At 37.6% G+C, this 72089-nt stretch overlaps 1 protein-coding gene and 1 long non-coding RNA gene across 2 annotated transcripts; one reads left to right on the plus strand and one right to left on the minus strand.

Moving 5' to 3' along the window:
* Positions 1–26155: 26155 nt before the first annotated feature.
* LOC121408122 lies at positions 26156–36511 on the minus strand. Its single transcript, XR_005969002.1, has 3 exons — positions 35796–36511; positions 34224–34420; positions 26156–26734 (listed from the first exon to the last, which is right to left on the minus strand). It is a non-coding gene; the product is annotated as an uncharacterized LOC121408122 (long non-coding RNA).
* Positions 36512–36738: 227 nt separating this feature from the next.
* LOC121406819 lies at positions 36739–37308 on the plus strand. The gene has a single exon (XM_041597689.1). The coding sequence runs from the start codon at positions 36739–36741 to the stop codon at positions 37306–37308; it is 570 nt and encodes a 189-aa protein (XP_041453623.1).
* The last annotated feature ends 34781 nt before the right edge of the window (positions 37309–72089 follow it).

The raw sequence follows: 72089 nt of genomic DNA on the forward strand, positions 1-72089 counted from the left end.
ATTCTTGCAGATTTATACACTGAAAAAAAAAACATTGAGCAATACATAACATTCTTACTTTGTTAAAAGCTATGAAAATAAATAATGGAAGAGCCGAAATTTATGGATTAATTCTGGCCTATTATATTTCTCATGAGAAAAACAGTGCCTGAAAGAAATGTTTTTTTAACCTACCTTAAAAATCCTACCTTTTATGATATATTCACCATATTTTGGTCTTTTTTGTGATTGATATCAGCTATTAAAATCATTCCTCTCCTTGATTTCTATATGATGCATGTTCGATCATGTAGTAAATTTCAGGGAGTGACATTTTGATAGCCTTCGCTTTTGCACTTTACAAATGTGCAACTTCAACAAAATGATTTTTTGTTCTCTCTATAAAACGATACAAGCCAGAATAGTACCAAAAATGGATAGGAAAAATGAACATAACATCTTGGACAAAAATGAATCTAGGCTCTAAATTATTTATATTCAAATTTTTCTCAAAAAAAAATTAAAAGATTTGTATATGGCCTGAATTGTATTTTCTTCTCTCATTACAAAACGATGCAAGCCAGTATGATATCGATAACGACAAAAAAAATGAGTAAAACGTTTTTGACAAAACTCAATCTAGGCTCTTATTTGTTTCTTTTTTTTCCTTTTTTTTATATTGTTCAAGTCTTTGTCATGTAAAAAATGTATATGGCCTGAATAATGCCACTCATGCGACATACTTTATTAATTGTTGCTAATTTTATTATGTCTGAAGCGATTTTCATGGTATCCAAAACTTTGTGTTTTGTCTTCCTTTTACTTAGAAGAGCCATAATTTATAAATTGGAGACCAAAGTGGAGTGTGTTATTATATTATCCCATGATAGAAAGTAACAGTTTGCTACGGCTGTTTACTTACATCTTTGGAAATAATTTAAAATATTATGTTGAAGACAGAACTTTACACTTCAGTAATTTTATTTAAGAAAAAAAAAACTAATAAACAATTGTCATATTTCTTAGGTTTACAGGTATACTTTTCTTTCATATACCGATCTGGCTATGAGGTAACCTGTGGAATCCTATATAGCACTTGTCTTTTTTGATGATTTGTGCTCATATCATCACTGTTTGACATATTTACACAATTTTAATGATCAAATTTGAAACCCTACCATATATTGTCTGGTCACTATCTCCTTTTCAAAGCAAGATTTATTGATGGAATATAGGATTTTCCTTTCCTTTACCAAGCCAGCTACTCTGTAAAATGGTCTTGGTTATTCATGTTTGCATTAATGTTTGCATTAATGTTATTCAGGTATATTACCTGAAAACATGACGACATTGAATTTAATATAAGCCGACAGTTCATGCCTTGTATTGTACGTACACAAATTTATTTTTTCATACTCTCAATAATTTTCTTGTATAACGCCCAACATATTTCACATAAGCATAAGCAGCGAATATCATGGTTGCCTGTTCAAACATAACTTAAAACTTAAAGTCCCAGGGCATGAACTGTGGGTCTCTGTCTCCATTGTTTGTCATATATACATTTTGCTCTCGGAGAAAGAGATTAAGAATCACTGGGCTGGTTGGGGTATGAAACTGCCCAATTGTTGGTTGAAAAGAAATTCCATTTACTTCACATGCATAATTTGGTTCGCATGACGTTTTGTGCGTTCATGGTTTGACCGGCCCAGTGATTTGAAGAAAAAAATAACAAGAAAATATAAAATAACTCATTTGTTGTCACAATAGCACCAGATCTTGATGGTTGAAAGCATGTGTTCATGTTTTCGACATACCGGTAACCAATTTCACTTTAAATGAAAAATTTGAGTGTAATGCTGGATATGGCCCGGTTGATGCGGCGTTTTCCGGGGGCCCGCTTTGTTTAAGTACAGTACATTGACGTGCACCTGGAATGAGCTGTGTCTGTCCTCGCCAGGTCTACCAAGACCAGATTCTTTTTTTTTAATAGAAATTTGAATACCTGTTGTACGTCATGTATTCACTATTCCAATCCTTAAATTCTTGCATACTTTTGTTATTGAATAGTGTTCGTTGACTGGGCTCTGACCTGCTCACTTATTTATTTAGTTGTTTTCATTTTTCCAGCTTGTACAAGAATGAATGCATTTTCCAGTTGCTTGAACTCTTAATTGATGTCATGATCATCTCCGTCAATTTCACTGTTGTCAATTTCACTGTTGTCAATTAATCCCAGCTTCTGTATATAGCTTTTTTTATACAAGGAATGTAAACGCCAGTGCGTAATCTTTCTTTCTTTACATTCAATTTTCCAATGTTTATTAGGAGCAGTATCATTAAGGTTATTTACGTAATACATATGCTTTTCATCGCAAAAAGGGTTTTGTCTTTTTGTTGATCGATATATTAGGATGGCATTAATTTCTTTATCCAGAGATTTCCTCGACCTCAAACGATTTTATTTCTGATGCTGATAATGTAATGAATTATGAAATCTAAATCTTACGATTGCTTTCACAAAATCACAATGCCAACAGAGCCTCATTTTATATCTTCACTTTTTCATATCTTTATTGTGTTTACTCCCTATGTTTTTTCATATTCTTGTTACTTGTCGATGTTTTTCACTTTCTCATTTTCCAAGCTGCATATGGATTCTCTACTCCTCTTTCCTCATTTCCTCCCCTCTTTGGTAGTGCCAAAATTATTTTCATATTTCATCCTACACGGTCGATCTACTGTGATCTGTTACTGTTATCCAATACATGGTAGAAATCCAATACATGGTAGAAAGCCCATATAAGCAGTTACCTTTTCATAACGTAAGTGATGATGATTTTTTTGGATTACATAGCCATATTCATACCGTAAATAGGGATATTTCAGTTAATTCGTATGACAATCTTGTCATGGATAACCTCAATTCCTCATTTGATGAACTTGAGTTTGATTTTGATTTCGATGATCCTGCTCATCGCACCTTTTCCAATTATGTTTCTGTCAATAAGTTTTCAGATATTCTCAAAAATTTAAAAAATAATAGCATCTCTCTTTTCCATGCAAACGTTAGAAGTTTAAATAAACATTTTGACGATCTACTTTCGCTCATAGATAACCAGTCGCAAAATCCTATATCAATAATTGGCTTAACAGAAACTTGGCTCAGTAGTGATTCATGCCTCCCATTTCATATTGGTAATTACGAATTCATTCATAAAAATAGACAAAACAGGGTGGGTGGCGGTGTTGCCTTATATCTTTTTAAGACTTTGGATTTCACTGTGCTGGACGAGATTTCGTTATGCAACCATTTATTTGAATCTCTTTTTGTTGAAATTGCTATCCCTGGTAACCGTAATATAATTGTCGGTGTTATTTACAGATGTCCAAATTCAAATGCTCAAGAATTCCTCCTACATTTAAGTGACTTGTTACATAACACTCATCTTAACAACAAAGACGTTTTTGTAATGGGGGATTTCAATATCGACTTGATGAAACATAATTACAATACTGTTGCACAGGATTTTCTAGAATTAATGCTATCTGCCTCATTCTTGCCACGTATATCGAAGCCAACTCGTGTTGCAAACGCGTCTGCCACGTTAATCGATAACATTTTTTCTAATGTCACCTCACATACCGATTCCTACATCGTCCTCTCGGATATTTCCGACCATTTTCCCATTCTAGCTGACTATCCAATTGTTCAAACACTAAACAATGGCAACAGTCGAAGTAAGCGTAAAGTCACTGTAGAAAATTTAGCTCGTCTCGGGATTAGTCTTGAGAATATTGATTGGTCCAATGTCTATTCTAACAATGATGTTGATAGTTCATTTAATTTGTTTTCAGATATAATTACCTCTCAACTAGATCTAAACTTACCTAAGCAAAAAATCAAGTCAAATTATAAAAAAACACCTAAACTTCCCTGGATTTCGAAGTCTCTACTCAGGTCAATAAATAGAAAAAATAATCTCTATTACAAATTCAAAATAAAGGGTACTGAACAGTCTAAACAAAAATATACAAACTACAAAAACACATTAACTAGACTTATTCGTTTAGAAAAGAGAAATTATTTTGTTACTCGTTTAAAAAGTTTCAAAAATGATACGCAAAATACCTGGAAAGTAATTAAGCAGGCAATGAATCAAGTAAATAATAATTGTGATATTACTAAAATAAACCATGAAAATAAGATAACAGAAGACCCCAAAGAAATTGCAAACATTTTTAATGATTATTTTTCTTCAATTGGAAATAATCTTGCTAAAACTATTCCACCAACAAGTAAAAATTTTAAAGACTTTCTTGGTAATCAAAATCCCAATTCCGTTTTCTTTTTACCAACAAATAAACAAGAAATAATAAAGATTGTTTCGGATTTGAAAAATAAAACCAGTTCAGGATATGATGAAATCAACAATGTTATATTTAAATCCATAATACCGTTTATCGTCGATCCTTTGGTCCATATTTTTAATCTTTCACTATCGTGTGGTCAATTTCCCAATGCAATGAGAACTGCGAAGGTCATTCCACTTTTTAAAAAAGGTGATAAGCTTGATGTTGGAAACTATAGACCTATCTCTTTATTATCTTCGTTTTCTAAGTTATTGGAAAAGATTGTATATACTCGTGTAATTTCGTTTTTTATAAAGTTTGATATATTTTCTCACTTTCAGTTTGGCTTCCGTGAAAAGCACAGTACCGTACACGCTTTATTGTCTTTTGTTGAGAAAGTCTCTCACTCAATGGATTTATCGTCCCACACTATAGGTATATTCCTGGACTTCTCCAAGGCCTTCGACACCATTAACCATGACATTTTACTTTATAAACTGTCGCACTATGGTGTGCGTGGGAAGGCCTTGGAGTGGTTCAGGAGTTATTTACTGAATAGGAAGCAATATGTATTTTTAAACGAATATGAATCTGAACTACGAAACACCAGTTGCGGTGTACCTCAAGGAAGTTTACTTGGCCCTCTTCTTTTTGTTTTGTACATAAACGACTTCTATAGATCATCAAACTCTCTATCTTTTATATTATTTGCTGATGACACCAATATTTTCTTTTCACATAAAGATCCAAATATTTTAGTTGATACAGTTAATACTGAGTTATTAAGTATATCGCAATGGATACATGCGAACAAACTTTCACTTAATTTACAAAAGACAAATTACATGCTATTTAGCAACTCTTTAGATTCATTACCTTCGGATATTATTCTAAACAACACACCATTAAAACAGGTTTCTCATACTAAATTTTTGGGGGTCACAGTTGATAGCCATCTTACATGGAAAGTGCATATTAACAATGTATGTAAAATTATATCAAGAAATATTGGTGTTATCAACAGAATGAAATTTCTTTTACCGCAATCCTCATTATTTATGCTTTATTCGTCATTGATTTTGCCATACCTGAATTACGGTCTCTTGATTTGGGGGAATACCCATCAAACATTGATAGAAAAGATTTTTATACTGCAAAAGAAGGTTATCCGGATTATTTGCAATGCTCCAATACGCTCTCATACTAATTCTTTATTTCTCGAAAACAAGATTTTGAAAATTAAGGATTTATATTCATTTCAATTAGGTCAATTTATGTATCAATATAATAGCAATAATTTACCCATTGTTTTTCATGACATGTTTCATAAAAATGAGAGCATTCATAAATACCCAACTAGGCAATCAGATGAATTCCATTTACCGCTCTTTAGGACGTTCAAAGCCAAAAATACTTTCATTTATGAAGGCCCAAAATTTTGGAATTCCCTTCACAATGATTTAAGAAATTCCCCCTCTCTGTTCACTTTCAAAAGAAAGTTAAAATCTTTCTTACTGAAATCTTATAATCAAGTCTGAAAAATACATCATCACAGATTTTTATCTTTATTCACAGTTCCTTTTCAGTCATGCGCTACTTTGCTTCTTGTCTACACTTTTCTCTCTTTAGGCCTAGTTCATATGCAGTTCTCACATTCCTTCCTCATCCCCCCCCATTCTTCTCTCCCTCTCTCTTTCATTCATTCGCTTTCTTTCTATATTTTCTCATTCCTGAGTTTTTTGCGTAATTTTCACATTTGATTATTTGATATTTTCTTTTAATGATGTCTCCTGTTGGCTCTCATGGTTATTGATTTGATTTGAATATATAAAATTAATTTCTCGTTTGTCAGATTTTGAGGAGCCCACAACATACAAGCCTAGCTTTTTAGTGGGATCCTCCATTTTCACAAATTATAGATCACAATTTCTTTACACATAATTATTTTATATGTAACTGTTTTATAGCATGTCTTTCTCAAGTTGATTTTATGACATTGATATATATTTTTATGATGTTGACTTGTTATGATTGTATTTATTTGATTTATATTTTGTTGAAAATGAAATAAATGAAATGAAATATAAATTGACGGAAATTATGAGAAGTCAAAAAGTTGCCAATTTGCAGGGGAAAACGGTGATTTTAAACTTTCTATCACATTGCCAATTTAAGGATTTCAATGCTTATTTTCCTTTTAAAAAATTTCAGCATCAAACAACGAATATTAATGCAACCAAAATGGGCCCAGTTTGGGTAGAATTCTTTGCTCTTTCTGATCATGTATTTGGTATGATTTTTAGGGCTTTGCATCAAAAGATATTAGACCAAACCACAAAATGTGGACCTCTGTCATGAATGGGTTAATACTGTGTAATCCTCAACGTTGCCTTTGCAATTCAATGTAAACATTAAATCGCCTATTGTCAGGAAATCACGGTTTTAGGTTATTCGAGTATTCAGGCCTACTTCAGTTGTTGTCCGTTCTCCTTTTTTTTGCTTTTCAGAATCAGAAGATAAGGGCGCAAAGCCGCGCAAGTGTATAGACGATTGCATGAGTTTAGTGAGTGCAAAAGGAGATACAATTACTGTGAAAACCAAACTACTATAACGAATAACGATCATAAAAAATAAAGCTGATGAATGGCCGGCTTTAGATATTAGGTCCAAACGAGAGCGAGCTATCTGAAGTCAAGCATACTGTGCACGTGATTGACAGGGGTGCCGCGCCGGTAGAGAATATAAAATGAACTTTCGCGCCAGCACGCACAGAACTTGCATTGCATGCACAACACGCGCAAAATAATTGCAAGATTAGTGGTAATCAAGGAGGTGCATGCACGATACGCGCACGCTATATAGACGGAGCGGCGGACATGTCTTGCCGATCCAGCCTAAATCTAGAAACACGACAAAGCCCTTTGACTTCTCATGTCTGGTCCGACCAGGGCCCGACTCTTTTTTTTTTTCTCGAAAATATTAACAATTCATAAGCTGGAAAGCTGCACTTCTCTTTCTTTGGACTGAACGGCAAGTATCTGTGCATTTATGTGCATTTGTGTGGGCTTAAAAATACGCCACAATGGGGCTTCCTTAGCGTCTCTATTTGATGAAAAGGCCGTCGCTTCCGCACTCCGCGAGGGAGGGGTGAACCCCCCCTCCCGCACCCACCCCCCAGGAGTGGCAGCACAAGTCCCCAACATGCGTGAATTTTTTTCTGGCGAGAACGCTGTGTGCATCCATAGACATATGTTCGTCAAATACGACTCCAAGATTTCGAACTGATGACAAGGTTTTAATCAAGGAGTCCCCAACCTGTATAGTCCTGTTCTTAATCAAATGACTTTGTGATTTAGAACTAATAATCAACAACTCTGTTTTACTTTCATTTAATTTCAACTTATTGTTTAGCATCCATGACCGCATATCATCTATTGTATTTTGTAAACGAAGCCTGGCAGACAACTCACTAGCAGGGTCAGTTGGATCAAACAAGACATACAACTGTGTATCATCTGCATACATATGAATGTTTGTGCCATGTTTATGCGCAATTTTTGCCAAAGGACTGGAATAGATGGCAAAAAACAACGGCCCGAGGACTGAACCTTGGGGCACTCCGAAAGGAAGTTTAACAGGAGACAACATATTTTCACCGATCTTGACAACCTGTGATCTAACTCCTCCTATGCCACAATATTTCAAACGATCCAATAACAAATCATCGTCAACAGTATCAAATGCTGACGAAAGATCAAGCAGGAGGAAAACAGCCTTCTTGTCATCAACAACACGAAGAATATCATTTGATACACGAACCAAAGCAGTTTCTACCCCATGACATTTCCTATATGCAGATTGAAAAGGTTCAAACAATTATCCAAGAAATAGTCGGTGAGACGCACAGCCACAACCTTTTCTAATATCTTTGACACAAAGTTTAAATTCGAGACAGGTCTATAGTTTTTTAATTTCTCTGAGTCTAACAATGGATTTTTCAAGAGAGGAGTGACAAGTGCTTGCTTGAAATCATGAGGAAAATTACCAGTTTCAAGAGAAATGTTGACAATTTTTGTGATTATTGGAAGCAACAGGTTCATATGTTTCTTAAGAACCCAAGTTGGAACTGGATCTAATGAGCACGATTTAGCAGGATAAGAGGTCACAATATTCTTAACTTCTCTATCAGTTGTCATTTCAAATGTTTTCATTATAGGAGTAGCTGTATGTGAGGAGTCACATTCTTCAACACTAAGAGATAAGGTACCCTGCATTGAGTCTAAATTATCCCGGATAGTGGATATTTTTTATACAAAGAAATTACTGAAACGTTCTGCTAGGTCTAATTGAGATATATGTTCCGGCAATTTTGGTTTGTTCTTTTGATGAAGAGCACTATCAATAACTCTGTAAAACTGTCCGCTATCTTTACAATTGGACAGCTGTTCCTTCAAGTACTTTGCTTTGGCATCTTTTATCATATTCCAAACTAAGAGGCGCTGTTTAGTAAATTTTTCTCTATTTATGTCTGTTCTCTCAGCTCGCCAACGACGCTCAAGTCGTTTACGTAAGCGTTTTGCTTCCACTATGTCAGATGTATACCAGACATCCCCTACCGAAATTTAAGCGTGCCGCTTGCTAGTAACTAGCATGCGACTAGCAGGGCACTCGCTTAATAAGCGAGTGCATGCTAGCGAACAGTCCCTGCTCGCTAAAAGATCGCTTAACTATTACTCTGCACGCATATCACACGCTTATTAAGCTAACCGCATGCTAGTTACTAGCATGCCGCAAGCTTGCGCAAGCTAGTCGCACGCTTCCCGCAAGCTTGGAAATTTCTGTAGGGGATTCCTTGGTCGGATTGTTACTTTACTTTTTGTTAATGGAGCATGTTTGTCCCAGATGGACTGAAGACTAGCATCATATTGATTGATTGATTGATAGGAGTAGGATCAGAGAGTCAGTAAGACTTTCATTTCGGACTTTTTAAAGACTTTTTTAAAGTTTTATTTCGTGATTCGTCATCATAGACTATTTGATGAACCCGTCTGGAATGTAGAAGCAAATTTTTGAGCCACATCTTGCCAGGTCTACATGATTTTATTTGCAGTTCTCGGTACCCCCCTACAGAAATTTAAGCGTGCCGCTTGCTAGTAACTAGCATGCGACTAGCAGGGCGCTCGCTTAATAAGCGAGTGCATGCTAGCGAACAGTCCCTGCTCGCTAAAAGATCGCTTAACTATTACTCTGCACGCATATCACACGCTTATTAAGCTAGCCGCATGCTAGTTACTAGCATGCCGCAAGCTTGCGCAAGCTAGTCGCACGCTTCCCGCAAGCTTGGAAATTTCTGTAGGGGCCACAGGAAGTTGGATGATTGTGTACAGTCCCACGTACACATAATTTTGCTGGAACTCGATGTTTAGTTTAATCTAGATTAGATCTACATAGACTATCACACATTGTTGTTGAACTGTGACCGTAAGTGTTATTTTTTTACAATCACTATTCTGGTGTGGAACTTTTATTGCTGTACTGGGGCTCTCCAGCTCGGTTTTTTGTGTGATATGAGCTAACAAGTGGAATGCCTCTGGCCGTCTCACCTGCATCACGCGGTTCAATATAGCAGCAGTGCTCACTTTGAATACTACTCTAACTCGCACAAGATGTTCAGTGATACATGGTTACTCTATGTCCACTTTTTATGAACTAGACCAATAAACTTACAGAGTTATGATGACAATTTAAAAAACCTTAACCGCCTCGATCACAAGAATCCCTGTTAAATTACGAGAACTTTTTAAGGCTAAAAATGCCCGTTAATTATTCCTGCATTCACACCGCCCCGAAACACATCCTTCGGGATAAGTTCCCGAAGTTATGAGCATGCACAGTATGGTCTGATAAGCAGGCAAGGCGCGAGATTCAAAATCACTAGCCCAGCAGCCACCCACGCCGCCACGCCCAACGACACGCTGGGATAAAAGTTCCCGTAATTTGCTTTCACATCGCCTAAATACCTGCGACCTTGGAAAAATCCCCACGAAAGTTCTCGTAATTTCGCCAAGTACCTACTATTTAGCGGGTATTTTCTTTCGGGGAAATTACGCGTAGTTTGCTTTCACATTACCAAAATACCTGGTATTTTCTGATCGGGGTAAATTTCCCGATCAGAGAATACCTGGAACTGGCGAACTTCGAGGCGGTCTGAAACCACCTAGTGATACATGGTTACTCCATGGAGCTAACAGAGAAGGAGAACCATCTTCCAATTCCTCTGTTAATCCTTTGTTATTGCTTCCTTCGGGCGAAGGAACGATATCTAACATCAATCGGCGAGCCGCCAGGCGAAAGTTAGGGCACGCTTACATAACGCGATAAGCCCCCTCGTAAAATCTGAGGTCAGAGATTTTTTGAAGGACCCTGCGAGGCACCGCCGTAAACAACGTTCTCCCACATAACTTCCCCCAGCTCAGTTTTTTTTTCAAAATTGAAACACGACTTGCTGTTCTTCTAACATCCATATCTCTTTGTACGGATTCCTGATGTACGTCTTTTATGTATGGTTGAACTTCTGAGATGATCCCCTTTGCATACATACCAAATACGTAGCAATCTGAATTGACTCAACAAAATTACAAACGGAGGAAGTTGGAGATTGGTCATTTTAAGTATGTCTGTCTTTCTTCCGTAGTTAAATCTTTTCCTACCCGTACCTGTTTTAGAAATTATAATACAGAGAAAAAGCATACTTTGAGCTTAATTTTGATGCAAAGATCATTAGTGAGATTACAATGGAATTGATAATATAACGACGAATCTGCGGGGCATTTCTCTGGCGATTGTCGCATCGTGGAGTACTCTCCGGTGCCCCACGCACTCCTATTTGTGTAAGTTGAAAGTGAGGGTAATGAATGACGGTCAGCTCTTGTCTCTGTAAAAGGCTCTGTATCGTTTTTGGAAAATAGCAGGGGCCGCGGAACGAAGAGATTCAATTTACAAACCAGTAAAAAGGAGAACAAAGTATAAAAATTGTAATTCTACATAATAAAGAACTTAAAAACAACATGTTTGGGACCACAAAGAAGTATACCCAGTTCTATGTCAGGACGATTCATTTTAAGTTCCAAAGTCATTTGGAAAAAATTACAAGCAAAGTTTTACAATTTTTAGGACAAAAAATAATCATGATTTAAAAATATTATAGAGAACAAAATAAGATGATTACAACTATTGAATTCATATTTTTAGTTTAATCTAAAGAAAAAAAAGGCTTCCAAAATATAAAGTGTCCGGACACCTGACCCCCCCCCCCCCCCCCCTCATTTCTAAAACATTCTATTTCTGTTCTAGATATATCTAGAAACACCGAATATCATTATGATTTTTGTTAGATTATGAGATTTTTTGTTTAAGATTGTGCTTTTTTCTTTCATATCCTCTTTCTGGCATCATTCTATCCTTCCTCTTTGCCCCTTTTTTATTCCATCCTATCTTTCTTTCCTGATCTTCTCTCTCTGTTCATTTTTCTTTCCTTCCTTGTTTGTCTTACCCTCCGTCCTATTTTAAATTTCCTTTTTTCCTTCATTTTTTCTTTCCACTTTTCTTTGCTTCCTTCTCCCTTTCTTTTCATTCTTTCTCGATCCTTCCATTATTTTCTTTTTAAATTCTCTCCTTCATTTTTTCCTCCCTCTCTTTCATCCTTTCTTTCATTTCTTTTTTCTTTCCACTTTTCTTTGCTTCCTTCTCCTTTTTCTTTTCATTCTTTCTTGATCCTTCCATTATTTTCTTTTTAAATTCTCTCCTTCATTTTTTCCTCCCTCTCTTTCATCCTTTCTTTCATTTCTTTTTTCTTTCCACTTTTCTTTGCTTCCTTCTCCCTTTTCTTTTCATTCTTTCTTGATCCTTCCATTATTTTCTTTTTAAAATTCTCTCCTTCATTTTTTCCTCCCTCTCTTTCATCCTTTCTGTCATTCTTTATTATATTTTTTCCTTCTAATTTGTGTCCCTTTTTCTTTATTTCCCTCCCTCCCTTCCTGTTTTTCTTCTTTCTTTCAAAGAATAAAGGAAGCATTTATTCTTTTATTCCCTCTTTTCTTTCCTCATCCTTTTTTCTTGCTTCTTTTCTTTCTCTCCCTTATGTTTTCTTTCACACATCTTCCCTTCCTACTTTTCTTTTTCTTAATTCATTTCAAATGATTACGGAAACGTTTTTTTCTTTTATTCTATCTTTCATCATTTTATTCTAAAATTCCTTTTTTTTCTTTATTTTTTCCTTCATTTTCCCCTTCATTTTTTTCTTTCTATCCGTTCTCAATTCAACTCTTTCCTTTCGCCTTTCCATTCCCTCCTTCATTCTTTCGTTCACCCCCCCCACCTTCCAATTCTGTAAATTTTTTCCCCAAGTCGAACACCGTGTAGCCTCCTTTGTTGATCTTTTTTTTAAGACCTGGCTCGGTCGATCCGCTCATGCAGCGTACTTTGTCGATTGTCCCGTATTTCTTTTTGTGAAATCTGGTCAGGCCTGCATTCAGCTGGTTCCAAAACCAGATTTTCGTCTTCGAAATCACGACGTTCGAAATCGTGAGCCACCATGTTTGCATAAAATTCGTGAAGCCGATGTGAAATGCATTATGGGTGAAAACACTACTGCGCAAGCGCAAACCCGAGCTGTTAATCGCGTCGATCAACTTTCCTTATCTGATTTACGAGCGGCCTCTGTAATGCGCCGTGAGGGACCCTGCTGTGAGGGGATTAGCGGTGCCGCGCATGGGGCAAAGCGTTTGAGAGAGTCAGATCTCCTTCTGTTAATAGCTCTATGGTTACTCTTATTTCCCTTTTTTATGAACTAGACCAATAAACTTACAGAGATATGATGGTTATTCAACAAAAAACCCCAACATGGCCAAAGTTCATTGACCTTACATGACCTTTGACCTTGATCATGTGACCTGAAACTCGAACAGGATGTTCAGTGATACTTGATTACTCTTATGTACAAGTTTCATGAATCAGATCCATGAACTTTCAAAGTTATGATGGTAATTCAACAGATACACCCAATTCGGCCAAAGTTCATTGACCTTTGACCTTGGTCATGTGACCTGAAACGCGCACAGGATGTTCAGTGATACTTGATTACTCTAATGTCCAAGTTTAATGAACTAGACCAATAAACTTTCAAAGTTATGATGGTAATTCAACAGATACCCCCGATTCGGCCAAAGTTCATTGACCCTAAATGACCTTTGACCTTAATCATGAGACCTGAAACTTGCACAAAATTTTCAGTGATGCTTGATTACTATTACATGTATGTTCAAGTTTCATGAATCAGATCCATAAACTTTCAAAGTTATGATGGAAATTCAACAGATATCCCCAATTCGGCCAAAGTTCATTGACCCTAAATGACCTTTGACCTTGGTCATGTGACGTGAAACTCATGCAGGATGTTTGGTGATACTTGATTAACCTTATGTCCAAGTTTCATGAACTAGGTCCATATATTTTCTAAGTTACAATGACATTTCAAAAACTTAACCTCAGGTTAAGATTTCGATGTTGATTCCTCCAACATGGTCTAAGTTCATTGACCCTAAATGACCTTTGACCTTGGTCATGTGACATGAAACTCTAATAGGATGTTCAGTAATACTTGATTAACCTCATGGCCAAGTTTTATTAACTAGGTCTATATACTTTCTAAGTTATGACGTCATTTCAAAAACTTAACCTCAGGTTAAGATTTGATGTTGACGCCGCCGCCACCGGAAAAGTGGCGCCTATAGTCTCACTTTGCTTCGCAGGTGAGACAAAAATCAGCTAAATCTGTATTATTAGTACATGTACTGTAGATCTACCAGTCTTACGGCTTAGCTTCTACAGGGGTTCTGAATCTGAATTACGAATTGTCACCTTGAGTTTTAGAGCTTATCATGCCTAGAGAAAAGAAAGCTACACCATCCGAGCTTGCACAAGATGTTATTGTAGAACTTCTGAAAAATGAGGAATTCAAAAGTTACCTAAAAACAACAGTGAAAGAAGCCATCAAAGAACAAATAGTGCCAGAAGCATTGGTGAAAACAGTTGAAGAACAAGAAGGAAAGATTATGGATCTAGAGGCTAAGGTTGAATCCAAATCCAATGAGATTAAAAATATGAAGAAAACCATTGCTTCTGCTTCTAACAATGTTTCTTTGACCGATCGTAAGCTAAACACTCTTGAACACTACACAAGGAGAAATAGTATTCATGTTTATGGAATCCAGGAAACGCCTAATGAAGACACAGACGCCCTTATCATCGATCTTGCTCAGAAGAAGCTAGGAGTTAACTTAAAGACAGACGAAATTGATCGTTGCCATAGAGTTTCTTCTCCAACTGCGCTAGGAATGACCCTAATGACAGATAAGCTGCGCGTAACACACAGAATCTCCCCCGTCCAAGAAGCTCGCCACATATCGCATTCGCTCAAAACTCATCGCAGCTCGGAAGAATCTGAAAGGAACAGGAATTTTCGTTAATGAAGACTTAACTAGATCGAACGAGTCACTATACCACAAGGTTCGAAAGCACAAGAAGGTCTCGCGCTATTGGACATTAGATGGAAGAATTTTTGCTGGTGTTCCTACATCATCTGGCAACATCGTGAAGAAGCTCATCACATGCGATGAAGATTTAGCGAGACTGTGATCGACTTTGCTTTGTTCCTTACAGGAAAGTCATTCTGTTTTGTTTGGACATCTTTTAACTTCTATACCTATGACATCCTATGTACTGAGGTTGTACTACTCGATGTACATTGTGTGCATGTGCAGAGTTTCTATTGCTCTCTGCTCTGCTCTCCACTTGTACACGTACAGTACCAGTCACACATCTTTAATGTCTGTTTGCCTGGCTCAGCCAGGAATCAGTGAATTACCATACATGTATCTATTGTTCTCTGGTTTGAGGCAGGTAGGCAGTGTCGGGGATGTGTGACTGGTGGTGTTACTTAATTGCACCTGGCAAGCTTTTTTATATTCTGTCAAACAAGTCTTAAGCATTAAAAAAAATCTTACATCACTTTTTTATATTTTTCTTTCTATTGAATAAGTGTAATTTGTGTATGTATAATCTTGAGAGCCAATATCTAAATGATATTACAAGATTAAATAGTTTTTTATCACCTGATGTTTATACCGAAGATGCTACTTTTAACTTATCTAACAATGTTTTTTCTATTTCTAAATTTAACACCAAATTGAATGATTGTGTGTCAAATAATGATTGTATAAATGATAAACATTTTCATATATACATATAAACTGTCAAAGTCTTTCTAAGAACCATGAGAATTTGATTTCATTCTTAAGCTGTTCAGATATCAAACCTACAATTATAGGCCTAACAGAGACTTGGATTTCAGAATCCACACCAAGTGCAATATTTAATATTGATGACTATAAATCTGTTGGTTTGAACGTAAGAATAAAAGAGGTGGAGGAGTTGGTTTTTACATTCGTAATAATGTTGAATACACCCATGTAAGTTGTAACAGAGTTTGATATCAATGAATGCCACGTAGAAGGTATGTTCTTGGAATTGAAACTTTGTAATAATTCTATATATGTCGCATCTATTTACAGACCACCTGGTCAGCCCGTTGGTTTGTTAATTCATTATGTGCAATACTGGATAAAATGAATATATCTTGTAAAAAACTGTTTTTACTAGGGGATTATGATATCGACTTGTTAAAAGTGAATAGGAATTATGAGGTTAATATTTTTTAGACACTTTGATATCTTATTCCCTGAACACTTTAATTTGTTATCCAACAAGAGTCACTGATCACTCTGCGACTCTGTAACATCTTCACCAATGACGAAAGTGTCCTTTTGTCAGGTGCATTGTTTCCAGACATAAGTGATCACTTTCCTTTTTTTTAAGTAACACCATTCTTAACTGTAATAAATATAACAATATATTTGGGAAGCGGCATAACATCTCAGATCAAAACATTGCTAAATTTATTCTTGAATAAATAAAGTTGTTTGGAATGTTGATCATGAAGATCCTAATAAGTCTTATAAGTTTTTAGACAAATTTTTATATGCGTACAATGTATGCTTTCCATATTCCTCTTGTTCCGTAACCAATAAGAATAGGAGCTATAAGCCATGGATGACAAAAGAAATACAAAAGTTAACTAAGAGAAAATGTAAGATGTATAAACAATTTATTAAGAATCCATCTGAATATAGGAAATGTGCTTATAAGAAATCAAGAAATAAACTCACAAATTTAATTTAAAAAACAAAAAAAAAGAATATTAGCGATTACCGTTCCAAAATGCCTCGGGTGATATGAAACAAACATGGAAAGTGATTAATAAAACACTTGGTCGTTCTCAAAAGAAAACTGGTCTTGATAAAATTATTTACCAGGATCAGGTCATAACAGATAATAAAGTGATATGTAATACAATAAACAAATACTTTAACATTGGTCCGAAGTTACATTCTGAATTTACAACTAATATAAATACTCAATCTGATTTATTAAAGTATATTAATAAAAAATTAATAAAAAATATTTTTGTCCCCAATAACTCTTAAAGAAATATTGGATATTGTAACTGGTTTTAAAAATAATGTCAGTGCTGGATTTGATGGTATTGATGTCAAGGTTGTAAAGAAGTCAATACATGTAATTGTTGAATTACTATGTGATATATTAAATTCTTCTTTTGTTACTGGGATTTTCCCAGACCAGCTTAAGATTGCAAGAGTGGTCCTTTTTTTAAATCTGGTTCTCCTGACATTATTTCAAATTATCGTCCAATTTCCGTTCTATCCATTTTTTCAAAAATTATTAGAAAGATGTATTTAATCTCGTTTACATAGTTTCATTTCTCAGTGCAATATTCTTAACAATAATCAGTTTGGTTTTAGAAAGGGACACTCCACATCTTCGGCCTTAGCAGAATTTGTATATAAAGTCACAAGTGCATTAGATAAACAGGAAACAATGATTGGTCATTTTATTGATTTGAGTATTAAAAGCTTTTGACTCATTTGATCATGATTTATTATTACGTAAATTAAGTTATTATGGAATTAAGGGGGTTGCACTCAGTTTATATGACAATTATTTTCATAATCGTAAACAGTTTGTTTTGATTGATAATTTTTCTTTCTCGATGCAAGGTATAAGATGAGGAGTGCCTCAAGAGTCGATCCTCGGCCCACTTCTGTTTATAATTTACATTAACGATTTAAGTAATGTCTCCAAAATTGTGGACTCTATTTTATATGCAGATGACACCAGCTTGTTCATGTCCCATAAAAATGTACAAACTTTACAAAATATTTTCAATAAGGAACTGAAATATGTATCAAACTGGCTTACTGTTAATAAATTAACCTTAAATGTTAAGAAATCAATTTTTTTGTTTTTACAAATAAAAATAGATCACAATTCAAATTTGAGGTTTGTTTAAATGAGATGCCTGTTAATGAAGTAACATTTACTACCTTTCTAGGTGTTAATGTTGATAAGTTAACTTGGAACGAACATGCTGGTGTCATCTGCAACAAAGTTGCCAAAATCGTTGGTGTTATGTATAAACTCCACACACTGCCGAAGAATATTTTTCTTTTATTGTATAATACCTTGATTTTACCATACTTGAATTATTGCAATATAACCTGGGGTAATGCCTTCCAAACACTTATTAACAGAATATTTCTTTTGCAGAAAAAAAGCCATGAGAATTATAACTCAGTCTTCTTATCTCTCCCATTCTCGACCATTGTTTACATCTTTTAAAATTTTGAATATAATGGATTTGAATAGAATGAATATTGCACTTTTCATGTTTTTCTATAAAAAGGATCTCTTGCCAATTCCCTTAAGAATTATTGTTTATTTAACACATCTGTCCATACTTATTCAACAAGAAATGCCCAAAATATCCATATTCCACAGTGCAGTACTTCCATCTTCAAAAACAGTATATTTTATCAAGGACCAGTTATTTGGAACTCAATCCCTTCTGACATTCAATCAAGCCCTTCGGTATCTGTTTTTAAAAGGAAATACAAAACATTTTTATTGTCTAAGTCTTAGATTTATTTTTGGTTCTCCCCCCCCCCCATTCTCATTCGGTTAAGGTTTAGTTAGGTGTTTGTTATGTTTTTTGTGGTTTTTTTCCTCATTGAATTGGTGATTATATGATGTTTGTTATATTTCTTGATCTCTTGAGAAATAAATGAAACTTGATTGACAAGAATTATACATCAGGAGGATGTAAGAGAAGATTTGAAGCAAGAATATCAACAGCTAAGTTATCATGATCAATGGCTTTGAGCTTTCTGTATGAAATAACATTTCTATTTCTCATAGGATTAGTTAATTTAAAATTACAGTGTATTGCAGCATGATCAGTGAGAAAAGATGACACCTCCAGAGCTCTGATAAGCTCGTCATCGGTACGCGTAATCACAAAATCTATAATGTGACCAGTTTCATGAGTAGATTCATTTACGTGCTGTTTTAAGTTAAAAGACTCAAGTCAGAAAACTTTTTGTTCTCTTGATTAGCAGGATTATCCCAGTGAATATTAAAATCACCAACAATCAACTTACTTGAAGTTGACAATAAGGACGTTAGAAAATCAGAAAATTCATCAAAAAAGTCATAAAAACCCACTTTATTCTTTTGACTATACGGTGGTCTATGAATAACAACAAGCATAATAGGAAATTTCGTTCCATCAAACTTCATAGAAACACTCATACACTCAAAACTGGATGCAGTGTGTTCCATTTGCATATATGTACTCTTGATTGAAGAATGGTGTATAATGGCAACTCCTCCACCGCTACGAATGGAGCAAGGTACATGAATTTTATTAAATCCAGGTGGTGTAAATTCACCGATTGTCTTTTTATGTTTTTCTGTGTCTGATAACCACGTCTCTGTTAAACACATAATGTTGATATCATGTTCAAATAGGTGATCAATAACAATATTTGTCTTTTTACACACTGATCTAGTCTTAACTAAGCATAACTTACATTCAACAACCCCTAAGGTTGGAGCTTCTCTTTTCTTTTTTGCCTTGGTCCCACCTTTTCTTCCACGCCTTGTATAGTTACAAGAACGCTCCAAACCAAGGGAACAAATGTTTGCCCAGACATCATTGGGGAGTCGATAAGCACAATTCAACTCTAAAAGATTGTCCCTAGTATACACATACTGACACTTATTAGGAATCAAAGTCAGATTTATTTCTGTGTTACTTTCACCACCCTTGTTCATGTTGTTACTAATGGGAAGAGGATGAGGGCCTGGGTTTGGGTGAATATCACCTGCAAGGAGCAATATTCTCAAAGAAGCACAAGAACTTAGTTAATTGACTTTCCAATATATTTGCACTTCACATGCCCTCCTGACAACCATTCAGTCCTCCCACAAAGACTGAACCTGATCTCTTTAGAATTATGATCTGGTGGACGGACACTGAATGGCAATATCACCAACAATAGAAGACCATGCAGCTTCTGGTCATTTAGCTGCTCCAACCTTCCATTCATGTCTGGATCTTAAATACTACTTGAATAACTACATACCTTGAATGAAGTACAGGATAAGATGTCTACCATAGTACACACAGCAAGAAAGCCAAATAATCAAATTTGAAAAAAGATCATCAAAACAGCACCAGAAATGCTCAATCTTGGTCTAGTTGAATCTAGGGCACATAATAACTTGACACTTGAAAAGGAACACTCATCCGTAAAGAAGAAATGAAGTAGAATTCAGATGAATTCAGAGAAGGTTGTGCAAGCTGCCTCTCAGCGCTAAGCCTAAATATATGCTTAAGTACACTAAGGTTTGATAGAATACTGTAATTATTTTTTATTTGCTTTGTTATGTTTTATTTTAATTCATGAATTTGTACATTCGCCCCTTCAGCGTGTGCTGCTGGTTAATATTTATGTATACACCAATAAAATAAAATTAAAAACAAATTCATACCCAATTTTTTCTTTTGCATTCATCTCTCATCTGTGAACGTTTGATGCATTTGTGAGTTAGTTTGTATGCCATTGTGTGTCTTCTTGATTTGATGTGTTATGATTGTTAATTAAACTGGCTTGTTCTTAAATGATTGATCAATATGTGATGGTGAAATGTATCAGCTACAAAGACTTGGTCTATATGGATATACATGTATCAGTACATTTTTATCAATGACTCTACACATGAATTAAAGACCCACACTCCTAGGGGGCCACTTACATTGGCGAGTGGATACCATGCGCGACCAAAACAACACGTAATAAGGATGTCCTTTTCACGATAGGGCACGTTACGTACGTAACGTGATAAGGGTGTCAAAAACACAAAAATAGTGAAAAAAGGGTATCTATTTCGCTAGGAAAATTACGTGTTTAGGGTCGAATTTGCGGGGATGATGAAACTAAATTAAAATGTTTTATAAAGGATGTCCTTTTTGTCCCAACACTTTGTGATTAGAGTCCGATTTGCGCGAGGTGTAGAAAGTGGGGTCGTACTAAACCAAATAAGGTAAAGCCGACGACCGAAGGACCCGTAACAATAAAACATTCCTGTACTTGTTTGGGGGTTCATTTCAGGGAATATTTGCCAGGAGTATCTTGTTTCCAATACTTGTTAAGGGTAGGGTTTCACGGCCCAATACTTGTTAAGGGGTGCATTTTCAAAATATGGAAATTACGTGTTTAGGATGCTTTTCAAGACCCCATGGTCGCGCATGGTATCCACTCGTGAATGGTAGTGCCGCATATTGTAACCCCCCCCGGGCCCACACTGCACTTTTACTGCCACATATAACACTCACAATGAGGAATGAATCACAGTGGTGCTAGGAAGTTAGAAAACCCCACCAGACAATGAATATATTTCAAGTGTTTAAGTCTGCCATGTTTTGATACAATATTACATTCAATAAAGTTTGTTTGTCTGGGCTCACCAAACACTGTAGTGTTGTTGTCTCCACTTAACACTCCGCATGCAGGAGTGCTTTTTCTGGTGGAGTTCACTAACTTTTTAGAATCACCGTACATGTATACAGTATTAATAAATTACAAAAAATAAAATTCATCAAGACAATGCATTTAATTCTCACACCACAGTGATTGATATTTTCAAACCGGTTGTCAAAAGACAAAAACATTTCACATTAAATCGATAGTTATTGTCTTTCATAAGTCAGATACACTGCACTGAAACTTATGGTAAATGGGAATACAAAATGGCTGAAGGTTTGCAACAAGGCTATGCAATAATATGAGGGAAAAAAAACTAATTATTAGAAAGGAATAAAAAAAAATATAGTAATCAATATTGCAATAAACAACATAAAATGTGGAAAAACACCAGTGCATTACACAAATCTTTTTAATTTCCCCATTATGATTCTGAATTAGTGATTTCAGTCTCCCTTGTAGAGGTAGAATCTCTGTAGTTATCAACATGAAACAATGTACATGTTATCTGGTTCATAGTTGTCTGAGAATGATAATTGAGGTTTTTTTTCCTTCATTATGAAAGCAAAAGGAACAGAAACTTATGAGATATAAACCCCTCAAAAAAAGTTTTGCAACTCAGTTTTGGGGATGATATCTTTTTGTTTAATGAAGTATAAAAGATGAAGCTGGTATCATTGGAAAGTGGAATTATTCCTCTTTACAATGACATGCCATTTGCTGTGATTATGTAATCATGGAATGTGTAATCAGACTAATCACCCTGAACATTGAGAAAAGTCAGAAGTGAAATGTTGCAAAATGCATTGATTTCTAACAAGAGTCTCCGTTTCTATAGAATTTCCACTATGCAGGTGACAGTGAATGTACTCGGTCCATCCTTTTTAAAAACTAGTTGTCTTGTACTGTCCTGTCTCTTGTTTTGTCTTGTCTTCTACGTCTTGTCATCCCCTCTCTCTGTTTTTTCCTGTCTTGCGCAACATATCCTTTACAAGGAAGACCTCTTTGTGTGAAAAGCTTTGCATTTGTTCAGTTTTTATGTTTCCGTCAATATGATTTCTTTTTCTCTTTTTCTTTCCTGTAATACATGCATGTACGCATATAGTAAGTCGACTATAATTTCTTCTTTTCCAAGGGGATCCACAATTTTACAAGCTTTGCTTTTTAGTGGATCCCCCTCATTTCCATATCCATTTATGCTCTATATTATACTGTGTTTTTTTTACGAAGTAAGAATGCCCTTCTGTAAAATTGTATTTGATTTATATTGTTTTATATTACTTTGTATTATGTTTTGAATGGAAATGAAATAAAAGAATTGAAATTGAAAAAACAATTGGAAATTCGCTATTGGAAACGACGCATTTTGCAACATTTCATTTCTAGGATTGCTGCGTATTATCATGTCTGTGTATTTCATGATAACACTAGCATTACAAATGACACATGATTGTAAAGAAGAATAATCTTCTTTTCTAAAGATATCACTTTTACACATGATGATGGCACATTTAAAAAATTATTAGCACTCAAACTTGAGTTGCAAAACTTTTTTTGAGGGGTTTACAATAAACAGAATTTTCAAATTTTTGCTCTTCATAAATTTAGAAAAGAGTTAGAATGTGTTGGAAAATAAACCTGATTTTGAAATACAGGCCATAGATTCAAAATACAGATAAAGTGGGGGTAGATTTGACATGTTCCTTTGAGTTGTGTATTGATGTGTCAGAACTTCATCTCTATTACCAGCAGTGCAAGTGTATCTTATAACTGTTTCCAAGAGACTTCATTGAATAAATTTCTTTATGATGCAACAGAAACACCTTATTTGCCTTTACATCCTTCTGAATCAGATACATTTCTATTACCATGCACATTACATACTGTACATTACGGTGTGTTAGTCATACCAACACGATCGATACGAGAGGCTGATCCAAGCTATTGTATTATTTGAATGACAATCCATTCATCACTTTGCAATCGTTTTCATGGGTGTGACTGCCACACTGAGGTTGCTTTTTGGCCTCACTTTAGCGCAAAATCGCTAAATATATTCAGCATATTTTCCTTATATCTGAAGCAAATGAAGATACTTATGGTGGCATGAAGCCTGCCAATATTCTCGTTGATACATCCTCTTTCATATCAATGTTGAGATTGTGCATTTATTACTGATATTCATAATAAATCTGATCAATAACAGTGTATGTGCAATTTTTTTTACCAAAAACATACAAATTTTGGCAAAAAGTCTCAATTCTTTCAAAAGCTATATCAACCGACTTTAAATCGAAAAATAAAGGGATTGTAGTAAATTCTACCGACAAAATAATAGATAATTTCGCATTTTATTAAGGCCTATTTCCATTTTCTGGGTTGAAAATGTGACAATATACATCATTATATCCAAGTCTCCGATATGCAGTAAAAAAGCTATATTTCTGAAAATTGAATTTTCAAGTTTGAGACATTATAAGTTTGTGACTGAAAAATGATGTCAATTTGCAATTTCGTCCACTTAATAGTTGTACATTAGGAAAGTTTTCTAGAAATTTTTGAGGCGATTCCACTAATTTCTTTGGATTTATGGTAAATCATGTATTCCGCCAATTTTCAATTTTTGGGAAAAAATATCAAAATTACAGTTTTCTTATTAAAATCTCAGCCAAATTACCTTTTCATCACCCATGAATAGTATCAACTTGTAGAAAATTTATTTATCTTTCATATGACACTAATTTCGTGGCTCATGAATGTTTGTGTCGGAATCTATGTACGAAAATCCAAATCCCATGAATATGGCAGCCATTTTGGACGTTATCTTGAATTTGAACCCCATGGAAAAACATTTCGTTTTGGGAACATCAAAATTCATTCACTAGACATCTTACGGATTACAAAAATGTAGGTTAAAAAAAAATATCATTCGGGTGCATGGGAACCCTATCTCTCTACCAGATTAGAATTATGAACTTTAACACAGCCTTTCGAGAAAAGCCCCCCCCCCCTCGGTTTTACAAAAGGGTGGGGCCATCCCCGTTCCGCGAACGCAGACGATTGTCATAAGCTGGTCAGGGAGATGGGTTACTGTGCAAGAATTTTGTGTTATTGTCTTCGGTTAGTCATTCATGTGGATGAATATCAATATTTATATGGATGTATCCCAGTTATTAAAATAAAAAACATGCCTGGCGTGTACACCGTTGGATAACGCAGAGTTCTAAGGTAAAGTAAAACAAATATTGCAGTGCAGAACTACATTATGCAAGTGCACAGTGAATGTTTTGTCAAATCTATATTTTTATTCTCTTCTAGGCCAAATTCTCTACACATTCACAAGGTAATTATGCACTGGTAAGCGAGAGCTGGCATAGCAGAATGGCATGCCGGCCCGCATCATTTTATAGCAGGCTGGTCGCTACTTGCTTTTATAACAAGGGATTGAGTGACCATTGGTTGATCTCTGGCACGAAGTGTCAATTACACTTAACAAATGGCAAAACATTCACATACCAACACACAAAGCTTGTGACAAAAATCACAGCACCCGAAAACATAACACAATGTGCTCTGGAGTGAAATTTGGATGTCTACTCTTTGTAACTGCTGGAAATGGCACGCCATGTATTACTCATACTCAAAGATTGCTGTCTGAAACAAAGTCAGGGAGGTCATTCATATAGACCAACAAGTGGAATGCCTCTGGCCGTCTCACCTGCATCACGCGTTTCAATATAGCAGCAGTGCTGACTTTGAATACTACTCTAACTCGCACAAGATGTTCAGTGATACATGGTTACTCTTATGTCCACTTTTTTATGAACTAGACCAATAAACTTACAGAGATATGATGGTTATTCAACAAAAAACCCCAACATAGCCAAAGTTCATTGACCTTACATGACCTTTGACCTTGATCATGTGACCTGAAACTCGAACAGGATGTTCAGTGATACTTGATTACTCTTATGTACAAGTTTCATGAATCAGATCCATAAACTTTCAAAGTTATGATGTTAATTCAACAGATACACCCAATTCGGCCAAAGTTCATTGACCTTTGACCTTGGTCATGTGACCTGAAACGCGCACAGGATGTTCAGTGATACTTGATTACTCTAATGTCCAAGTTTAATGAACTAGACCAATAAACTTTCAAAGTTATGATGGTAATTCAACAGATACCCCCGATTCGGCCAAAGTTCATTGACCCTAAATGACCTTTGACCTTAATCATGAGACCTGAAACTTGCACAAAATTTTCAGTGATGCTTGATTACTATTGTGTCCAAGTTTCATGAATCAGATCCATAAACTTTCAAAGTTATGATGGGAATTCAACAGATATCCCCAATTCGGCCAAAGTTCATTGACCCTAAATGACCTTTGACCTCGGTCATGTGACGTGAAACTCATGTAGGATGTTCAGTGATACTTGATTAACCTAATGTCCAAGTTTCATGAACTAGGTCCATATATTTTCTAAGTTATGATGACATTTCAAAAACTTAACCTCAGGTTAAGATTTCGATGTTGATTCCTCCAACATGGTCTAAGTTCATTGACCCTAAATGACCTTTGACCTTGGTCATGTGACATGAAACTCTAATAGGATGTTCAGTAATACTTGATTAACCTTATGGCCAAGTTTTATTAACTAGGTCCATATACTTTCTAAGTTATGACGTCATTTCAAAAACTTAACCTCAGGTTAAGATTTGATGTTGACGCCGCCGCCGTCACCGCCGCCGTCGGAAAAGCGGCGCCTATAGTCTCACTTTGCTTCGCAGGTGAGACAAAAAGAGCAGAGGCCCAAGGATAGACCCCTAGGACACTCCAGAAGATAGAATTGATGTGCCACTCTTGGCTTCCTCTAGTGCCACTTGTTGGATATGTCCTATGAGGAATTCACAGATCCAGGACAAGAGCTGACCTCCGATACCAGAAAGCGTTCATGTGGTACCCAGTTGAAGGCCTTCGAAAAATCAATCAGGATTACATCAATCTTTTGCTTGTCCCATAAGCCTGCGGCAAGATTTTGGACTGCTTTTTCTTTTAACAAAAAGATAGCTTGAAAATATTTATAGTATGAAGGTAAAATAAAAAAATGCACTGTGAAGTACTGACTGTTCATATAGAGTTTAAATTTCAATTTGCTTTTTTCTGAAAAGCTTTACAAATTAAACAAGTTAAAAACAACTGGGGGTCCATGAACTAAAGCATTGGAGAAAGTAAAATGATGAGACATACCTGAAGATATTCCTTGTGGTCGAAAAGAGAGTGGATGTCTGACTGTGCTTGTTTCATCAATGAAGTTTAAGGATGCACAGAAAAGTCCAGAGAGAGCATTCACAAGGTCACCCCATGCCCAGTCAATACTAAAGAAAAAAGGAAGACATTTTCATCTGGTAAATCTGAATTTTGACAAATGTACACTAAAATCTTCCCCATGACTGGCCAATACTACAACAAACCCTTTTATCGTTATAAATTTAATTGGATAATGCAGTGACAGTGCAATTCACTGCCTTTCAATAATGCTGAAACTAAAATTGCATGTTTATGTTACCTCATACATATCAAATAGAATATGAAACAAGGCAAAAGCGATTTGTGTCTCACCTGGAAATTATGAAAATACTTACCTGATTTTCTTATTTACGAGATAACTCATACATCTACTTGATTTGCTAGTTCAGCCCTCTGGACTGCCATACCCGAATAGAACTCCCAAGGATTTAAAAAGCGCGAGCGCGCCCTCTCCCGTTCAGGCTTACTACCCATGATCACCGCGCAACTAGCGTCCATCTTCCTCACCTTTCGCAAGCCCATACGTTGAAACATGTTGCTACGCAAGGCGGAGGGTCGGTGGGAGGGTATCAAGTAGATGTATGAGTTATCTCGTAAATAAGAAAATCAGGTAAGTATTTTCATAATTTACTTCAATAACTCCATACATCTACTTGATTTGCTAGACCAGCACGGACTCAAACCGTAGGGAGGCATGTTTTCAATTGTAAGCCTAAGAAAATTTAAAAGAAAAAACAAAAACAACGAATTTTAGGGAGAGGGGGAAAAAGCCGCAGCTGCTTTAAGCGCCGAAGCAGCAAATCTCGCCTCGCTGGACGGAATGTCCTTCAAGTAGAAAGAAGTGAAGGAGTTAGTTGAGCGCCAAAAGGCGGCCCTCAAAAATGTCCTCGAGAGGAATGCCCTGTATACTCAGGAATACTAAGTATCATGGGCCCTCGGCCTAGTGTCAGGAGAACAACATCACCTGCTGACTAGAGCGTAAGAATTGAAATTTGTTGAAAATTTCAACAAGAATCGTGATCGGAAAACTGAAGCTTTTAAGGCTCAGTAAGTGATCAATCGACCAATCTGAGAAGGCGAGATATCTCAGAACCCCTACCGAAATTAAGCGTGCCGCTTGCTAGTAACTAGCATGCGACTAGCAGGGCACTCGCTTAATAAGCGAGTGCATGCTAGCGAACAGTCCCTGCTCGCTAAAAGATCGCTTAACTATTACTCTGCACGCATATCACACGCTTATTAAGCTAACCGCATGCTAGTTACTAGCATGCCGCAAGCTTGCGCAAGCTAGTCGCACGCTTCCCGCAAGCTTGGAAATTTCTGTAGGGGAAGCCTCCGCGTGGGAGAAAGCGCCCAGAATTCGATATCTGTCTCAAATGCGTGAGGGCAGAAATCTGCAGAATTCTGATAGAGAGCTGTGGTAAAAAGTTACTAGCGGTCCGAAGGGGACTAGGAACGACGGAGAGTAGGGATTTAGGAAGAAAACCACTCGTAAGGCAGACAAGGGTCGAGAAAGCGACTGAGTGCCATCCTGTTAATAAGGAATGCCGCGGACATGTTGCCTATGTAGAATAGAGCAGTCTGGTCAAAACAGCTCAACCGGGCGTGTCAGGGATACAGCGCGGTACACATCACGACAAAAGTGTGTTAGACCGAGTGATCGAGAGAGAACTCAGGATCCCCTTTCTCCCATACTGATTGAAGCACCCATCTGAGGGTGCAGTGCCCGCGGTGGAAGAGGTGGCTTGGCTCAAGCCACCATCGCCGAGAGAGCCCGTGAGGCTAGGCTGCGATGGCTGTCCGCTGGGCGGGGGAATCCCTAGCAGCAGCAAGTGTACGCCAGAGGGAGCTGGCGAAAAAAAATCTGTCACGATATTACGTGTAAACGACCATCAAGAGATGCTCTAAACGAACAGACATCGCCAGATATGATACCTCAACCGTTACATTCCCAACGGAATCGAATGAGGTAGCAACGGCCCTGTCCTATCAAGTTAGGGACGGAAACTGGCTAAGAGTGTCGAAGTCCTCGCTTGAAGAAACAAGCGAAGGAGACTTGAGGAAGTAAACACAAAATTTCCATCAGTCTGCGGTGAGAACCAGTTGTTTATGAAAACAGTCACAAGGCCTGTTTCTCAGGTGATCGTAAGAGCGAGCACCGCCGGCGCCGGTTGCGGCAGCGTGGAACAGTCCGATATCGGTAAGATAAGGAGCTCCAAAAAGCTGCGGGGGGGCGGCAAAAATGACGCCCTAAGCAGCGGGGGATGAGAATCTAAATTTCTAAGAGGAACTCCAGTGAAGTAAATCACTTACATGGAGAGGCTCATCCACAGTCGGCCCGAGAGAAGGCGGGTCGTAGTGATCGTGGTTAGGAAGGCATAAGCATACATTCATCCACTGTTACATCATCCTCGGTCGTGCGGTGACCCTGGCCACATGCCTTGCATGGAAGGAGGATGAAAGCAGCATGCGGGGCGACTCGAGTGTGCCGTGAAAAAATTTCTAAGAAAGAAGCCGATTCGACTAACGGGCACGGTAAAGACATCCACCGTAGACCACTCCGCACAAGGAGGGAGCGGCGGAGACGCCCGCAAGATTGACCCACATAGAGGGCAGTCTATAAGATAGACAGTTAGAGCTCGACCGATGGTCTGGCGGTGTACAGTTTGGTGTGAACTCGCCGACCCGGTACGGTGGGTGTGCCCAGAAAGTAGGCATAGAATGCCGACAGAGAATCCTGGGGCTTTAAACAAGTTTGAACGCGCGTACATAGCCAACAATCTCATGAGATGTACGGCGGTTACTTTCCTCCGAGATGATGTTTACCCAACCGGGAAAGACTCGGGGAACAGCTGTGAATGTCAACAGGAGGGATATCTAGCATATGAAAAGCTGATTCCTTCCACGTATTCGGTGCGGGTGCTGCCGGCGGTGTCCGGGGGACGACCGGTGATGGCAGCTCGGGCAGGGTTCGTACGAGCCGCCCGAATACGAGACAAATAGGTTAACATAACCATAATGCACCGGGTGGTGAAGGCATAGCGATTATTAAGCACAGGAGAACTTTTAATCGCCGTGACATTCAGATCCGATATACATACTCATAAGCTCAGAGAGCTATGAGATAGTGAGACATACCGCTGAGCGGTGATGGTGCTCATATCAGAGTCGCCCTCTCTTCAGCGGCGATCGCTGGAGAACGGGTGTCTGTACTAGCCCTGACTCTGGCGTTGCAAGGGTAGGAGCTAAGTAAGACAGGGCACCCTTACTTTCGAATAGAAAGTGAGGTTCAGGCCAGAAAAGCGACGGTCCCGTCGCCTGGGCGGACGGTCCGCGGACGTGATAGGTTGTCCTCTCAAAGCAGCCAAACATTCTCATGAGAGAAGTGCGGCATGCGGTATGTAAGAGATTCATACCTCCAATCTACGGGCCCGCTTAGGGGGAAGAATGGAGAGAGTTACCGCTGAAGGAGTCGTCGCCGTATGTGAGCTTGACGTAGAGGGCGAATTCGGGAGTACCTGCATAATAATCGCCCCCCCCCCCCGCCTCTGCCTTCTCGCTAGCCTCGAGAGGCTTGAAAAATTTCGAGACGGCGGCGCCGGAGCCTGGCGCTTCCGGGCAGCAGCAGAGCGGGGGTGGGTTTACACCCACGGAGCTGGCGGCTTCCTCGTCGTAGGAGCCGCCTCGTCTAGAGCGACCCCGTCACTCTCCGAGACCCCCAATTCGGCCGATTGAGCTCGGAGCGCCTGAAGAGGCGGGGCGAGAAAATATGGACTCCCTTGCTTCATCAATACCCCCGCTCGGAGGGTAGATGTGAGGTAGATACTTGTCAAGCAGCGCCTGAGCGCTTACTGAAAAGTCGACCGCGGGATAGGGGTTGTCCTCGTAAAGGGAGTCTCGCTCTATGGACTGAACCGGGGGGTTGTCCAGTAAGCGCCGGGGTGGCCCCGCGTGTCGGCTGGGACACGTGCTCTGAGATCGACGAAAATGCTGGAAAGCACACGCGATCTTGGGGCACCCGGTTAGTCGGTGCACTGGCTGGCGATTTAACAGAATCACTCGAGGATTTCCCGGGTGTCTGGTGGTTATTGCCCACTTGTCTCGCTTGATGCTCAGGGGCATCAGCGGGGTGAGTAGACGTCGAGGGTGGGGTGAACCCGCACTACTCGAAAGCAGAATGTAGCAGCATGAATAGCTGTAACATCTGACCACCAACACAAGGGTCTGAAGGAGGGACGCCCATGGCAACAGGGCTGGCCGACCTCACCTTCGACCTCTTCTTCTTCGCGGCCTCCGCCGGTGTGGCCGGGGCAGAAGAAGGCACAAGAGGCACGGGTGATTTCTTACGATTTGCCGCCCCTGGCAGGGCGGCCGTCAACAACGAAACTTCACCCGAATCTGACGGGGTCAGATTGTGGTCACAGACTGATGTGTGACGCCTCTCGCGGTAGCAGAATGTAGCAGCATGAATAGCTGTAACATCTGACCACCGACACAAGGGTCTGAAGGAGGAACGCCCATGGCAGCAGGGCTGGCCAACCTCTCCTTCGACCTCTTCTTCTTCTTCTCTTTCTGCGGGCTCCGCCGGCGTGGCCGGGGAAGAAGGCATGAGAGGCACGGGTGATTTCTTACGATTTGCCGCCCCTGGCAGGGCGGCCGCCGACAATGAAACTTCACCCGAATCTGACGGGGTCAGATTGTGGTCACAGCCCGATGTGTGATGCCTCTCGCGGTAGCAGAATATAGCAGCATAACATGTATGACTGTAACATCTGGCCACCGATAAGAGGGTCTGAAGGAGGAATGCCCATGGCAACAGGGCTGGCCGACCTCTCCTTCGACCTCTTCTTCTTCTTCTTATTTTGCGGGCTCCGCCGGCGTGGCCGGAGCAGAAGAAGGCACAAGAGGCACGGGTGATCTCTTACGATTTGCCGCCCCTGGCAGGGCGGCCGCCAACAACGAAACTTCACCCGAATCTGACGGGGTCAGATTGTGGTCACGATCAGATTGTGGTTACAGTCTGTGTGACGCCTCTCGCGGTCAGGGGCTGGGCGATCTCTCCCGATGCTGTCAACGGAGGACGACTTATACGGCAGAGATCCTGACCTGTGCCGGGGGGAGAGAACCGCACTCTCCCTCCGGACTTCTGGTGACCCGGTAGCCGGTGGGTCGCATAGCCCTATGGGTGCTGCGGCGGCAGGACCTAGTTTAGGCTTGGAAGCCTTGGCTACCACTTTTTCCTTTGTCCGAGACCGTGGCACCACAGTCTCGGCCTTCCTTCTCTTAGCATCCGACCGCAAATTCGGAATGCTGATCGACGCACCCTCATACTCACCGCCGCTGGGCGCTCACCGCGGCGTCCCTCCTGCTCGCCTGGAGGCGGCCGACTTCTGTAACTTGCAATCGGGGCGGTCCCCGTGGAGGGCACCAGGTATTCTGGGGCTGTGTTAGTCCCATTCAAAGATACCTCTCTCTACCCTGAAAAAGGAATAACAAGAATTTTTCTTTTTCTTTTTTTTTTTTTACAAAGATCTCGCTTAGATTAAAAGTGGAGACCGGAGTGGTCTTTCCCTCCTCCTAAAAGGAGTTTGTTTGAGCAAACAGAACAAAACAAGAGGGGAGGGGTAGGGAGGAAGAAGAACCTAAGAATAGTTTAGGTATCTGCCTGTAAGAAAAAGGAGGTCGGAGACTTTGAAAAAAGAAACTCCTACAAGGTTCCCCTACTATATTCTCTTTTTTTTGTGCCCGAAGGAAAAATTCGAAACAAAAATTCAAAAATGAATGCAAGTTCAGAAGAGAACGAAGTTTCCACCTGCGAAGAAACACAAAAACAAGCATTTCAGAGCAGGAAGAAAAGGGATTGAGAGACAAATAATTCCAGATAAGAGAAATTTTACGATAATTTCCAAGAGGAAAAAAAAAAGTAACCTCCTGTGGAAAGGTAAAGAAATTCAGAACAGGAGGAAGGAGGAACGTCTCTAGTAACGATTCCAAGAGGAAGAACGACCCAGTAAATCCTCAAAGGGAATCGTAGAGCCCGCCTGTCGAAATAAAAAATATATAAGACTAGGAGGGAAGAGGGAATTGAACGAAGAAAACAATTCCGGGACAGGTCAAAAAAAAATTTCTAACAGGAAGGAGACCCCACCTGTAAAGAACAAAAATTTTTTTTTTTTTTTTTTTTTTTTAGGGGGGATTGAATAACCAAACAATCATCAGGTATAATTGCGTAAGCCGAATTAAACAATCCCCGAAGCGTCTGTGAATAAAATATTAATCAAGAATTTTATTCAGAACAGAAAGGAAAAGGAATTGACCTTTAGGATGCGCCTGTGAATAAAATATCAATCAAGAAATTTATTCAGAACAGAAGGAAAAAGGAATTGAGCTTTAAGATCCGCCTGTGAATAAAATATCAATTAAGAAATTTATTCAGAACAGAAAGGAAAGAGAATTGAAGAATTAATCAATCAATAATCAATCGAAAATCTTAATAAATCAATTCCAGAAAGCAAGGAAGGAACAGAGTTGAAGATCCCAACCTGCAAAAAGAAATAACAATAACACCCTCGACAACAAAGTGTAGAGGCTGTCTAGAATTTAATTCAAAAACGGCACCAAAAGCCACCACGCTTTGAACGTGAAGAACAATAACCATGACAGGTGGTGAAGGCTTGCTGCCACGTAGGCAGGCCAAGCCCGGTGCCTCGCGAACGCGCTAGCGATGCGGCGCGACGAGAACTCAAACGTTAGAAAAACAATTTAAGTGTCTTCCAAAAACACGTCTAAAAAGTCACGCCAAGTGTAAATTCTGAACACAATCTTACACACAAATGGAAAGATTGAAATTAAAAGGGAGAATGCACCACAGATAAGCGAAAATAATATACCAAAGCTCAAAAAGATTTGAGCTCTTAGGAGACTTATCTGAGCACGTCTTGACAGGTGGCTTGCCGAAAGCAAAAGAGGAAGATGGACGCTAGTTGCGCGGTGATCATGGGTAGTAAGCCTGAACGGGAGAGGGCGCGCTCGCGCTTTTTAAATCCTTGGGAGTTCTATTCGGGTATGGCAGTCCAGAGGGCTGAACTAGCAAATCAAGTAGATGTATGGAGTTATTGAAGTAAATATTGTGATTTGCAAGGGCATGCAACAGAATTGTATCAAAACTTCATAGTAAAATGACTGGGATGGGATAACACTTGTCATAAGAGTCTTGCACATAAACTCCAATGTTGATCTGAAAATGACTGTCACACCCAAGTCAACCCAAGATGACGTACAATCAATTCTCGCAACCAACAGTCACACCCAAGTAACTCAAGAGGACATAAAATGAAATAATTACATGCACAATAAAAATACAGTTCCAAGAATTTATTAAAACTGTATTCAGGTTCTTGTAGAACAATGATTCAAAGGCTTTGTTTCAGAGTACAAATCACAATATAATATAAAATAAAAGTCTTTGGAATAACATACAAAGTAATCCACTTTATAAGGTGATATAATCACTCCAGTTCAAAGTTCATTGATACTGACGAATCGTTACATAATTACATCATCTGACGACGGAACTGTCTTCCCTTTGACTCTCTTTACAAATCTTGTCCATAGCGAGATTTGACAGTCATAATCATGGTGGATCTGGATACGGAGATGGGACCGGAACGGCTACTGTAATGGCGGTTGAAAACAAACTCAGAACCAGAATTGAAATAACCAGTGGAACGAGTGGAATCGGAATTGGAACCCATCTAAAAACAAACATTACCCAAACTATAAATAATCTAAGGAATAATAATATCTTCAAATCTTCACAATTTTAATATACTTCCCTAGATTAATTCTCGACTGGTAAACTATAAACAATCTAAGGAATAGTATCTGTAAAACTTCACAATATTCATACAGGTGATTCCCTAGATTAATTCCAGTATTCAAAGGAATAATTTCTTCCAATCTTCATAATACTCATATGTCTTTAATCTCACGAATGATTAATAAGCATGATCAGTCCTCAAAATGTTTTACATATAACAAGAAAATGACTCCTTCCTAAAAAGCATTCCTTTTAGTACAAAATCTTTCTGATTTCTGAGATTCAAAAGTTACTCAATCTTTGTCCTGGAATAACTCAACTCCTTCATATTAGTTATTAATTAACATGACATTAATTAAATTGGAGATAGTTTTAGTATAAACTAACACTCTTCTCTTTTAAACAGAATTCAATGGTCCTTTTTAATGACCAGGGGTGGTATTCTGAGGTCATTTTAACTTTAAAATATTTTATTTTATCTCTTAAAATGAAATTGGTATTCTGAGATGAGATTTTATCTCTCAGATAAAATTTTAGATTTTATCTTGCGTATAAATTTTATCTTGCATTTCTACAAATGATACGCAACAGAACAATGCCTGCGTACACATACCCATCGCGTATCTGGCCATTGCAACGCGGATATGCTTGCGCCCAAGTTACTTTGAAGAACAAAATAAAATAAACTTAAAAGAGGGTAGAGGCTATTTTATCTCTGCGACGTTGATTTCACCAGTATTTCTAGGTGAATTAACCCCACATGGTGACATGAAAATGAAGAAAAATTATATACTTATTAGAATAACACCTTAACGTTGTTCCTGTACAATCATAGAGTATTTCATAAGACTTTTCTTTACTAATATTGTCTTTGAAAAGATGTTTGAAAAGATGCGATATAGACTTCGAAAAAAGATGAGAGTATTGTCCTTTTTGTTAAAAAGAAATCTCCGTAAAGATGCACAAGCGTATTTGAAGTCAATAAATTGACGCAATCTGGCCCCTTTCACACCTCCTGGCGGAATAGATTTTAATTGGTTGAGTGATATGAGAGAGCTATAAAAGCGCGTTTCTAATTGGATATTGATTAAAAAATAGGTGTGTCTTACAGAGATAAAATGAAGATAAAATGGTTCTCAGAATACCAATTCGGAGAGATTTTAAGGGTATTTTATCTCACCGATTTTAACGGAGATAAAATATTTTATTTTATCTGAGATAAAATGGATCTCAGAATACCACCCCTTGACTTTCTCAATGACACAATCATAATACCAAATGAACAGTAGTCAAAAATCATTTTCACTTACAGTTTGACTTCTGTGACTAAAGGCAGGAAATCATCAGGAAGGCCTCAATTTTCAGCAGTCATGTTCTTGATGCTTGAAATGGAAAATGCAGCGCTATCTGCCCTAAATCCAAGTCTAAAAACTTCAATTTCTAATAGCATTTCTCAACCAATGACCCATAGGTCCTCCCTGTTTGACTGTTTCGAACTGCAGCGTTACACGTTATTGTGAGTATGTATTATTTTGAACAGGTATTTACACTGCTACTTTGATCATATCATTTTTTTAACAGAAATAAATAAATTTATATCTAACATGCAGGTCGCCTAAGTACATCTACCATCCAAGTTTGGTTCAAACTTCAAACCAATGACGATGAAATCAAGGATGCCTTCTATTAGCAACTTCAGCGTGAGATTGACAGTATCCCTGGACATGACATGAAGGTTGTGATGGGGGATCTACATGCTAAGGTCGGAAACAACAGCGGTTACGATATGACTATGAGGAAGTATGGATGTGGGGTGAAAAACGAAAATGGGGAATGCCTCATGGAATTCTGCTCTATTAACAACCTTGTTATTGGGGGACACTCTTCCAGCATAAAGACATTCACACTGTGACACGGTACTCACCAAATGGAAGGGACAGAAACCAGATTGATCAGATTTCTTGTGGAGCGTTGTGGCCCAGTGGATAAGTCTTCTGACTTTGAAACAGAGGGTCGTGGGTTCGAATCCCAGCCATAGCGTAATTTCCTTCAGCAAGAAATTTATCCACATTGTGCTGCACTCGACCCAGGTGAGGTGAATGGGTACCCGGCAGGATTAATTCCTTGAATGCATGAGCGCTGAAAGGCAGCTCGAGCTAAAGCCGGGGTAATAATAACAACGCGCCTCGGAATAGAATATTTCTAGATTGATGGCAATATATAAATGCCTATTATTATCATTATTATCACATCATGATAAATGGTGCGCGGAGAAGATTGCTCCAAGATGTTAGAGTCCTGAGGGGGGCAGATGCTGCTAGTAACCACCATCTTGTGCTGGCAGTAATACAAGTTAAGCTCAGAAAATCAGGTGCAAGTAAAGTTAAACAGCCAAGATTTGATATTGACAAACTAAAGGACCCCAGAGTCAAAGGTGCATTTCTACTAGAGCTTCAGAACAGTTTTCAGGTTCTAGCAGACCTTGAAGAAACTCAGACAGAACAGGACAAGATCAATGAAGAGTGGCAGAGGGTCAAAACAGCATACCAGAAGTCAAGTGAAACATGTCAAGGGAAAAAAAAGAGGGAGAGAAAGGAGTGGATGACTGAAGACACATGGCAAACTGTAGTGAAACGTAGGGAAGCGAAAAAACTTTATTTGAGTGCAAAGTGGGATAGGCTAAAAGAGACATTTAAAGGTAAATATCAAGAAGCAAACAGATTAGTTAAAAGAAAGTCAAGAGCTGACAAACGAGCCTTCATGGACAACCTAGCTAGCCAGGCAGAAGAGGCTGCAAAGGCTGGTGAGCACGGCAAAGTATAGAAGTTGACCAGAATAATTAGTGGCAGAGACAGTAAAAACTCAGACTGACCAATAGAAGACAAGGATGGTAGGCTACTTACTACTGAAAAAGAACAGGATACTAGATGGGCTGAACACTTTGAAGTTCTCAATAGACCACCTCCTGCCACTGAAGCTAACATTCTAGAAGCAGAAACTGACCTAGATATCAATACAAATCCACCAACTCGAGCTGAGATCGTCCAGGCAATCAAATTTAACAATGGTAAGGCACCAGGACCAGATAACCTTGATACTGAGCTTTTAAAAGCAGATCCAGATCTGGCCGCGAATATATTGCATCCTCTCTTCACTGACATATGGGAAGGTTAAAAAGGTTCCAGATGATTGGTTACAAGGGGTCATCATCAAACTACACAAGAAAGGTTCCCTCCGCAAGTGTAGCAACTATAGTAATTTGTCTATCCCAAGCAAGATTCTAACAAAAGTTATTATCCAGAGACTAACAAGGGCTGTCGATGGGCAACTGAGACCAGAACAAGCTGGTTTTCAAAGTAGTAGACTTGTTAAGAGGTTGAACGCTGCATTTTTTAGTACAAATGTCCCACTTGGCACAAATGTTCCTTGAGTCAAAAGAAAAAGATTCATCCAAAGAGACACGCTGTATCTATGCAAATAAGCAAGTAATTTGCATAAATTTGCATATTATGTCGATATAGTATAAACAAGTAATTTAGAATATATATTTCACCAGAACTGCCCTAAAATTGGAAATAAAGACTTAGGGTAAGACAGGGAAGAAAATTGTCATAAAATAATTGGGATATCCTTGTTTATTATTATCTAATTTACATAAATTATGCAAATTATAATTTGAAAAGAGTATTTTTTCAAGAATCCTGAACTGTTTTATAAATAACAGCAATTAACACAAAATGTAAACATTCTACATGAAAGAGAATATATTAGCGAAAAGATCGATATGCTTCATGACAGTATTATAGTGTCTTAATTTGCTTAGAAAGAGGGCAAATATGTCAAAATGTATGACATGATCTTGCGCTAAAACAAGACCAAAACAAACTCTATGTCACAGTCACACTCACGAATCGGACAATAAAGCGATCAATGGTATGTCATTCGAGATAACACAATCTCAACACAATAGCTTCCATCGGCTTCTCGTATCGCTTTTGTTGGTGTGTCTGCCACACTGTAATCTATGATATATACGGGCAAAATGCATTTCGGTATCGGTAAAACACTATTAATTTCGTTTTTTGTTTCTACTTCGTTTCTCTTGGAAAATTTACAGGAGACATTGCTTTGCAGGTTACTGCTTAAATGAAGCTCTGGCACATGAATCATGACGAATGCACCCCACCTCAATCCATATACTAACTTTGTTAAAAATATATATCTTTTGGAGACCCCAAAGTGGCAAAACTGCATCTCCCCAGCATTCCCGCTACTTTACAAAACCAGTTTGACTTGTATTATCGACTAGGAAAACACAGATGTATGGGACATCAGACAACATGATTCCTGAAAAAAAATTATTACTATTATTATTATTATTATTATTGTTCTGCCGTTTGTAATAGTGCTCCAGCACAGTAAAGGCTATAACCCAACAGGAGCATGCCTAGGATACCCTTTCCCTTTTTGGTTTTATGTATTAAAAAATAGTGTATTGTCTTTAGAACTCTTAAAAGATTACTTTTGTTTGTATTGATACCTTGGAATAGATTGAGGAGAAACTCTTCAACTGACATGTAGAGGAGCTGTGGTAAATTGAAGAACAGCCACACGGCCCTTTATTGATTCCACTCTATGTTGAATTTTAATATTTTGAGAGCCCAATCGGAAGATACATTTCTACTACACACAGTAAAGCCTCCTTGCGTTCTCCTCTTGAAAAAAAAAAACATTGAAGGCATTGTTTTTATACATCATAAAATAAGTTCGTGTACGTGACGGTGGCCTGTCGAATTTGCCAAAACCGTTTATTTTGTTTTGACAATATATATTTAGAATATATATGAAGCCCTCATCTGGAAAAGGGCACTTATTAAAGGCAGCATCTACATTATATAGAGGAGGCCTTAGCCTTAATAATATTAATATAGATAAATATGAAATATAGAAATAAAAGCTGCTTTATTATACCAAAAACGCAATTTACCTTGCCGGTGGCTTTTAAACACGATATTTTTTTTTTTAGTGTCGAAATACAGAGAGGGGATGGAGTTAGTTGGGAGGGCTACTGTGGACGTAGGCTTAAATAAACAAAAAAAAAACTTCAGGAAACATGTTAACTGATGTCTCATACATCTGTCTTTTCCAAGTCGATAATACAAGTCAAACTGGTTTTGTAAAGTAGGGGGAATGCAGTTTTGCCGCTTTGGGGTCTCCAAAAGACATATATTTTAACAAAGTTAAAATATGGATTTAGGTGGGGTACATTCGCAATGATTCATGTGCCAGAGCTTCTTTTAAGCAGTAACCTGCAAAGCAATGTCTCCTGTAAATTTTCCAAGAGAAACGAAGTAGAAACAAAAAACAAAATTAATAGTGTTTTACCAATACCGAAATGCATTTTGCCCGTATGTATCATAGATTACAGTGTGGCAGACACACCAACAAAAGCGATACGAGAAGCCGATGGAAGCTATTGTGTTGAGATTGTGTTATCTCGAATGACATACCATTGATCGCTTTATTCGTGAGTGTGACTGTGACATAGAGGTTGTTTTGGTCTCGTTTTAGCGCAATATCACGTCATACATTTTAGTCCAGTAGACGGTCTCATAGGCCATGTACAAGACCTGGAAAAGTTGTTAAGTACAAGGTTTTTTTGTTGATTCGTGTTCTAGATGGGCATTGAAGTAAATTCAGCTTGGTTGCCACCTTGGCAACCTTGAGCAATTTTTTTAATTAGCCTAATTAGCATAATCATCTAATTAGCATATGCACGATATGTAATATACTAGTTCTCTTAAACCAGAAAGACTAAAAACATAAGCAATATAATTTTTCTAAGAGGTCCTGTGACATTGAATCCATGCATAATAATATTTTTAATATCTAAGATATGCAATTTTCGCAATCAGCCTAATTAGCATAATTAGCTAATTAGCATAAGTGTAATACACTGTATATATGTATTTGTGGATGTCTATCCAGAAAATTTCCAATACGTAAATAATACAACCCTTTTATGGTTTTCTATAGCGAGGAATTCATTTATGACATTATTTTTCCATTTTAACCAATTTAATCGCTGCAATTAGCATAATTAGCATATTGCACTAATTAACATATATGTGTGTAATAAAATGCATATTTCTTTGTCATTTCATATCGAGAATGTCCAAAAAAATGAATAATACAGCTGCAGCTATCTTATGGTTTTTTATGGCGAGGAATTCATTTATGACATTATTTTTCCATTTCAACCAATGCAGTTGCTGTAATTAGCATAATCAACCTAATGCACTAATTAACATATACACATAGATTTATTTGTCAAAATACTACAACAGCCTGAAAGCATAAATAATACAGCTATCCTATGGTATTATTCTATGAGGAATTCTTTTGTGAAATTATTTTTCCGGTTTAAAAAATGTTATTTATAATTAGCGTAATTAGCGTAATTAGCATAATGCGTTAATTAACCTATGAGCAATATTTTACATATGAATATACATTCCTTTGTCATTTTTTATCAAGAATGCCAGAAAACAGGAATAGTACAGCTCTCCGATGATTTCCTATGACTAGGAATTCACTTATGACATTATTTTTACCTTTTACCAATGTAATTTGCGTAATTAGCATAATACACTAATTAACATATATATATTCCTTTTTCATTTTATATTGAGAAAGCCTGAAAACAAACAATTACAGCTATCCAATTGTTTTCTTTGATGAAGAATTCTTTTGTGACATTATTGTCCCCGTTTCACAAATGTTATTGTGTAATTAGTGCAATCAGTATACTGCGCTAATTAACATAATAAACAATATAATTACAATATATATATTTATATTCCTTTGTCATTTTATAATAAAAAAATGTCAAAAATATGAATAATACAGCTATTTCATAGTTTTCTATGACGAGGAATTCATTTATGATATCGTATTTCACTTTAAACAATGTTAATGGTGTAATTAGCTTTATTGGCATAATGAGCTAATCAAAGTGGAACGCCTCTGGCTTTCTCGCCTGCATTAAGCGATTTTATATAGCAGCAGTTTTGACTATGAAAACAGGTATTGCATAAAATATTCACGTAAGAACAATTCATATGACGCCCATTGATCCAAAATGGTCTTAGACCATCATCAAATTACCTAACATGTGTGCAAAACAATCCTTCATCCTTGATTACCCACATGTTTGTTTCATGAACTAGATCCATAAACTTTCTAAGATATGATGCCAAGTTAAAAAATACCCCTAACATGGCCAAAGTTCATTGACCTTACCTTTGATCTTGGTCTGACATGCGCACAGGATATACAGGGATAGGCCTACATGGTTGCATTTACATGTGTATGTCCAAGTTCTATTTACATGTGGATCCATTAACTTTTAAAGTTATGACAATTCCACAAATACCCCAACTTGGCCAAAGTTTATTGACGCAAAGTGACCTTTGACCTAGATCATGTGACCTGAAACTCAAACAGAATATTCAGGATTACTTGATTACCCTTATGTTTAAGTTTCGTGAACTAGGTCCATAAACTTTTTATGTTAAGACGACATTTCAAAAACTTATCCTTGGTTAAAATTTCGATATGTATTCCCCCAAGAGTTAATTGGCCGTAAATGGCCATTGACCTTAGTCATGCGACCTGAAACTAAGGCAAGATGTAAGTAATGCTTGATTACTTTATGTCCCAGTTTCATGAACTATCTTCATATTCTTTCTAAGTTATAATGACATTGACGTTGCTTGATGTATATGATATCAATGTTGACGACGCTGCCATCGCCGCCACTGTCGGAAAAGCGGCACCTATAGTTTCCCTCTGCTATGCAGGCGAGACAATAACTTCAGTGACAACGAAATATATGTATTGCACCTGTATTTTAATTACCACTAACCATAGGACAGCTGTATTTTTCATGTTTTCAGGCACACTTGATATAAACTAACATAGAAAAAAAATGAAAATCCATAATTTATTGTTCGAAATAGACATGAAATGAAAATTTGGTTTGCCCAATTGATCGTGGGCCCGGCAGCCGCTGAGCAGGGCCAGATCGACGAGGCTCTATCCCTTTAATCGTTGAACGTCAAACAGGGTAGCAGTAACTCCCATCTTTTAACGTCTTTGGTCTGACGCGGCCGGGGTTTGAACCCCTGACCTCCCGGTTGTGAGACGGACGCTCTACCAACTGAGCCAACACACTGGTCATAGGAATATATACTTGATATATTGCACATAGATATTAATTAGTGCATTGTGCCAGTAATTCTTAATGGTTAAAATGGAAAATTACTGTCATGAATGAATTCATCAACATAGAAAACATTAGAAGAGCTGTATTATATGTTTTCAGGCCGATGTAGACAGTACTTTGACACAAAAAATTATTTATTGTAAATATATATTAATTAGTGCATTATGTATATTAAGCTAATTATAATAACAATAACATTGTTTAAAGGAAAAGATAATGTCACAAAAGAATTCCTCATCGAAAACTATAGGATAGCTGTATTATTCATGTTATCGGGAATTCTCACTCAGTATAAAATGACAAAGGAATATATATATTGCACATTATGTTAATTAGCGCATTATACTAATTATACTAATTACGACAATTACATTGGTATAAATGGGAAAAAATAACGTCAGAAATTAATTCCTCGTCGTAGAAAACCATGTGATAGATGTATTATTCATGTATTCGGGCATTTTTTTTATATAAAATGACAAATGAATATATGTATTGCACATATATGTTAATTAGCGCATTATGCTAATTATACTAATTACGACAATTACATTGGCAAAAGGGGGAAAAAATAATGTCAGAAATTAATTCCTCATCATAGAAAACCATGGGATAGCTGTTTTATTTATGTATTTGGCTTTTTCGATAAAATGACAAAGGAATGTACATAGGCCTATTGCACATACACTGTATGTGGTAATTAGCGCATTGTGCTAATTATGCTAATTACGACAATTACATTGGTAAGAAGGGAAAAATAATGTCATAAATGAATTCCTCGCCATAGAAAACAAGCATAGGGTAGATTATTAATCATGTTTTCATACATTCTCGATATGAAATGACAAAGAAATATATATCTTTATATGTATTACACATATACATGTGTATGTGTTAATTAGTGCATTATGCTAATTAATTTAATTACAGCAATGACTTTGGTTAAAATTGAAAAATAATGTCATAAATGAATTCCTCGCTATAGAAAACCCCCAAAAAGATGCATTATCTACATATTGGGCATTTTTCGGATAGACATCCACAAATACGTATATATTACACTTATGCTAATTAGCTCATTATGCTAATTAAGCTGATTACGATAATTGCATGACTTAGATATTTAAATTATTGCTATAAATCGATTCCTCGTCACAGGACCTCTTAGTAAAACGACATTATTTATGTTTTTTAATCCTTCTGGTTTAAGAGAAGTAGCATATTACATATCGTAATATGCTAATTAGATGATTATGCTAATTAGGCTAATTAAATAAAATGCTCAAGGTTGCCAAGGTGGCAACCAAGCTGAATTTACTTCAATACCCATCTAGAATGCAAATCAACAAAAAAACCTTGTACTTAACAACTTTTCCAGGTATGAAAAATATCTACTGGACTATTTTGACATATTTGCCCTCTTTCTAAGCAAATTAAGACAATAATACTGTCATGAAGCATATCGATGTTTCCGCTAATATATTCTCTTTCATGTAGAATGTTTACATTTTGTATTAATTGCTGTTATTTATAAAACAGTTCAGGATTCTTGAAAAAATACTCTGTTTTAAATTATAATTTGCATAATTTATGTAAATTTGGTAATAATAAACAAGGATATCCCAATTATTTTATGACAATTTTTCTTCCCTGTCTTACCCTAAGTCTTTATTTCCAATTTTAGGGCAGTTCTGGTGAAATATATATTCTAAATTACTTGTTTATACTATATCGACATAATATGCAAATTTATGCAAATTACTTGCTTATTTGCATAGATACAGCGTGTCTCTTTGGATGAATCTTTTTCTTTTGACTCAAGGAACATTTGTGCCAAGTGGGACATTTGTACTCAAAAATGCAGCGTTCACCCCTTTTTTTGCAGTTAACAAGTCTACTAAAGAGGAAGAGTGTGCATTGATCAGATTTTTGTCCTGCGCAACATTATTGAGCAATGCACAGAATGGCAAAGGCAGTTCTACATTAATTTTGTAGACTTCAAAAAGGCCTTTGACAGTTTACACAGAGACAGCTTATGGAGAATTTTGCATAGTTATGGCATTCCCAAGCCTGTAGTAGCTATTATCAAGAGCTTCTACAAAACAATTTAATTTGCAGGGTTGGGAATAGTGACTTAAGTTTCCTAGTGAAAACTGGAGTGAGACAAGGTTGGGCTATGTCTGCATTACTGTTCAACCTGGCCATTGATTTGGTAATGAGCGAGGCTACTGCAGATCAGAAAAGGGGTATTAGGTGTTCACTCTTTTCAACACTTGAAGACTTTGCAGGTGATCTAGCTCTGGTGTCTCATACTCACCGGCACATGCAGGAGAAGACGTCCCGCCTTACAAGCTTTGCACATCAAATTGGGCCGAGGATCAATCAGAAGAAACTGAAGTAATGACACTCAATGTTGAAAACCCCTCAAATATACAAGCCAAAGGCAAAGACCTTCCAACAACAGATAAATTCACATACCTTGGAAGTATTGTAACACATGATGGACGTGCAGGAGTAGATATAATGAAAGAACATAATGAATGCTTGAACAATCAAGGACTGCATTCTCTATGCTGAATCCTATTTGGAAGTCACAACAGTTGAGTATCAAAACCAAACTAAAGATTTATCAAAGTTGCGTCCTTTCAACTCTCTTGTATTAATGCTGGAGAATTACAAATGAAAGACCTTTATAAGGTATCAGTTTTCCACAACAAATCTCTAAGGAAAATATGTCGCATTTTTTGGCCGAATATAATATCAAACGAAGAACTATATGATAGATGCCAACTGGGATGCATGGAAGGCATTATACAAAGACGCTGGAGCTAGATTGGCCATGTGCTAAGAAAGCAGGATGGTAGCATTACCAAAATGGCACTTTATTGGACTCCAGAAGGGAAGAGGAAGAGGGGGAGACCCAAGAACACCTGGAGGACTGTAGAGAGAGAAACAAGGGACCTGACCTGCACCTGGAGGATACTACAGTGCCTGGCTTTGGACAAAGTGGAGTGGAGGACTTTTCTTGCTGCCCTACATGCCCATCCAGCATAATGGGCAGTAAGTAAGCTGACTTACGGTTGCAGAAATAGGTGTCATTTGAGAGTCTTGCATGTAAACTTTAACGTTGACCAGAAAAAAACAAGTGGAGCGCCTCTGGCAGTCTTACCTGCATCACGCTATTCAATATAGCAGTAGCGCTGACTTTGAAAACTACAATATAATTATTCACAAGAAACACCATTCATAATGATACAATACATTCATTAACAATAAATGACATTTGACCTTGATCATGCGACCTAAGACTTGTCGGTGATACTTGATTACACCTACATCCACATCTTATAAACTATATCTATAAACTTATAAACAGCAATCTAATAATTACTTCCGAAATGGCCAAAGTTCAATGACCTTAAATGACCATTGAGTTTGGTCAAGTGGCCAGAAACTCGCATGAGATGTTCAGGGATCTACTTGATTACTCTTATGTCCAAGTTTTATAAACTAGATCCATGCACTTTCAGAGTTATGATGGTTATTCAACAAATACCCCCAATATGGCCAATGTCCATTGACCTTTGACCTTGGTCATGTGACCTGAAACCTGCACAGGATATTCCGTGATACTTGATTACTCTTATGTCCAAGTTCTATAAACTAGACTAATACATTTACAGTTATAATTGTAATTCAACAAATAGCCCCAACATGGCCAAAGCTCATTAACCTTTGACCTTGATTGTGACCTGAAACTCACACAGGAATTTAAGGGATACCTGATTACTCATATGTCCAAGTTTCATGATTCAGATCCATAAACTATCATTTTATGATGGTAATTCAACAGATACCCGAGGTCAACATGGCCAAAGTTCACTGACCTTTGACCTTGGTCATGTGACTTGATATTCTCACAGGATGTTCAATGATACTTGATTACTATTATGTCCAATTTTAATGAACTAGACCAATAAATATTCATAGTTATGATGGTAATTAAACAAATACCCCAACTTGGTCAAATTAATTGACCTTAAATTTCCTTTGACCTTGGTCATGTGACCTGAGACTCGCACAGGATGTTTAGTGATACTTGATTACTCTCATGTCCAAGTTCTATGAACAAGACCAATACACTTACAGAGTTATGATTGTTATTCAACAAATACCCCAACATGGCCAAAGTTCATTGACCTTACATTTCATTTCATTTATTTCATTTTCGACAGAATATAAATCAAATAAATACAATCATAACAAGTCAACATCATAAAAAAATATACAAATGTTATAAAATCAACTTGAGAAAGACATGTTGTAAGAAAGAAAGTTACATACAAAATAATCATGTGTACAGGATTTGTGATTTATAATTTGTGAAAATGGAGGATCCCACTAAAAAGCTAAGCTTGCATATTGTGGACTCCTCAAAAATCACAAACGAGAAATCAATTTTATATTTACAAATCAAAATCGAAACCAAGATAGCCAACAGTAGACATTATTAAAAGAAAATATCTAATAACCAAAATATACGAAAATTACGGAAAAAACTCAGGAATGAAAACTATGGAAAGAAAGCGGATGAATGAGAGAGGGAGAGAAGGGGGGTGAGGAATGAATGTGAGAACTGCATATGAACTAGGCCTACAGACAGAGGAGTGTAGACAAACAGAAGCAAAGTAGCGCATGAGTGAAAAGGAACGGTGAATAAAGATAAAAATCTGTGATGATGTATCTCTTAGACGTGATTATAGGATTTCTGTAAGAAAGATTTTAACTTTCTTTTGGAAAGTGTACAGAGAGGGGGAATTTTTTAAGTCGTTATGAAGGGAATTCCAAAATTTTGGGCCTTCATAAATGAAAGTATTTTTGGCTTTGAACGTCCTGAAAAGCGGTAAATGGAATTCATCTGATTGCCTAGTTGGGTATTTATGAATGCTCTCATTTTTATGAAACATGTCATGAAAAACAATGGGTAAATTATTGCTATCATATTAATACATAAACTGACCTAGTTGAAATTAATATAAATCCCTAATTTTTAAAATCTTGTTTTAAAAATTAAAGAATTAGTATGAGAGCGTATTGGAGCATTGCAAATAATCCGGAAAACCTTCTTTTGCAGTATAAAAATCTTTTCTATCAATGTTTGATGGGTATTACCCCAAATCAAGAGACCGTAATTCAGGTATGGCAAAATCAATGACGAATAAAGCATAAATAATGAGGATTCTGGTAAAAGAAATTTCATTGTCATTGATCATCATTTGAAAGGAATAAGCGGTAACTGCGGTCTAAGGTATAATATTTCTGAATTTTAAACATTTTTTCGTAAATATGGATGTGATTTCTTTTTTTCATAATGTGACAATTTATTTAAAAAAAAACGATCGGAAATTCGGGTTTCCGCCGAATATTAGATCTAACGTTACTGCTAATACGTTGTCTGTACGTACGGGCCTCCAAGCTCTTCAGTCTATGTATTGGTGAGTGAGCCAACGCAGTTCCGCGGAACAACCAAAATACAGAGACTGAAGCTTTTGGTCTAATCAGCAATTACCTTTTGACATTCCGAGACTCACTGTGACGCCTAAAACTTAAACAAGTGGAATGCCTCTGGCCGTCTCACCTGCATCACGCAGTTCAATATAGCAGCAGTGCTGACTTTGAAAACTACTCTAACTCGCACAAGATGTTCAGTGATACATGGTTACTATTATGTCCACTTTTTATGAACTAGACCAATAAACTTACAGAGATATGATTGTTATTCAACAAAAAACACCAACATGGCCAAAGTTAATTGACCTTACATGACCTTTGACCTTGATTGTGTGACCTGAAACTCACACAGGATGTTCAGTGATACTTGATTACTGTAATGTCCAAGTTTCATGAATCAGATCCATAAACTTTCAAAGTTATGATGGTAATTCAACAGATACCCCCAATTCGGCCAAAGTTCATTGACCCTAAATGACCTTTGACCTTAATCATGAGACCTGAAACTTGCACAAAATGTTCAGTGATGCTTGATTACTATTATGTCCAAGTTTCATGAATCAGATCCATAAACTTTCAAAGTTATGATGGGAATTCAACAGATACCCCCAATTCGGCCAAAGTTCATTGACCCTAAATGACCTTTGACCTTGGTCATGTGACATAAAACTCATGCAGGATGTTCAGTGATACTTGATTAACCTTATGTCCAAGTTTCATGAACTAGGTCCATATACTTTCTAAGTTATGACATTATTTCAAAAACTTAACCTCAGGTTAAGATTTTGATGTTGATTCCTCCAAAATGGTCTAAGTTCATTGACCCTAAATGACCTTTGACCTTGGTCATGTGACATGAAACTCTAATAGGATGTTCAGCAATACTTTTCATTTCATTTCATTTATTTTTTCCATTTCCAACAATCATTTACATTTACAATAGTTTTGTTACATACATCTTGATATAATTATAATCAATAAAACAAAGAAACTTATTATGTATAATACTCAAGATAACAGGTCGGAAACGGAGGAGGCTGCTAAAAAGCGAAGCTTGTAGGATGCAGCCTCCTATAACATACGTATGAAGAATATAAACAAAACACAAACACAACATGGTAGAAATTTGAACGTAAAACTATCTGAATGAATAGTTTAAAAGAATAAAAAGAAAGAAATAGAAATGAGAGAAAATAGCAAGATCAGTGGTCTCCAGATTCTTGCCCCAACACTCACAGCGAATTTACGGATCAACAGGAAAACGAAAAATATCATATTTCACAGCTCGTAGTGCTGAGTATATATATGAAAAGTATAATGTATGAGTGATGAAGAGTTAAAAAAACTAACGAGTATCTTGGAGAAACTTTTTCAACTTAAATTTAAAAGAATTTAGGCTTGGGGAATCTTTGATAGTATTATCAAGAGTGCCCCAAAGTCGAGGGCCTTCGAAAGTGAAGATGGATTTGGCAAGAATTGTCCGGGGTAGAGGAAAATGAAATTCCTCGGATTGACGTGTAGGATATTTATGAATAGTTTTGTTTTTATTAAATGAAGAATCAAAGATTGATGGTAGCATATTATTATTTAATTGATACATAAATTGACCCAAGTTATATTGATATAATGTTTTTACTTTTAAGATTTTATTGTCAATAAACAATTGGTCTGTGTGGGATCTCCAGGACATATTAAAAATAACGCGCAATGCCTTTTTCTGTAAAAGTAATATTCGTTCTAGATATGATGTATGTGTATTTCCCCAGACAATTATCCCGTAGTTTAGATAGGGTAAAATTAATGTTGAATAAAGCATTTTTAGGGAGGAAGTTGGAAGAAAAAACTTGACCTTATTTATAACACCAATATTGCGTGATATTGTACGGCATATAAAATCAATGTGTGTTTTCCAAGATAAATTGTTGTCTACTATCAGACCTAAAAATTTTGTTGTAGTGACCACTTCAATGTCAGCGTTGTCCAATTTAATATCGTATGGTAATTTATCTAAAGAATTGCTGAAAAGCATACATTTCGTTTTTTTTACATTGATTGACAATTTATTAGATCTTATCCATTGTACTAGCTTCTCCAGTTCAATGTTCAATATATTGACTAAAATATCGGGATTAGGATGAGAATAAAGTACATTTGAATCATCTGCAAAAAGAATATAAGATAACATTGTCGAAGAATTGTGAATGTCATTTATATAGATCGAAAATAAAAGTGGGCCCAGTATGCTGCCTTGAGGAACACCCCAATTAACCTTTAGTGGAGAAGAATTTTGTTCGTTTATGTTAACAAACTGTTTACGGTTTATTAGGTAATTCCTGAACCACTCCAAGGCCTTTCCTCTGATTCCGTAATTTTCAAGTTTGTATAGTAGTATTTCATGATTTATAGTGTCAAAGGCCTTGGAGAGGTCCAGAAAAACACCTACTGTATGTTCAAAGTTATCAATAGCTTTTGTGATTTTTTCAACAAATGAAAGAGTGGCATGAGAAGTACTATGCTTTTGGCGGAATCCAAATTGAAAATCAGAAATTATGTTATATTTATTCAAAAATTCTAATAGTCTTGTATATATCACTCTTTCTAGAATCTTTGATAGAGTAGGCAATAAAGATATCGGTCTATAGTTACATACATTATTCTTATCTCCTTTTTTGTACACTGGTATTACCTTAGATATTTTCATATTGTCGGGCACGACGCCATTAATTAAGGATAGATTAAATATGTGTACTAAAGGATCAACAATATATTCAATGACATTTTTTAATAAAATATTATCAATACCATCATGACCACAACTCTTTTTGTTTTTTAAGTTATTCACTGTATCTATTATTTCATTCCTATGTACTGGTAATAGAAAAAGAGAATTAGGATTTGGTCGGTGAGTGAAATCGGTAAATTTCTTTTGTGTTAATGGTATATTGTCGGCTAGATTTTTTCCGATCTGTGAAAAATATTGATTGAATATGTCAGCTATCCGGGCAGAATCATGAATTTCGATATCATTGTGTTTTATTGTTTTTATGTTCGATTTTACGCTATACTTATTCAAGGCATTGTTTATAGTTTGCCATGTTTTTCTTATATCATGCTTGAAATGAATTAATTGGTTTGTGAAGTATTTTCGTTTTTCGCTGCGCAAAATTTTTGTAAGGGTATTTTTATACATGGTGTATTTGCGATGCGACTTCTCTGAACGATTTATTTTGTCGGCATAGTATAAGTTGTTTTTACGATTTATTGACCGTAATATTGATTTCGATATCCAAGGAAGTCTTGGACTCTTTTTATAATTGTAGCATTTATTGACTAGTGGTACGTGTCTATCTAAGTGTGTGGTTAAATTTTTAATGAATATATTATATGCAGTATTGGTATCTTGCGAACCGAACACCTCAGACCAGTCGGTGTCTTCTAGACCTTCTTTCAACCTCGCTATATTATTTGGCGTTACTTTTCGGAACTTATGCTGCGGGGAATGATTTTTTGTTAACCTAAACGGGACTCTTGAAAATATCGGAAAATGGTCTGAGATATCAGATAAAATAATTCCCGAGTCGGGTAAAGGAGTAACATTACAAAAAATATTATCAATAAGGGTTGCAGATTGGTTAGTAACCCGGGTTGGTTTTGTAATTAATGGTAAAAAAGATGAGGATATCATTATGTCCAAAAATTCTTGTGAGGCATTATGGTTAGTATTAGATATGTCTATGTTGAAATCTCCTGCTATATAACAATCTTTATTTATAAAAACTGGATTTCGTAGAAAATCTTGTAAGTATTCTAAAAAAATATGTGAGTTGGAGTTGGGAGGTCTATAAAATACCGCTATAATAATGTTTTTAGATTTTTGGATTTGAATTTCAATAACGATAGATTCAGCAAATTCATTCATACAATTAAGATCTGTATGTATGAAATATTCTATTTTTTCATTAATATAGAGACCCACCCCTCCTCCTCTCCTATTAGCTCTATTATTTTCTACAAAGGTATAACCAGGAAGTGAGTATAAAGTATTAGATTCCTGAGATAACCATGTCTCGGTTAACGCGATTACAGACAAATTCGTTTGTGGAGATGTATCCGTTAAAAGACGTAAATTATCGAAGTTGCAGCTCAGGCTCCTTATGTTCATGTGCATGATTGAAAATGTATTCGCTGACTTTTCCGGAGATTTAAATTGATTTATGGTAAAGTAATTTGAACTGTGATAATTATTGTCATTATTATCGTTTAAGTCTACAGCTAAATTCATTTCCTTGGATACAAGGTTTTCAAAATACGGCAGGTTGCAATTTTTCTGTTGGGTTTCAGTATTCGGCCTAAACAAATGGTATAACTCATCATCATTCAACATTGCAAAAGGTTGATTTTCAATGACCGGGAATTTTGTGAGAATAACACGAAATGAAAAACAGCGCTTCCTGTGGAGACCATGGATACCGCTTGCACGTGAGTGTGGACGAGGCAAAGACCTGGAGAGAAGAATTCGATGAAGAAAAACTGGTTACGCACATAGAGAACACGAAAAAATCTACAGACAAACAAAGATTCAACAGGTTAACATTTACATATATACAATGTCTACTAAATGTTAACCTTTGCGTTCTGAACAGATGCATAACGAACATGGGTGAGCTCCCATAGATAATAACGAAGATGGGAAGCCTCCGTATAACAATACTTAAAGTGGCATAGTCATTGATACAAACAATTCAGGGCAGACTTTCCAGTAAAGTGAATGGAGGTGAAAAGAGTCAATGTTCGAATTTTGCAACAATATTCTTAATCTAAAATCAAACTGGTACATGGTCTACGTAATTTTGCATTTGTACGTGTATGTACAAATTATTCATCTTGCTTAAATTAGGAACACTATGAATAAAAATGCTTTACAGGTTTATGACATATGCAAACTTATATAAAAAATAATTTATTCAAACTCAATTTAACATTGAATTAGCTTCTTTTTCCCCCTCTAACATGTCTAAGGATGTGATTTACAAAAACTCCTGCTGATTAACCTTTTTTCATTGATTGATAAAATTATTTAAACAAGCCTTGATAATAAAACATCTAAGAATTTATGGTTTTATTTTCCATTATCCTCTAAACTGCAATTTGTCATTATCATTATCATAATTATTCATAGATATTTGTGACAAAGAACATTGCATATTAGAGCAGGTCAATGATGAACTGAGCAGTTTAAATAAAGGTCAAGCTACTCCAAGTTATTGAAAGCCATTGAAAACCGTTATTCATGCCACTAGACCTTGTTTTTAATCAGAGGAAAGACACTGAAACATAGGTAAACGAAAAAAAAAATCCTTTACACTTGGCCTCGCAAACCTTTCAAGGACTTGAAAAATAGACATGCAAGTGTCATGCGAATACATTATAAACCTGTATATATACACATATATACAAATGAGTGTGCCTTATATATATATTTTTTTTGAATAATTTTATATCTGATGTAAACAAAATTATATAATATGAAAAAAAGAATTGAATGAAATCTATGTATCTCAACTCTCTCGATACCGTCATATAACATTTTTTTAAATGCATTTTCTATATACGTCAAGCATATCCTTGTTGATGGAATAACAAAAAATAATGGACTCGTGTCCGAGACCTTAAACTTCTACATCAGATTTTGTAGAATCGTTTAAAATGTCTATATTTTTTGTTACAAATGCAAGAGGAACGCAATACACAAATAACAGCTCCAGCTTTTTCAATTTTTTTCCATTTGAGGAAAGGCACTCCAATATAAAATATAATTTATTTACAGTTGACCTCAACAACCTTTCATGGAAATAGAAGACCAAAAAATTGACACGCAAGATGTTATGCATGTACATTTATCAGATACATTTAACAAGTGAGTATTCCTTATTTGAAATTATTAGTTGCATTAAGAGAAGAAAAGAGATTATTTATGCATGCGTTTGAAGCTGTTAGACGAAATCATACCACATTATCTATACAAATACAAGTATAGGAATTAAGACCTAAATAATTCTTTTGTAATTTTATATTTATATGCAAGGAGATTATGTGAAGTGATTTTTTTTCTTCAGTCAATAAAATCCTTTCTTTATCTTTTCAACACTTCTTTCTAAAGATGACTTAATATCAAAACAGCTGTAATTAAGCATTTTTTTGTCATAATTTTTTTTTTAAATTTCATTCCATCCAAGACTTGCTGTCATACTTTTATAATACTTTGGTTCAGCTTTGAGTATTCTAATCAGTCATTGTAAACGTCTTTTAACATTTTCTTTCCCTCTTTTACAAAAGAAAAAGAGGAAAGAAAACCTACAAGAAATTGAAGGTCTTTAAATCGAAAAAACAAAAACAAGGACAACAAACAAATAAAAGACCTTCTTCTCACTCCGTCATCTTTCTATCATTTCTTTATAACATGATCTTTCGGTTGAATACTATTATTTGCTCAAAAAAAGAAAGAAAAATAACTATACCAATGCAACCATTTTACTACACATACAGGTAATGATTTAATGATGATATTTTTAAAGAAAAGAAGAAACGTGAAGGACTTTCCATTTGGAGAATCTAAAAGTATTCTCATTCTGTTTCATTTCATTCTGCCCTTTCTTCATTTAAATCTTTCAATCACTTCCTTTTAAACATTTCCTATCCAACGGTGATTTGCAGCAACGATATATGTACACTGGAACCACATTCTATAATATTCATTAAAATGTTCGTGATATAAGGTAAAGGACATTCAGTTAAAAAAAAATGTGTTTTTTTTTATTCTATTTCAACTTATTCAATCCTTCGTAACCTGTCTATTGCTTCTTTTTTTTTAAGGACATGCTGCCAAATTCAATTATTTGATTCAAAACTAATTTTGATGCCAATTTTTCACTTTATAATTATTTTTTGTTCACCCTACTTCCGTAAAAAATAGAGAAAAAAAGTGAAAGGCATTTTCAAATTGAATAAAAAAATATTCATCATTCTGTTACATTGTATTCTATAATTTCATCGTTGTTCAACATACTTGATTAACCTTATGGCCAAGTTTCATGAACTAGGTCCATATAAGTTATGATGTCATTTCAAAAACCTAACCTCAGGTTAAGATTTGATGTTGACGCCGCCGCCGCCAGCGGAAAAGCGGCGCCTACAGTCTCACTCTGCTATGCAGGTGAGACAAAAAGCTCAGAACATTATTTCTTGTATTTCTTGGTGCCCTCCGTAAAAGGGTCCTGAAAAGAGCCGAACTTCTTCCGCCCGGCAGCTCCCGGTGGTCGGGGGAATGCCCTACAGGCCTTACAATAAACAACAGTGAATCCACCAGAGTCGCTTTCAGCTTCACACACTTCAGATTTGAGCCAATCAAGGCCCCAAGACTTTATTGTCGATTGTCTCTGTGCAGTCTGTTTCTTTTTCTGTTTCTTTTTTTGGCTTATCCTTCTAAACAGTATCTCGATTTGGAGAGGCTTCTGGCGCTGGCTCTGGCCGTTTGGCAGAGCCAGGTTGAACTCGAATTAGAAACTTATTCATCTTGCACTCCGACTCGAAGATGTTGATAATCAGCACTGTCACAATTAAATGGGTTCCTGTACCGTTTGTCTTTATCCAGTTGATGCTGAATCAGCAATGTTCACAGCTGTGGAAAGAGCAGAACAGTAGAAGTAGGTTTTAGAATCCTCTATCTCCCCCCAAGCCTTTGGCACGACGAGAAGAGATGAAAAACGAGTCAGTGGCAAAGATAAAATTCCTGTCCAAAAAGCAATGTCCATTTCAAAAAGTTCCTCCAAATAACTAACTCCAAAAAGTAGAAGAAAAACAGAATGTAACGTCAAAATAAACAGAAACACGTAAAACAGAAACTCCAAGAACACAAAAAGGATGTCATAGCACGTTAGAGAGACATCTTGTAGTCCGAGTGCCATGCAAGTCTACTGGCCCGACCGAGAGTTCGCCTGGGCGAAGGAGCTGGCGTGGCAGCAGGAACGATGCAGTCATCCTTAGGCGATGGAGCAGGGGAAGGTGGTCGAGCAGGCACTGAAGGGGAATCTTCGTGAGGAACCGCGGCTGGGGCAGCACGGCCGGCCGGGATGACAAGACATCAACAGGGTCTGGTCGGCGGGAGCCATCGGGTTGATCCTTCACCGGTGATGGGCAGGCGTCGGTGATGGGCCCAGGTTGCTGTCGAGGAGACGGAGTGGGTGCAACCGGAAACGGTGATGGTGATTGTAGTCCGCTAGACACATCAGTAGGTGGCAAGATCGACGGGGCAGATGGGGTGTTCGGGTAACTGCGGGTACGAATGTCATCTGCTACCGTCCTCGGTGGCAAGGGCCGATGGACCGGAGTGTAATGCCGTAGAAACTTGTGATTCCGTAGGATGATCCAGCCAGACCCATCAACACAGCCTAGATATTGGTCATGCTGCCGTACTTCAATCACCATGCCGGTCTTGTCCCATTTCAGAGGATGCGGCCCTGTTTGGTTTTGAACGCGGACGTGGTTGCCAACAAGTGGAAGAAGCCGTTTGGTGTGTTCCTTCCAGCGTTCTGCTCCCTTCATGTGACGGTTGCGAAGGGCCTCTTCCCTTGCCTGTAGGGTCTCACACCAGGTGTTGTGTGGCTTATATCTGCCAGGGGCAATAGGAATAAAGTCCTGGATCGGGTGGCCAAAGACACACATGTCCGGGGTGTTGCGATACTGAAGTATTGCCCGTTGAAAGTGATCCGTATCAAGGGAACCAGTAGTGCCCGTGTTGCTCATGATGAGGCGCTTGATGGTCTTCACAGCAACCTCAGCTCGACAGTTGCTGTGGGGAAATGCAACAGAGGCAAGACAATGATGTCCCAATCCGAAAGGAAACGACGCGAAGCTACCGCTGTGAACTCAGGGCCACCATCAGAAGCCAGCTCGTCGGGGATGCCAAAGGTGGCCAAGACACGACGGAGACATGTGATGAGTCCACTCGCCCCCTGTGCAGACCGCTCGACGATTGGCCAGTTTGAGTACCTGTCCACTATGACCAAATAGTTGCATCCTTTGTAATGAAAATAGTCTGCACAGATACACTGAAAGGGGAAGGCCGGCGAGATCAGGGGAGCAGGCGGTGCACTGGGATTGGATGGGGCTATCCGGTAACACTGAGTGCATCCTGCACGTAGGGCTCTGATCGCAGGGGTGATGCCAGGCCAGAAGACAGAAGCTTCAGCACGAGCAGTCATCGAGGTAACCCCTTGGTGAGCAGCATGTAGGTGGGTCAAGACCTCATCCCACAGGGAAGGAGGAATGAGTACACGATCATTGAAGAGGATAACTCCATCAACCGAAGAAAGTCCATCACGAAACTGGAAATATTCACACAGTGGTGAGGAAATGCATGGCGATGTTCAGGCAAGCCGGACTCGATGAGTTCAAAGAGGGTCTGCATGTTGTCATCACTCGCTGTCGCAGAACGTACTCTATCCCATGTAACCGATTTGAGGTGAATAGAGTCCAAGGCACACATGGCAGAGGATAGTGTGCAGACTTCAACAGAATCAGTGGTAGGGTCCGAGGTCCGAAGACCCCCCATTAGCGATGGTGAGTGCAGGAATGACAGGGGCACGACATCAACCATGGCTACGTCATCTGGGAGGTGCAATTTCTCTGCCTTGCCTGTAGGGTGGCGAGAGAGGCAATCTGTAGCTCGGTGACGGGCCTAGGGACATGGAACATTCTGAACTTGTACCGCAGTGTCTTCTCCTTTAGATTACACAGGCGGGGATTAGGGATCCCCTCCAAGGCCCTGTCGCCAAAAATCTTGAGTAGTGGCTTGTGGTCCATGGCAATGATGAGATCCTTGCATCCCAAGACAAAGTATCGTGCCTTGTCAAGGGCGTCTGCTACTGCTAGTGCCTCGCCTTCCACTGGGGCGTAGTGGGATTCAGCAGCATGAGTAAACCGACTCCCTACAAGTGTTACCTTCCAACCTGTGACACAACAGAAGGGGATAGTGCCATCGCAGGTGCAGTGTTTCTGCAGAAGCCAATGCCATCCTTAGACCAGTCCGTTGCCAGGCAGGTCGGCTTGCTGGGGTCGAATATCCTGACGCCATCTTCAATCTCGCCAGCAATAGCAGCCTTGGATTCGTTGAAGGCACGCTGGAGGGCAGTAGTCCACACGAATGGCGTACAGGGCTTCAGGAGCTGACGAAATGGTAACATCTTCTCTGTCATGCTGAAGGCATACGATACTTGATTGACAAGCCCAAACCATGACCACACATCAGTGATATTAGACGGTGCTGGAAAATCATGAATCGCTTGCAGGTATTTCTGGCATGGCTGCACACTGTCAGTTTCGAATCCTGCAAATTCAACAACATCCGCGCCAAGTGTGAATTTGGTAGGGTTGAGGATGATTCCTTTCCTACCGCAGATGTCTAGCCACTCGACTGCTTGGACAGCTAATGTGTCTGCCCAGAGTAAGACGTCATCAACACACATTGTCTTGCATGGGATGGCTGATACAATCTCGTCGTATCACCTGGTGCAGCCATCATCAGAAGCGATGTAACCCTGAGGCGCAGTTTTGTAGCGGTATTTACCCCAGGGTGTGATGAATGTTGTGAGATGGCGATCTTCCTGGCAGATGGCTACACTGTGGTAGCCATTCCAAGCATCACAGACAGTCTTCTTCTTGCCATGTGGAACTGACCTCGCTTGGAGAAAAGGGGATTGAGTGTTGTGTGTCTCGCGGGTTGCATGAGCATTGAGGGCCTGGAAGTCAACAGTCCTTCTTGGTTTGCCATTCTTCTTGGCACACACTATGGCACCAAGTGACAGGCTCTCCAACAGGTACAGGTTCAAGCACACCCAGCTGAACATCGTGATCCAACCCAGCCTTGACTGCATCCCGCCCGTGGAGTGGTACAGGCACAGGTGTATGATGTGCGATAGGCTCTGCATCGGGGTCCACCATCAGTTTAAGGGGAGGGCCATCCATCAGGGGCAGTGGTTGGTGTTCGCAAGTGTTGAACGTACTAGTCTTGTAATAATCAAGGAGGTATTGCTGAAGCTTGGCACGGTTGTCCTCAGTCGCCGGGAAAGGTAGCAAGGTGGGAGGCGGTGGGGGCAATCTACGATGAGGGCAGTGACAGGCACGTCTTGTATGAGGCCCCTCAAGGACTGCAGCCGTGTCCGGCAGGGGCGGGTCTCGTGTCGCACCAAGTTGTGGGAAACTGAGATGATTCCAAGGCCAACACAGGCTTCTTGGCTGAGGAAGAGCTGATCACAACTGTCCATGACGTAGGTAAGCTGTCTCGTCCGGACCAGACAGACGCAAAGGAATGGCCCCAAGAATCCTGACGCCCCCTTTAGTGGCAGTTCGCATCTTCATACTGACAGGAATGAGGTCCCGTTGACGTAATCTTCATGCCGGCCAAGCAGCTCTGGCACCCGGTGTCAGCCATAGCAGGGGTAGATTGAGGCATCGTAGGGGAGGAGAGCTGAAATCCAAGAGCTTCGTAGTCATCAGGGACAACCAGAGCAGTCACATCTACAAAGGGTTGTGGGGAAGACTTCCTTCTGATCCATGCTTGGTTAAGGCTGTCATAAACGTGATGATCAAGGGGAATGCCATGGCCTCCGAAGGAGTGATCATAGCCATGAACAGAGCAAAAGGAGTAAAATAGAGCATTCTCCTGTCCCTCAGGGGTCACCGGAGGGAGACGTTTAGGTTTGTCCCTGCATCGGCATACGTTTTCCATGTGGTGGAATCTATCAGAGTGCCTGCATTTGTGTCCAAAGGCATCACACTGTGTCTTACGGACGCAAGCAGGGGGACCCCGTCCATGTCCCTTCTTGCCATAGTAGTTATACAAGTCTTGGCCTTCCTTGAGGTGCAATTGCTTGGTCTTCCAATATGAGCTGCTAGCGGAGTTTAGACATGAGAGTCCAGGAGGGATGAAGCAGAACGCTTGCCGGCCTCCTTCACCTCGCTGAACTGGAAGACGTCCTCTAAGTCCATGGTCTGGTTCTTGTCCCCCAAGAGGTCGAGCTGAATCTTGGGGTCAGCAATCCCCCTGGTAAGGGCATCCCGCAGTATCTCATCAGTGTAGTTGACATCCATAGAGCAACCAGGGCACTTAATGATGAACTTACAGATCCCTGCCTGACCACGTAACCGGGCCCCGAAGCTGCGGACTGTCTCATCCCGGTCCTGACGCATGTTATGTAGCGCCACTCGAGCCACCATGGTGTTTTCCTCACGCAAAGCAAGCCTCCTGATGGCTGCCAGCACCTCTGCTTCAGACTTGGTGGTGAGGCTGACACCAGAGGATCTTGTAAGGTCCTTGCGAAGAGGCTCATCGCAGCATTCAAGGAGTTGCACGACCTTTTCTTTGCCAGAAACCTCGGTAGCCTCCACATAATCGGACCATCGAGAGGTGAAGTAAGCCCAGTCCTCGCTAGTACCGGCTGCAACTATGGTGGGCCTCTTGACCTTCTCCAACTTGGCAGCAGACCCTGTCCCAGCAGAGGCATGAATTGTGGAGTGGGTCATGAGCAGGGCAGCAAAAATAGAGGCATCCAGATCCGGCGTAGCACAGTCGCAGCCTGGAATTGGGCAGGATACGACAGGCATGGTGGTAGCTAGGCAGGTTTGAACAGAAAAGCTGTGAACATAAATGGGTTCCTGTACCGTTTGTCTTTATCCAGTAGATGCTGAATCAGCAATGTTCACAGCTGTGGAAAGAGCAGAACAGTAGAAGTAGGTTTTAGAATCCTCTAACAATCACCAGCTGATCGCATACAATTCTGTGCATGCCTAGTACACATAATATACCGTACGATGCATGTTGTCTCGTAACCAGCTGTGCAGTCTAATCATGCTCGCGTACAAGTACATAAGCCAAGCGGCAAAAGCGTCAACAATTCTAAAAACCCCATGCTAAAGACTATGCGTACTCCGCATCCCATATTGCATTGCGCATTCATTTACAATCGTGAAGCTTCCGGTGTTACGGAAGGCTCGGATATTGCATCGACCGTTCAACGTAAGGCTGGCAAGGGCGATATAAAAGATGAGAGAGAACGTAATTATGTGAAGTATTTTTTACATTGTCGGTATTTTATTGGGGGGATTCTGAAATAAATATTTGCCCCAAAGCATTGGGTTTTGACAATTTTTAGGGGCGATAATTGCCCGTCGCCCTCATGTAATTCTGCTTCTGTTATCTTATTTTCATGATTTATTTCAGTAATACCACAATTACTATTTGCTTGGTTCATTGCCTGCTTAAAGATAAATTCCAGTTTTAGTAATGATCTAAAAATGACTTTTACAGAATCAAATATAATGACCACGCAAGTGTCTGTTTGTATGAATAAAAAATATGTGCCAAAGGATTCTGGAAGAAATTGTGTAATTGCTGAGAAATAAGCAAAATAAGCGCGGATTCGTTTACTTCCGTCGGGTCTTTATTCCAGCAATAATATTACACTGTCCCACGTGTGTCTATCTGTGTTAGTGATCTTCAGTGTGAACGTTTTTCAGCGTAGATTTCAAGATTTCACAAAGTTCAGTTTATGTAACTGTACCAGATCTAGATCCTCGATGATATTCTGACAATTAAGCCTGGTTTTACAGACTTTCTCATGAAATCAGTGTTTACTGCAACTACTGGAATTTCTCTTTAATTACTTTCCAGGTATTTTGCATAACATTTTAGAAGCTTTTTAAACAAGAAACAAAATAATTTCTCCTTTCTAAACGAATAAGTTTTTTAGTTAATGTGTTTTTGTAAATTGTGTATTTTTGCTTAGACTATTCAGTACCTTTTATTTTGAATTTGTAGTAGAGATTGTATTTTCTGTTTATTGACCTGAGTAGAGAATTCGAAATCCAGGGAAGTTTAAGTGGTTTCTTATAATTTGACTTAATTTTTTGCTTAGGTAAGTTTAAATCTAGTTGAGAGGTAATTATATCAGAAAAAAAATTAAATGAACTATCAACATCATTGTAGACATTGGACCAATCAATATTCTCAAGACTAATCCTGAGACGAGCTAAATTTTCTGCAGTGACTTTACACTCTTCAACTGTTGCCATTGTTTAGTGTTTGAACAATTGGATAGTCAGCTAGAATGGGAAAATGATCGAAAATATCCGAGAGGACGATGTAGGAATCGGTATGTGAGGTGACATTAGAATAAAATGTTATCGATTAACGTGGCAGAGGTATTTGGAACACGAGTTGGTTTCGATATAAGTGGCAAGAATGAGGCTGATAGCATTAATTGTAGAAAATCCTGTGCAACATTATTGTAATTATGTTTCATCAAGTCAATATTGAAATCCCCATTACAAAAACATTGTTGTTAAAATGAGTGTTATGTAACAAGTCACTTAAATGTAAGAGGAATTCTTGAGCATTTGAATTTGGACATCTGTAAATAACACTGACAATTATATTACGGTTACCAGGGATAGCAATTTCAACATAAAGAGATTCAAATAAATGGTTGCATAACAAAATCTCCTCCAGCTAGTAATCTGGAGAAAATAACAGAATCAGAAAAGGTTTCATGTGAAGGTTTAATCTCATGTAATGAAGCAAAAGAAGAACTGGCTAAAATGGCTAAAAATAAAACAACGGGAAATGATGGCCTAACAGTGGAGTTTTATGAAACATTCTGGCCCCTGGTCTCAAAATATATGATAGACTCTTTCAATGCAGCTTACAAAGACCAGTCTATGTCAATTTCACAAAGACAAGGGGTGATAAAATTGATCCCAAAGCCCAATAAAGAAAGATCCTTACTGAATAACTGGAGACCAATTACTTTGATAAATGTTGATGCAAAAATCCTTTCCAAATGCTTAGCCAAAAGAATTTCTAAAGTAATAGGAAACCTGATTAAATGTCAACAGACAGCATTTATAAAAGGTAGAAACATTGGTGAAGGAATTCGATTAATATCAGACTTAATGTTTTATGCAGAAAATGAAGACTTTCAAGGCATAATTATGGCATTAGATCTTACCAAGGCATTTGACTCATTAAGCCACTCATTTATTTTTCAATGTCTGGAAGCTTATAATTTTGGGCCTTCGATTATCCAATGGGTAAAAACTGTTTATAATGATATCAATAGCTCTGTTCTCGTAAATGGATTTACTACAGGCTATTTCAAAGTAAGTAGAGGAGTAAGACAAGGGGACCCTCTTGCGCCCTTATTATTTATTTTGGGATTAGAGGTTTATTTGAATAGAGTTAGAAATAATGACAGTATAAAGGGTTTTGAAGTGGAAGGAAAGGTAATAAAATATACTGCTTATGCAGATGACATTACATGTTTCTGTAAAGACCGTCACTCCCTACAACATGTATTTTTAGAGTTTGAGGAATTTTCTAAAATATCTGGTTTATGTATCAATAAATCAAAAACTGAAGGCATGTGGATTGGTAAGAATCATCATCTAGGTGAAAAGGACAGTGTTATCTTATGGCCAGAGAAAGGAATTAAAGTTTTAGGCATCTTCTTTTCATATGATACAGAAGAAGCAAGGAAAAGGAATTTTGAAACCAGAGTTAAAGAGATGAGAATTGTACTAAATAAATGGAAAAACAGAGGACTTACCTTGATTGGCAAAACACAGATATTGAAAACTTTTATAATGTCCAAAGTAATTTATTTATTATCCAACATCTCATTACCCATTGCTTTTCTTAAAGAAGTTGAGAAGCTCATGTTTTCATTTTTGTGGAATGGCCCAGATAAAATCGCACGTACTACTATGTTTGCTGATTATGCAGAAGGGGGACTAAAATTCCCAAACATTCAATGTATGATCAACACTCAGCTAGTGAAATGGGTCCAGCGATATTTCTTTAGATCTAATCATAGTTGGATAACCTTGTGTGAATATTTTGTAAAGTCATATGGTGGAAAATTTATATTTGTCAGTAATTATGCAATGGAGAAACTACAAAAAACTAAGGATATCCCTCCATTTTATATTGCTTTATTAAAAGCGTGGTTAAAGACGGATATCTATTTGGACTTGGTTACTAATGATACAAGCCAGGTTAGCATACTGAGACAAGGTGTATGGAATAACAAATGCATATTGATAAATAACGAGTCAATGTACTGCAGTGCCCTTCATGAAGCAGGGCTATCTAATATTTATCAATTATTTAACAGTGATGGAAATTTTTTACATTTTGAGTATTGGAATGGAAAAGGTGTTAAAAATAATTATTTTCTACAATACATGGCAATAATCGAGTCAGTGAAGAAAGAATGGAAATGTGAATTCCATCCCCTAATATTACAAATGTTTTGGGATAAAAGTAATGAATATCAGTTACAACAAGAAAAAGTGACTTATGCATTATGTAATGTGAAATCCAAAGCAATTTACAAGAACCTTTTATCTGGGTTGATAACCAGACCAGTTAGTGAACAATTATTTTCTACAACCTTTAATATTCAAGATGATGACTGGTCTCAAATCTACTCCCTTCCGTTCAAGTGCACAATAGAAGCAAAAATGAGAGTTTTTCAATTCAAATTAATTCATAATATACTGTATACTAATCATAGATTGTTTAAGATGAAAGTAGTCGACTCAGAAACTTGCACGTTCTGTCACTCAAATTTAGAGACACCTGTTCATTTGTTTTATGACTGTGATGTTATTTATAATCTTCGACGGGAATTTATCTATAAGATTGGCAAGAGCTTTAATATTAAGTTTGAAGATTTTACTAAGAAAAGAATGATATTTGGATTTATTATGGACTGGAAAGGCCCCCACATAAAGCTACTAAACCATTTGGTACTAATGTTCAAAAGATATGCTTACGTAGAAAAGTGTAAAAACACACAACCATGAACCATGTATAAGAGGGCTAATATCTTTTATTTCTAATATTAAACTGATTGAACTTAACATTGCAAAACAGAGGCATATTGAAGGATTGCACTATAAAAAATGGACCCCTGTTGAAAAAATCTTTTGATTATACCATTGATATACAGATAATGTTATTTGTTACCCACTTTTCATGTACAACTGTGATGTATGTTTTTATCGTTTTTTTTTTTTTGTGAGTGTATCCTATACCATTGTAAATGTGATTGATATTATGATTATTGTTGTACATACCGATTATTTGATCAATAAAAAGTTTAAAAGAAAAAAAAAAATCTCCCGCACAGCGTAATTTAAAGTCTAAAAAAGATATAAGGCAACACCGCCACCCACCCTATTTTGTCTATTTTTATGAATGAATTTGTAATTACCACGGGAGGCATGATTCACTACTGAGCCAAATGTCTGTCAAGCCAATTATTGATATAGGATTTTGCAACTGGTTATCTATGAGCGAAAGAAGATCGTCAAAATGTCTATTTAAACTTCTGTTTGCATGAAAAAGAGAGATGTTATTATTTTTGAATTCTTTAAGAATATCCGAAAACTTGAAAACTTGAATTTCAATAATTAAAATGAAGAGGTTTTCCAGGCTGGCGTTCAAACTCACTTAACACTCTGTTTTGTTGATGATCAGCCATGCATTAAATCTTTTGTTCAGCATGTGATAGCTTCTGTGGGAAACCGGTGAAAACACGTTTATCTAAAGAAATTATGGAAATACAAGCCTTAATTCAAATGACCAGAACTTTTTTATTTCTTGACCATTTTCTGTAATTTATGTATCAAATTAAAGAGCAGTATTGAACTTTTCAAAAATGTGGTTTTCTTTTTGAAACTCAGATACCCCCCGCCAAATGAGTTTTTGGTATCCTTTCTTCAAATTGTTTTTGCTCACTCATGCATGAATGAGAAATAACCTAAGTAATATCAGATGAAAGAGGAGATTCTAAGCTTTAAATTGGTAGGTCATTTGTCTATTCTATTTATGATTAAGTTATGATAAATGATCGCTAAATCTCGGTTTCGTTTTTTCTGGGATGCACTATATAGGATTCCACAGGTTACCTCATAGTCAGATCGGAATAAAAGAAAAATATACCTGTAAACCTAAGAGATATCACAATAGTTAATTAGGTTTTTTTCTAAAATAAAATAACTGAAGTGTAAAGTTCTGTCTTCACAGAATATTCTAAAGGACTAGTCCACCCCAACAAAAACTTGATTTGAATAAAAAGAGAAAAATTCAACAAGCATAACACTGAAAATTTCATCAAAATCGGATGTAAAATAAGATAGTTATGGCATTTAAAAGTTTCGCGTCATTTCACAAAACAGTTGTGACATCTTGGTCGGTACGCAAATGAGAAACTGATGACATCACTCACTATTTCTCTTGTATTTTGTTATATGAAATATGAAATGTTTATTTTCTCGCCATTGTCATGTGAAATGAAGTTTCATTCCTCCCTTAACACGTGGAATTCCATTATTTTAACATTTTGTGCTTCAGGCAAGTAGGTCCTAATCATCAAATTCATAGAAATTGATATATAATTCAAACAAAAGAAATATTGAGTGAGTGACATCATCAAATCTCTCATTTGGATGTAACTGGCTTGTCCATATGACTATTTTGCTAAATATAAGCAAAACTTAGAAATGTCATAACTTTCTTATTTTACATCCGATTTTGATGAAATTTCTAGCATTGTGCTTGTCTGATTTTTCTCTATTGATTCAAATCAACGTTTTTCTGATGTGGACTTGACCTTTAAATTATTTCCAACGATATGTTAACAGCCGTTGCATACAACTGTAACTTTCTTTCATGGATTTTTTTCATGAGATAATATAATAACACACTAGAATCTCCACTTTGGTCTCCAATCTATAAATTTCGGCTCATTCAATATTTATGAATAATAGCTATATCATAAATTGTGCCCAACTCAATACCCTTTTTTGTACAAATTTGTGGGGATAAGCAAACTGAGGCACAATAAATATGCAATTATCACAGCTTTAACAAAGTTCGAATAGTCTAATAATAATAATAATAGTTTCAAAGTAACAGGAAGACAAAATACGAAGTTTTGGATACCAAGAAAATCACTTCAGTCATAATAAAATTAGTAACAATATAGAGATTATTTCGGATGAGTGGCATTATTCAGGCTATACATTTTTTTTCAAGACAAAAACATGAACAATAATTCAGAGCCTAGACTCATTTTTGTCGAAAATGTTATGCTCAATTTTCCCCTTTTCATTTTTGGTATCATTCTGGCTTGTATCGTTTTATAAAGAGAAAATATATAATTCATTTTGTTTGGTGTTGCACATTTGTAATGTGTAAAAGCAAAGGCAATCAAGATGATGCCACTCCTTGAAATTTACTTCATGATCGAACATGATCATATTATAGAAATCAGGAGAGGAATGATTTTTGGCCGATATCAATCACAAAAAGGATCAAAAAATGATAAACATATCACCATAGGTCAGGATTATTAAGGTAGGTTGAAAAACCTTTCTTTCATGCATTGTTTTTTCTCATGAGAAATATAATAACAGGCCAGAATTAATCCATAAATTTCGGCTCTTCCATTATTTATGAGCAAGCTATTTTTATATACAAATGGAAAAATAGTTACATCATAAATTGTGCCCCAGGCCCCAAGTCAGTACTTTTTTTGGGGTACAGACTTGTCGGGATAAGCAAATTGATAAACAATGAAAATGCAATCTTCATAGCTTTGAATAAGTAAGAATAGTTTAAGCTCTTAAGTATTGCTCAATGTTTTTTCAGTGTATAAATGGAAACGTTGTACAGAACAATGCATATTTCATGTTCTGTAGCATAATATTACGTTCTGTTGCATAATAATAAGTTCGTTCGGATTATACACAGATGATTTCAGAATGGCGCAATGATTAAATGATTGACAAGGATTGAAAATTGTTTAATGCAAAGGTAATTGGTGAGGCGAGCTTATTTTGATCATGCGTCTTGATGTTGGTGATAGGAATGGTGGTTGATTACTTTCCGAAATAATGAATAACGTATATAGGGGTAAACAGTGGCACTACATTTACATTGGTGAACAAGTTGCAAAGGTCACAAACTGTTGGTGATTCATGATGCTGTGATCAGGCGCTGTCAGACCAGATGACCCAATTTGACTGCGGTAATCCGTTACGTGCTGTGTGGCGAGTTTGCAGAAATACATTCTTATAAATACATGTGGATCAAAATCAGCAAAGATTCTTATCATTCCAGACTACATCACTCGTCCCAGTTGCTCCATGGCGATTGGGGCGAACCATTTGGCGCCTTCTTGCGGGTCTGGAGATATAGGTTGATACCGTTGACGCGAATTCTCGTAGAAAGCTGATTTTCTTTCCTCATCTTGTAGGCGATTGAAGCGTTCACGTTTCATCTGTCGGGAGATCCGTACGAATCGCAAAGCAATCGTAGCAATTCTCGGGTGTCTGCTGCGGTTGAGGTTGCTGGGAGGTCTGTTGATCTGGATGAGTGGAATTAGCAGGACGTTGACGGTTGGGTTCTCGAAGGAATGAAGCAGTCGATTGCGGTCTTCCATAAAGGCAAATCGAACAATAATAGAGCGTGGCGGCGGCGGCGTTGCCCTCCCGGGGTTTCCTTGCTTCGGGCTCGGAAGACGATGTGCAGTGACAAGTGGCGTCCTAGCTGCCTCGGGGATAGAGATCTGACGGAATTTGGCAATAACTCTGTGTACTGCAGAATACACATTTTCACCTTTCTTTTCCGGGACTCCATACAACAGCAGATTTGTTTCCTATCATATAGCTCTAGCAACATAAGCTTCTCTTCTATTTTTTTTTGTTTTTATTCTCAATGGTTTCCAAAATTTGGGGGATGATATCCTTTTCGATCACTCTTATCTTGCTTGTGTTGAACGTAACCGCGTTTTCTAAATCTTGTATGGCTTTCCTTGTTTCACCAAGTTCAACTTTCATCATCCGCATATCTAAGCTGACGTTATCGAAACGCGAGTTCATTTCTTTACTCAAATTAGCAAACATTTCCTTCATTTCTGGCAAAAGATTAGACAGACCTGAAGCCATTGTGTGAGATTCTGGGCTTGATTGGGCATTGGCGATTTGAGCGGTCACGTGACTGTTCGAGCGTCCACGGCCACTGGTAATTGAATTGCTGCTATGTTGGGGCGAACCACTCGGGGACCTCAGGGCTTGGTTCTCGGTGTGTGCAGTGTAGTGCTCAGTAATTCCTGATGCCCTAGCTTTGCTGATTTTGGAGGCCGTTAAAGGACAAGTCCACCCCAACAAAAACTTGGTTTGAATAAAAAGAGAAAAATTCAACAAGCATAACACTGAAAATTTTTCATCAAAATTGGATGTGAAATAAGAATTTTAAAGTTTCGCTTCATTTCACAAAACAGTTATATGCACATCTCGGTCAACATGCAAATGAGGAACTGATGACATCACTCACTATTTCTTTTGTAATTTATTATATGAAATATTTTTACTTTCTCGACATTGTCATGTAAAATGAGGTTTTATTCCTCCCTGAACACATGGAATTCCATTATTTTCACATTTGGTGTTTCAGGCAAGGAGGTACTAATCGTCAAATTTGTAAAAATTGAAATATTGTATAATTCAAACAATAAGAAATAGTGGGTGAGTGACATCATCGACTCTCTCATTTGGATGCTTCTGGCTCGTTCATATAACCATTTTGTTAAAAATAAGCGAAACTTTGAAATAACTTTATTTTACATCCGATTTTGATGAAAATTTTCAGCATTGTGCTTGTCTGATTTTTCTCTATTAATTCGAATCAACATTTTTCTGAGGTGGACTTGACCTTTAATTTACCCTTTTCCTGAGATTTTGCTGACAATTTAGAGTCAGAAGACGATCTAAGGTTATAGGAACGTTCCTCAATAGGCATAACTGGAAATAAGGTCCTCTAACATATTAAAAATCTTCAAAATTGAGAGCTCATATGCTGATGACGTACGCACGTTACGAATGCATGATGAAACAAGTGGAATGCCTCTGGCCGTCTCACCTGCATCACGCAGTTCAATATAGTAGCAGTGCTGACTTTGCATACTACTCTAACTCACACAAGATGTTCAGTGATACATGGTTACTCTTATGTCCTCTTTTTATGAACTAGACCAATAAACTTACAGAGATATGATGGTTATTCAACAAAAAACCCCAACATGGCCAAAGTTCATTGACCTTACATGACCTTTGACCTTGATCATGTGACCTGAAACTGGAACAGGATGTTCAGTGATACTTGATTAATCTTATGTACAAGTTTCATGAATCAGATCCATAAACTTTCAAAGTTATGATGGTAATTCAACAGATACACCCAATTCGGCTAAAGTTCATTGACCTTTGACCTTGGACATGTGACCTGAAACAAGCACAGGATGTTCAGTGATACTTGGTTACTCTAATGTCCAAGTTTAACGAACTAGACCAATAAACTTTCAAATTTATGATGGTAATTCAACAGATACCCGATTCGGCCAAAGTTCATTGACCCTAAATGACCTTTGACCTTAATCATGAGACCTGAAACTTGCACAAAATGTTCAGTGATGCTTGATTACTATTATGTCCAAGTTTCATGAATAAGATCCATAAACTTTCAAAGTTATGATGGGAATTCAACAGATATCCCCAATTCGGCCAAAGTTCATTGACCCTAAATGACCTTTGACCTTGATCATGTGACCTGAAACTTGCACAAAATGTTCAGTGATGCTTGATTACTATTATGTCCAAGTTTCATGAATCAGATCCATAAACTTTCAAAGTTATGATGGGAATTCAACAGATATCCCCAATTCGTCCAAAGTTCATTGACCCTAAATGACCTTTGACCTTGGTCATGTGACGTGAAACTCATGCAGGATGTTCATTGATACTTGATTAACCTTATGTCCAAGTTTCATGAACTAGGTCCATATATTTTCTAAGTTATGATGACATTCCAAAAACTTAACCTCAGGTTAAGATTTCGATGTTGATTCCTCCAACATGGTCTAAGTTCATTGACCCTAAATGACCTTTGACCTTGGTCATGTGACATGAAACTCTAATAGGATGTTCAGTAATACTTGATTAACCTTATGGCCAAGTTTTATTAACTAGGTCCATATACTTTCTAAGTTATGATGTCATTTCAAAAACTTAACCTCAGGTTAAGATTTGATGTTGACGCCGCCACCGTCGCCGTCGGAAAAGCGGCGCCTATAGTCTCACTTTGCTTCGCAGGTGAGACAAAAACCTTTTACCTTGATCATGTGACCTGAAACTCGCACAGGATTTTCAGTGATACTTGATTACTCTTATGTCCAAGTTTTATGAACTAGACCAATAAACTTTCAGTTTTTATGGTAATTAAACAAATACCCCCAATTTGGCCAAACTTTATTGACCTTTGACCTTAATCATGTGACCTGAAACTCACACAGGATGTGCAGTAATACTTGATTACTCTTATGCCCAAGTTTCAAAAGTCAGATCCATAAACTTTCAAAGTTATGATGGCAATTCAACAGATACCCCCAATTCGGCCAAAGTTCATTGACCCTTGATGACCTTTGACCTTGGTCATGTGACTTGAAACTTTGGCATTAGGTTCAGTGATACTTTATTAACCTTATGTCCAAGTTGTATGAACTAGGTTCATATATTTTCTAAGTTATGACATTTCAAAAACTCAACCTTAGGTTAAGATTTTGATGTTGATTCCCCAACATGGTCTAATGCATTGACCCTGAATGGCCTTTGACCTTGGTCATGTAAT

The sequence above is a fragment of the Lytechinus variegatus genome, chromosome 2, assembly GCF_018143015.1.
Source record: "Lytechinus variegatus isolate NC3 chromosome 2, Lvar_3.0, whole genome shotgun sequence".
NCBI classification, from domain to species: domain Eukaryota; kingdom Metazoa; phylum Echinodermata; class Echinoidea; order Temnopleuroida; family Toxopneustidae; genus Lytechinus; species Lytechinus variegatus.

Coding starts and splice junctions, on each gene's coding strand:
- LOC121406819 (XM_041597689.1), top strand. CDS start 36,739: ATGATAAATGGTGCGCGGAGAAGATTGCTCCAAGATGTTAGAGTCCTG.